We start from the raw sequence: 70,236 nt of genomic DNA, 5'->3' as shown, positions 1-70,236 counted from the left end.
AATCAAACGAACTCTCAAAGAAGCTCTTCCTTCTCTCTAGAAATAGAAACTCTTCATTCTCTTTAGAAAGTCCAAATTACTCGGAGTGCCTCCGCCAGAGAGGAGGGTGAGAGCTGTGTGAATATGCTCTCCACCCTCCTCGCCATCTCTGTTTCCTTTCTACTACCATTGTGAAAATGATTTCATGGTAGTGTTTTTTTTTTCTCTCCTCCCTTCCACCAGTTCGGTTTTCGTCAGATCTATTGAACTCCAGTCACTATCAATCAACACGTGCCCCACCACACAACCTTATTGCCGCCAATCTACTAAGATGATGCGGAACCTTGCCAAAAACCTTAGCGCGTGACCCTCACGCTCGGCTTGCTTCCGTGGGTGGTCTTTACAAGCCGCAGCGCCTCGACGACTCTGCCGACTACATGTGCCATACCAGCAGATTCGCCACCTCACGATCTTTCAGATTTGCCCCACCTCACCTTGCAACCATCGACGCGTGGCCTTCACGCGCCACCACAAAAGCACTGGAAGATAGATGATCCGCAGCAGATCAGTCCATCCAATATCGGTCTTTCTACTATATTATCGCTTTCCCTAATTATTGATCTTGAAAAAGGGACTACGGATCTCTCCAAAAAATATCTCAAGAAAACAAACTACAATGCGCCCACAACTTACACCGCCTCTAGAGGTGACTTACTTAAAAATCATCTTTTAAGATGACGCCCTTTTTGTATGGCATGGATGGGGACCAAGAAATTGGTCCCAAAACCCATTTTTTTTCTTTTTTTTTCATCAATTTTACACTGTGGTTATTGTACTAGGGTGTTTGTTGGGAAATCTTACCCCCTCCTCATGTATCATTTTTTCCTTTTCTAATGATATTTGCTTGCTTAGAAAAAGAAAAGTAAATCAAACGAAATTAGAAGGACTATAAGATTTTCAACTAGGCTTTGCCACCATAAGAAGGGATTTGTTGAAGCTTAAAAAAATAAATAAATAAATAAAAGGTTCATGTGGTTTTTGACCGACAGGTACATCAATAACCATTGGCAGTGCACTAGAAAACAGTTCTTGCGACTTTTTATAACAAAAGATTATGATTCTTTCTAACTCACTTGAGATGGGATGGTATTTGTTTCCTACAAAATATGAGGTGTTTTAATCAGTTGACTTGGGTACCCCTTGATTTCCGCGAAATGTAGGTGTTCTAAAACATATGGTTTATGTAAGTTGCTAGGTAAATATACATTTCAATCAAATGTTGCATTTCTGATGGTGCAACGTACACTTATGTTTTTTTGTTAAAAAAAAAAAAAAAGAAAAAAGAGTAAATAAGGTTAATATTATCCTCTTAACTCACTCGGTGCTTCTAAAAGTTAGAAAAGATGTGGGGTTTCTCACGCTGATACTCCCCATTTTCTCTGTTAATTTGGAATGGCTTTAATTCTTAGTAAAGTCAAAGAAATAGAAAAATGGTTAGCTCATCTTCAAACATCGGAGGTTCGTATTTGTTTCTTATATATACTTGGTTTACACATGGTGTGAAATTAGAGCATGTGTGATTATTATGTATAATTTCTAACACAGAATTTGTCTGATTGTAATGTTACTCACCGATACCGTATAGAAGGTAATGCATAGCTAAGATGATGATTTAGTTGCTGATGGCAACACCATGCCTTGCATGCTTGATTTGATATTATCTTGATTTGATTTTCATAATGTTCAAATTTCATAATTATAAAATCACTTTGATTTGATATTCTCTTCAACATCCATACACAAACTTAAGGTGGAGAACTTTAGAAACTTGAGTTTGAAATTTGAAAGTAACCTTCATATTCATTAATTGATCGCTGATGAGATGATGTTGTTAGTGATTAAGTGGCTGACAACTGGAATATCAAATCTAGAGTTGTGACCAACAATAAGCTATATATGGCTTTGGTAAACTAGTGGACCAAAATCATTCATTTGCTCTATTCATCTATATATTTAGTAATTGAACCCACCAATATGGGTCCCTACCATTACCAAATAAACTGATCAAATAACAGTATAATTAACATGTTACTATAAAAGAAAAAAGAAAACACTTCATTCATATACATAGATATGATCATAAAATCAATGTTTCACATGCATGCGCACGTGTCATGCGTACGGAAACCAACCTTAGCCTAATTTTAATCAATATATAACTGAATTCATTGCTCACTTTCAACTAATTTTATGATGCTTTGAACAAATTATAATAAGTAGAATAACACTACCATTTTTTAAAACATTTTAATGACATTACTAACTAGATAACTGAATCATTTTCCAAATACATCCATTTTAGCCTAAATCTTAATTGATCAAGAAACCATTGTCAGTTCGAGAAAATATTTGAGAATTCTATAGTTTTTGGAAAATATATGATATAGTGACAACTATATTATCACCCAATTACACCTATATATATATATATATATATATATATATATGATATTCTGAGCGTTCAAATGAGCTAGCTCTTAGAATATCTCAGAATTATGTGAATAGTAGTTAAAAGATTTGTAAATAATAGTGAAATAGTTTGGATTATAAGATGTTTTATTGAGTTTTGAGAAATGAGAGAGAAAACTTGAATTAATATATTTTAAAATTAAAAAATTGTTCAAATATAATTTCTATTTTTAAATTTGAAAAATCTTTATTGTTTTTCGTGTTTAAATTATGTTTAGAAAATAAATTATAAGAAATTTTGAGAATATCTGAGAATAATTCATTTACCCAAACAAGTCCTAAGTGGCCTGCTTGTTTTAAGTCTTAGTTGGTATCATGAGTATATGATGATGTGCTATAAAAAATAAAAAATAAAATCTTTACACAAGATCATCATGACTTCTGTTTCATTTTAGTATATGATGATGGGATCAACTTAGAATGATTGGATTTATAAAATTTAAGGATGATATCAACGTCTTACCTCAGAAATGACGCATGTTAAGTCAGCGACATATTGACATTCTTGGCACTGGTAAGTTCGCAATCGTGGATCTCTTGTGTTCTCACAAGCATCAAGTAGAATTCATCATCTGTCTCATCTTCATGTTCACCAAGAGAGTTTGTGAGAGTGAGAGGATCTATGTGACATTTATCTTTAATTCTATATGGTAATTGACCGCGCGCATTCAAGATGAAGATTGAAATCATCACAAGAGAGACAACTGATGATCACATGTGATTTGCAGGTGGAACTGCAAGCCCTGTACTTAAGACTACAGTCTACATTCTCCCGGAATTGTAGGAGGTGATTGTGACCCTCGTATTCTATGGCAGCCTTTATCATAATGCATTCCCTGTGCAAGTTGAAGTTGCACATGGCGCACTGATAGATATGAAGGAACGGGTTAATAAACCCGCGACAGGAATTGCATCGTAACATTCCAACAGGCTGATCAAGGAAGGTGAGAGGATGTCGAGGGTGATGGATATTGTAGATCTCTTGCTGCAATTCATCAAGGCATGATTCGTGAAACTGAACATCCTTACAGCTCCTTCTGCCACAACCATAGGTAGTACCAGTGCAGGGTTTCTTACACAAGTAATTACAATCAATTTGGATACTTTCCTCGATCTTGGAGAGTGACAATATTGGATGTCAATGGAGGAAATGACCAATCTGTTCTTGATTACCTGCATATTCGGTAGAGGCCAAAAAAAGTGCAACCAACATCCATAAAAAAATTGCACCGTTTGTAGCCATGCATAAGATCAGCCGGCTCCTCGAGACAAGCTAGGGTCGTCTACAAGCTCGATCTGTAAGGAATTCTCGGCCTACCATCTTTTATCCCCGAATAAAGGGTGATAAGACAGGAATGATAAAAATGTTGTATCTCCTTCGGCAAGCTCCGTTCAAAACACGATCGATGGATAAAAAATAAAATTTAAAAAATTTAAAAAAAAAGTTTAAAAAAAGAAAAAAGGATAATGGAGACATATATGTTGATATGTTGTGAAGGGGATAATAAGTAGTATTTTTCTATTTTAAATCATTACTTGCAAGAAATTTCTTAGTCATTCGCCAATTAATCATCCCCTGATCTCCCCTCTTGACCTTAATTATTTTGGAGCATAGGGTTGATGTACAGTTTTACATGATGATCAGTACTTCTTATAGAATTATAACACTTCTTTCACGAATTATTACTTAACAATAGATATTACCTCTCTCTTTCAAACAATTAGTGCTTAAGAATGAGAAATGCTTTAACCACAAATTAGTTATACAAAAGTAATTTAACAAATTGACATAATAATCTGATGTGGCTTGTCAGATTATAAATATATTTTTATTGCAAAAGTAGATATAATAGATAAGGTGAAACCATATCATTTTGTAAAATTATTTTTGTATAATCTCTCCCTTCCAACCAAATTGAAATTGTTGAAGGTTTTGCTATATATTCTGAATTGTCATGTGTGGACTCAATACACGAAATATTTAATTAAACATATGAATATTTAATTAAATAAAATAAAATGTAGAGTTACATTTCGAACTTGGAGTTAAGGCTCAGATTCAAGACCTATACTCTAGTGCCATATGAAATCATTACTTATCAAAAAAAAAAAATTAACCAAAAAGTGAATTTAGTTTGTTTAAAAGTATATTCCAACACGAAGTCCTTGAAAGCAAATCTGTATCCTCAAATGATAGTGACTTTTAAACTAAACAGTACAGATCTTGTTTTCTTCATGATCATCTAAATTTTTTGTTAGAAATCCATTCCTTTTAAACTGAGAAGAAGTATTCATCCAGCTAACCTTAATTTATCTACCACGACCTCAAAAAAATGATACAGAAAAGAAAGACAACTTAAGAAATAAATGCCACGTTTCCCCAATATTAACTGATATGGTCACTCACTTTCAACTAATATATATTTTAAAAATACAATCTCCGGCATAATTTTATGATGCTTTGAGCAAATAATAATTAGTAGAATAACAACAATGCCAATATTATCAATAACGATTTCATGAAATTACTAAGTACTAGATAACTGAATACACATTTGATAAGGAAAAAAATTAAAAATTGAAAAATCATGTGTAGTGTAATGGTAAAAGGTTGGCGAGTCCCCTCCAGTAAGCGACCTCCACTGAAGTTTGGCCCGTAGATCCAATAGAAGGAAACTCGGGAAAAAAAGGGAAGAGCAGGTGTTATTTCCCCTGCGGTAAGCGAAACAGGAGCAGAAGTAGACAAGGAAGAGACAGCTTCAGCTTTCGGCACCTCGCCCCCAATGGCTAGAGACACGTCGTCAAACTCATCAAAAGAAACCGAGGAACCAGCTGGGATTGTTTGGGGAACCCTCAGGAAGGAGGGGTCAAGAGCAATGTTTTAAATTTCGTACCGTACCGGCCGATACGGCCGAAATTTTTCGTATTGGCTGTCCGGCCGGTACAGGTACTATACTCGTTTCGTACCGGCCTCAATTTTGGCCGGCCTATATTTCGGCCGGTACTGGCCGATATTTCGGCCTTTTTTTTTTCCAAACTACAAGCATATTTTTTAACCCCTAATTCAAACTAGACTATTTATAATTTATATATATATGTATTTATATATAATTTATTTACATATAGACTATTATTTTGGAATATAATTTTTATATATATAATTTATTTATATATTGACTATCCCGAAACGTTATCCCGAAACGGTACCGGTACCGAAATATTTCGTTCCAGTACCTTGACCGGTACGGCGTCCAGTACGATATTCAAAACATTGGTCAAGAGTCACGACTAACTCACCATCGTCTAACCCATAAACCTCGCCTCAGCCCCCAGAAGAGGAGGGAATGGGAGCAACATCTTCCCAACGTGGCAACAAAGCAAACTCAGCCTCCAGCACCAGTTCCAAGTCAACCTCAGTCTAAGCCATGACAGCCTCAAAGGAGTTAGCCAACGCAGGCTGAGGAAGATCCAATTTCCCTTAGGTGACAAGGAAGAAGGTGGAGAAACTTTTTGGTGGAACTAGACTAGTCGGTAAGGTTAACCTTGGTACGAAAAGGAGGAATATCAACGCGAGCCTTCTTTCCCTTCTTGTTCTCGGAAGTCGAGGATGATCGTCTTTTCTGTCCTTGAGGCAACAATGGAGTGCCCAGAAACTGGCGACCAAACACATGCGCCCTACTGGGGGAGACAATAAACCTATTAATGTTGGCATAAGTCAAGAGATTTTCTGTCAAAGTTAACTGCCATTTGTTTCCACCCAAGTGTGTATCAAACGAAGATGAGCCTCTTCACGATCAGAGAGAATAATCTCAAAATTTCGGTCATCGGGAGCGTGGCCCCAAGAAGCTCGGATCAAGAATTCATGACAGCTGGCTTCACTTGGGGGAAATTCTCAACCTTCACCAGAAACAAAGAAGAACGTTCATTGCCAATCTTTGGCATGGGAAACCAATGCTCAAGTTGGGGCACTCGACTACCGGTATGAGCTTGGAAATTGCAAAGATTCCCCCCCATACGGGGAATGCCGTGAATATGGAGAAATTTACGGGCTATTAGGTCAGGATATTCATTGCCCGTGGGCTCAAGAACCTGCCTCCAGGCAACATAACAACCCATCAGTATCCTCCAAGCATTGGGCACCAACTTGGCAGGGGCAAACCCTAGGAAGTCAAGCACATCTCAAATTGGGTGGAAAAAGGGCAAGCGAAGCCCTATGAGAAACATCACAAAGTAAAGGGCCACGAAAACGGCTAGACCCCCAACATTAACTGCTCCCCTGCGTGGCTTAGGTAGGTTTAGCACCACCGAATCCAAGATCCCGTAGAGATCCCTCAAGGATTCTAGGTTAGAACGAGTGGTTGTTGAGACTGGCCCTCAAAGACTGGACGCCAATTGGCTTCGTTTTCCTCAGCACACCTTCAAGAGAAGCAGATGAACGGGAAGACTTGTGCGAAGCCATTGGAGTGTGGTAAGAAGTAGGAAAGGCTGAGACAGGAGAGAAGGAAATAGATGAATGAGAGAGTAATGAAGGTTGGAAGTGAGGTAGGAGAAAGAGGGGCTCTGAAGATGAAAAAAGCCACAGGTAGAGTTGGAAAGGGAGATGAACTATGCAATATGAAACGACAAGGGTAATAAGGGAGGAAGTGTATGGAGTACAAAAAAGGAGGAAAGGAGGCATGGGAAATGGAACAGTGCCTCCACTAACTGACACATTAAGCTCGAAAGGACAGAGCCCAAATCACGGAATGACACACTGAGTACAAACCCCTTCACGATGCGTGTGAAGAGACTTTTAAGGGTAACTAGAGGAGACACATTTCTTATTCTATCTTCTGGGCCCATCACGATCTTAAGGGTTGAGCCTAGATAACTGGGCCTCAACTAAACATACCACACATGCCATAAATCATGGCCACGAGCTCACTTCAGAGGAAGTGAGAAGCTAACAAACTCCCAACGGCCAAGGTGTTACGATAGCTCTCTACTAACTAGATAAATTACAAGCAACATGAGGGAAATTCAAATAATAGGTCCCAATCTAGTTTCAAATAGGAGATAAGGTAGTTATGAGTTCTTGAAGGATGCCCATGGCCACTCTATATATATCCAATGACTAATACCCAAAAAAGTATGCAAACATTTCCATTCTTATCTACAATCAATACCATATCAATTCTCATGATTTAGGCATTGGAGGGGTCACTACACCTTTGAGCCTTTTCCTCTATTCTTGTTGCAGGTTGTGAGTGGTGGGAAGTGCGGAACACGTCCATAACACCCTTCATTTTCTGAAATTAATATAATTCGCAATACCCAACTATGCTTGCATAAGAATTACCTATGATCTAGAAAGATCAATGGATTGGGGAAAGATAACGATACGGTTGGATCATGCTTATGGTTTATGTCACAAACCCAAGGTGCAAAGGTAGGTTTTGCCTACACTGAGTGTTAAAATTGGAAGCATTGTATAATAAATAAATAGAAGTCTAGAGTTTGGATAATGCCACATGTATCGTGTTCTCCCCTTGCATTTGTTTCTAGTAGATGTCTTTTATTTTTTAGTTTAGTTTATATTTGCTTTGGCATTTTTAGCACAAGTAAAATCATTGCACCCGATTGGTGCGATAGGGCAAGATAAGGTGTGTATTCTTTTCATTTAATTATGTAATTAGCTTTGGATGATTTTTGAAGTAACAATATTCCTTTGTCTTTTCAAATTCATGTATAAAGAGATAGAGAAGGCTTCATTCACAATGGAGCACTGTTGTGTCTTTTGAGATACCAACCCAAATGGCAGCAACATATGATGACACTGAATACAAGGATAAACCACATGATAAACGTCCAGCCATTGAGCACTCAAGTCAAGTTGTTGGAGAGTCTGTGGAGGAGAACGTGGAGGTTTTTTGTGAGAGACCTTCAGGCAAAAAAGCTGAGAAAGAAAGAGAGATGAAGCGGAAATCTTAAGAATCTACTGATCCTGAGTTCAACATGGCCTTAACTCAAATGACCGAGGATAGAGCATGGCAGAAAGGAGAGCAGCAATGATGAAGGTAGATCGCAATAGAAGTCAACAGTTTGAACTTGGGAAGAAAAAGTTCGAGGCGAAAATTATGAGAATGGATTTTGTAGGCATGTCATGCAGCAAGAATACTTCTTTAATATTCAAAGTAAAATTTTTTAGGCATCAAGGAATAATTCTAGATGTAGATCTATATCTTCATCCGCACTAATGGAGGTTTGTAACTGTTGGGCTTCGTAACATGTTATGATTTTAGTGGCTGCTCAGCCACTTGTTATGGAAAAACATGTGGCTCGGCAACAATTATGATTTTTTATTTTTAGGTAAACATTACTAGTATGTGCATGCGGTATGTATGGCAGTTGGAATTTGATAGTTTTTTTTTTTTATTTGATACTACAACTGGACAGTTTTGTATTAAATGGAACAACTGGACATATTTGATAGACATTTTTTTGGTTAGATAGTACAGCTGGGTAGATTTTGTTTTTGCAATATGTTAACCAAAGTGACATCTTTTGTATTCTAATATTAAGTTTGGAAATGGCATGTATAGTTGGTTGGATTTATGTTCTCTATTGTTTTATATTTGCACTGAGTTTGGAAATGACATGTATAAGTTAGGTTTGGTTTTTTTTTTTATACTGAACTAAGCATATATTTGTACTGAGTTAAGTTTGCACTAGTTTGGTTTGGAAATGAAATATATTTGTACTGAGTTAAGTTTAGCTTTTTTATACTGAACGTGGCTTGGATTTTTTTTTGCTGACAAAGAGATGATGAACGGCAGATTTTTTTTTTTTTTTTAATGGAGCTCATGATAAATTAAGATAATTTTTTAAGATGGGAATGTGTATGTATAGTACAGCAATGTGTATGCATTACATAATCGGACATTATGAACGTATATGAATTACTATTAGATGTGATCTGTGTTGGATAATTAGGTTGAAAAATAACAAATAGTTGAGAAATAATAAGTTAATTAAAAGTTATATTATTAATTAATATATGGTTAGTATAATTGCAAAATATAAAGAAAAAATAAAAAATTATTATTATTAAAATAATAATATTATTATTTTAACCTATACTTAGCTAGTCCAATATGGAGTTATACTTGAATGGCTTTGACCTTTAAGCAAAACATCTAGTTTTAGCCAAATTTGACTTTGAATTTGGCTAGGCCAATGCCTAATTGGCCTATGCTCTAGGCAGATCTAACCAAGAATACAAACGTAAAAATAAACGAATCATAATTCAAATACATTTATGTTAGGCATGTACATCCATTACATGGGGGCCTATAGATTCCAAAAAAACCATCCTATCAGAATGATGGGTTCATGTTAGCATAGTTGTGCATCTTTTATCCACGGATTCGAACAAGAAAGTTAGCTAATATCCATCACCATTTTACTACAGAATCTTAAAGCTAATAATTCCAAAATAGAAAAATGTCATTGTAGAGACTGAATATCTAACTTATAAAACAATTAAGGATGAAACCTTTTTCCTTTGCATGGTAGATGCTAGTTTTTGAAACATTCAAAGATAGTTCACAACGATCAAATATATATCATGTTTTCCAGAACTTTGGATCCATCAATTCACGATGATCTGCGGCAGAAGAACCTTGGCTGGCAAGTTTCTGAATGCGTGAAGAAAATTCTTCAGCCTGATAACAATTGGTCATCCATCAGTGTTCTCATAAAGAATCAAAGTAGCACTCATATATTCAATAGACTCTATAGCCTAACAAAACGGGAACCAGACAAGCATATTAGTTAAAAACTGCAATCGATCTCTCATGATCAACACCTCTAAGTGGCAGCAAAGGCTTGGGGAGCTCCTTGGGCATAACATGTTGGAACAATAATAAATTCATGTGAACTGGATGCATCCATCAATTCCATTTACTTTTGATTTCCACATTTTTTTTTTCTTTCCATTTTTCATATGGGCACTGAGGGTGAGGGGATGAGAATGGCCTTGACCATCAGTATAGCGGGGGTTATAGAATGTTCACAATGTACCTACTTTATGCGGACCTTTATGATTAGAGCAGAACAACAGTCCCTCCTACACAAGGACTGTATCTTGGGAATAGATAACAAACTACCACTAACGAATTTTTCTATTTGAAAAAGGTAGTGTTGTTTTTATTCCTTGCAACTTCAGTTAAGCCTAAAGCCTCGTCCACAATGATGGAATTGTTTACCGAGTTTTATTAGATTTATGTATGTAATGATTATTTGTGGAACTAAAAGACATAGAAGAGCTCTAGCCATTTCTTATTTAATTTTTTGAGAAGAGCTCTGGCTCAATGGCATTTCCTTCCCTTACAAGAACAAGGTGGAGGGTGAAATCAAAAGTTTAAAACTGTTTGGCTGTGTTTATGCTAGAAACAATAAAGTGCACATTGCTACAGATAAAGAAATGATGAAAAGTGATCTGACATAAGTTACTAACCTTCTCATCAACCCACATTAAAGAACTGAGTTGATTGTTTAAAATTCGGACTACAACATCTAGTGGGGTCATCCCATCAACCGCATCAAGTTCTCCTCCCTAAAGGAAAGATTTATTATATCTCAACTGTTGGAAAACCCTTATTGAGGAGTGGAAACATTGAACTTCAAGCATTTACCTGGTTAGCATTTAGGGTCTGAATAATTGATTTGATCTGCTCTGTCATCTGTTCCAATTCCCTCTCTATAAATTCAGACTGCTCATACCTATTTCCGCACCCAAACAAAAAAAAGCATGACATCAACAAAAGGGAGGGGGGAGAGACAGCAATATGTATGCGCACACACATACACGAGTGAAATCCAAACATTTTTCCTGGAAAAGTTAGCTTCTCAATAAATGTATAAATTGGGCATCCAGCTGAGCTATATGCCAGTGTTGGACAGTCTACTAACGTACTTGGTTCATCAGATTAAACCAAAACTAAAACAAAGAACTAGGAGTACTGACATTGCATCTCTTGTGGAAGCTGCTTCATCGTCATGAAGCAATGCACGCTCATCCTTGTAAATTCGCTCAGCTTCTTCTTCCATACTTTGCAAAGCCTTGTCAACCTGATGAAAGAACAAAAAAATATATTCACTAACAGTATCAAAATATTATATAGACATACAAGATATAATTTGGGGCAGTAAAACACCGTAGGGGATAAGTGCACAAGGACTAATCACTGCATTTCTAAAAAGTTACTGATCAGATTTTATACATTACTAATATGTAGATTGCGTTTGGGTAGTAAGGTGATCTCAGATATTCTGTAAATAGTAGTGAAAAAGTAATGAAAAAGTAATGATAGAATATTGAATAGTAGTGAAAAGTAATAATAAAATAATGAATATTAGAATACTCTACTACCCAAACTAGCCCGTAGTCTCCATGACTTGAAAAACTAATTAGCAGGTTATAAACAAGATATTTTGCTTTACACATTCCTGAAAACCCGAACAATCACTTATGGAGAAGTTTTTACTGGACCACTTTAATGCTCACTAGTCAAGAAAAGAGGCAATAAGTATAAAAATATTGGCCACGCTTCAAAAAAAAACAAATGTGGGGATGACATGGACAGCTCAAACACGAAAAGAATCTTCCCATGTGATTGCAAATGCACTCTTCATATGCTACCAAATACTCTTCCAATTAACACATGATTATCAAAATTATATCTAAACTAATCCTAACAATGATTGAAACGAATATGGTGACTAGATTACTAAAATACCTCTTGTTGATGAGTCTCAACTAACTCCAGTTGCCGCTCCAAGTTATCTTGGGTCTCAACCACTTTTGCCACTTCAATCTAAATTAAAAATTATTCACAAAACAAAACACATAGCTTTCAGTGATGTGAATTGAAATAACCATATTTTCTTTTCCTTTTTTAGTTGGGGGTGGGCGAGAGACAGAAAGAGAGAGAGAGAGAGAGTAATGGGTAGGAAAATAGAGGAATAGTCCTTGGACTGGTTTCTCCTGAATTTCACATATTTTGACAATATTTACTGATATTAATCATAAGTGCTTATGGCCCTGTAAATCGGCAAGAAAAAAACTGATTGCATGATAGAATAAATGGCCTCCTTAAGCTCATGTGTTTCATACTAATTTACCCTACACTCTTTTTTTATATTGAAAAATTGATTACCTCAAGCCTAAGGAGGACATCACGATTGTGCAAAATTCTCCTGTCCCACTCAGCTATCGCATTAGCCTGCTTTCGGAACTTTCCAGTACGCTCTTGCAGTTCAGCATTCCACTCCTTGATGATCTTCAATAAAAACGAAAAAACAAATACAACTTTACTAGGAATAGAAACTGAAGAACAGGCAAAAAAAAAAAATTCAGTAAACATTTAATTGATCAATAAATATAGGCAAGAGCCTCAAGTATATGGGACATATACAAGAGCTACACCTAAGCGTGCTAGTTTAGTGATACAAGGAATTCATGAAAATCAATTACAATAAACCAATGGAGTAAAGTATTGAAGAAGAAATTTCTAAGCTCATCCATTACTAGAGAACAGGCAAAATGAGAAACAAGCCAGAAGAAAATGGTGACCCAGGTTCGATGAAAAAGATCTCCCACCTCTCTTCTTATATAACAAGTAGAAAAGATGAATTTTGAACTTGGTTAAGTATTTCATCCCTTCTGGTCATAACATTCTCCTAGAAAAGATAGGAGAATGTTATGACCAGAAGGGATAAAATACTTAACCATATTCAAAATTAATTTACATATTATTCAAGATTAAATCTTCCTCTTTTCCTTTTGAGTAATGCTACATACAGTTGTGAAGTGTGCAAACGGCATGCAGTCGCTTTGAAAAAGAGTGGGATCCACTATTAAAAAATTAATTTCCTTTCATGTGGGTCCCGTATTTATTCATTTTTTTCAAAGTGATTGCACGGTGTTTGCACACTCACGACTGCAACTATCATTTCTCCTCCCTTTTATTTTTCCACTTCTAGATCATTGATTTAAGGAACCAGTTTCCTCATTCTCTCAGTACAAAGAAGCAAAAAAGAAATGAAGAAATATTTTTTTTTTCTGATAGGTAAAGAAAGGAAGAAATATATAGTTCGACATCTCCACTTTTCCTTTCGCAACGTTACTGCCCACCCAAAATATAATTCAGAAGTAAAATTGTCCATGATTCTTCTTTCACAAAAACCAAATTTTGATATAATCAGTATTTCACTCATAAATTTACCTCTTCAACGGTCTTCCCAGTGATCTCTGAAGGTAATTTTGGAGCTGTAGATACTGTAGTGCTGACACTTGTAGTTGTCCTATGGGACAAGCAGGATGAAAGAGGAGGATACATCATCAAATACATATTTCTTAACATGGAAAAACCTTGATATATAACCAACTACTATCATTGATTTTTGCAATTAGATATAGATTTGAGAAAGTTTCAGAAAATATACTTTGCACTCTCATATTGTTTGTCCACCTAGGGAAATCGAACTGGGACATCATCTACTATGTTGTCGTTCAAATAAGAAGGTACAAGTTTCTATGATGCGCCCACCTCAACACGTAATAAACATGTCATTAGAAAACATGACAACCCCTCCTAAAATGCTCAACCAATCCCATAAACATAATTTAAACCATTGACTTTTCAATAAAGCAAATGAATTTTCGTACTCCTTGACTTTTCAAAATAGAACATTGGATAGACAATATAGAATGGAGGGAGTAAAATGGTAAAGCAATATGATCTTCGAACTTCTCTAGAAGTAATGACACAGTTATGTCATGTGGCTTCAATTTCTGCCTTTGGAGTGAGTTTGGACAGTTTAAATGTTATTTCAGATGTGGGGTCATCATGCAATGACCAACAAAGCAAGAGCCAAATGCTTTCAATGCTTATAATATAAATATATAGAGAGAGAGAACCCTAAACACCCAGACCCGACGCCACCCCTCCCCCACCCAAGTCGGCGTGTGGCATCTCACCACCGCAACAAACTTGGTCGACGGGCCTCGACGCTGCCGTTGAGGACCGGCCAGTGTCGGTCCTCCCTCCAGCGACCGGATTTTGCAACTTCTGTCTCGGTTTCTATCTCATGTGTGTAGTCCTTCTGTGCCGTTTGTCGCCGTTGTCTATCCCTGTCTCTGTCTCCGTCTCTCCGTCGTCTGCCTTTGTCGCCAAAACCAGATTTGTCTCTGTCTCCCTACATAAATGCCGCCACCCTCTCCCACTCAAGAACAACAAGTGAACCCTCACCGCAGGCACATATAAGGTCGACGGGCCCCGGCGACTCCGCCGAGGGCCGTTCGGCGTTAACCCCTTCTCCGGCGACCAGGTTTTTTCGCAAAAGCCGACCTAGATGAAGTTCTGTTGTTTCACTTTAAGACGATGAAGCTGGAGCTGTAGGGAGTAGGGAGTAGTGGACACAGAGGGACTTGAAGATGACGACGCGCGATGTGGCCTCGTCTCAGTTGGAAGGCGAGAGGTGGTTGAAAGTGGAATAAAAAACTTTCGTTTTTACGAAAGAGGGAAGAAATAATTTTCGTATTTCTGAACGTAGCAAAAGGATAGCTAAGTTCATGTGTCTACGGGGAATGGCAGCTTCATGGGTGGCTAAGGGGATTGAGGATTGTTTAGAACTTATCTGTCATGAAGGTTTCTTCAAAGAGTTAAGGATGGGTAGTGCAGTTTTTATCATTCCACATCATGCTAATGCAAGGGGCGGCTTTCTGCAACTCTTAGAATTATGGAATGGAAGGAGGAAAGGATTATTGGTGATTCTAGAGGGCAATAATGGCATTGGATGGAAAGGTTTTCTGCAGTCCATTTGAAATGTTATTGGGGAGTTTGGAAAAACAGTGGGAAGGTCGTCTTCAGTCAAAGGTGCTTTGTACGCTGCGATGTTGAGGTCATTGGCGGGTAGTCGGTCGAGTACAACTCAGCGGCAGAAGGAAAGAGTAGGGCACTTGTAGGAGACAAAGGTCGTCAGCTGACATTAGGAGAGGTGGAGAGGGTCTTGTGGGATGTCAAAACTCAATTGAAGGAAGTTATGAAGTATGTGAGAGATCTGATGATTAAAGTGGATAAGGGGCTAGACTTAGTCGTAGGTTTTGGCGGTGGGCCAAGCATGGATAAGGGAGGGCAGGGGGTAGATCATTCGGGTTTGAAGGCCACAAGTGTGCCGGCAAAAGACATTTCAACGTCGTCACAGATAGGGTCGTTGGACGCTGGCATCTTTGTCCATGCCAGTGTCACTGTGCCTCTTGAAGGAGCTGTAGGACCTCAATCACCATATGCAGATGGGGTTGGTACTTCTGTCCAGGGTTCATCCTTAGTTGAAGACAAGGGACCCTCCAGGGTCTTGAATATTTTGGAAGAAACAGTCAAACCTCTTTTGGAAGATGCACACGGGGTTACAGAAGGTAGTGCTTCCCCTTCCTGTGCTACGGAGGGAACAATAGGGCCAGACAAAGCGACACGACAAGGATCGTTGGGGGGTGGTGCAAAGTCAAGCAATGTTGGTGGAGGGGAGGAACCTGTAATGGTGACAGAAACAATGGACACTAGCGGTTTGTCATTGGTGCCTCATGTGGGGGAAGGTTTGGAATCAGGAGTGCAGTTGGGTACAGTGGCTGGGGATAATGTCGTTCCATTGGTTTCTATCCATCCGTTAAACGATATAGCGGGTTCACCATCGGATTGGGTTCTGAATAAAGTTAACGGACTTCAGCAAATCCTAGGGCTTTCATATGGAGAACAGGGAGAATATGAAGATCAATTTAAAGCTCTACTCACTGCGATTGAGGCAAGTCACGCGCTTGAAACCAAATCTCATTTTAAGAAAAGTAGGGAGAGCGTCTTCTATATTCAATCAACTACGATGCTAAGGGAGGTAGCTCAAGTCGATGGAAGAATAAAGGGAGAGCATTGTGAAGATGATATCGTTGTGGAATGTTCGGGTAGAGGATTAGTTTTATGGAAACAAGGGGATGGGGTTGGGGAGGTGTGTTACATTCCAATTCAGGCTTGGTATATTTTGGGTAGGTTTCATGGGATTTTTGGGTCATTAGGGGCTCTCTTATATGGACTAGGTGTTTTCTTATATATGTCCAATGAACTTGGTTACTCCTATTGATTTATATATATAATATTTTTACTTATCAAAAAAAATAATATAAATATATCAGGGTTCAAACAGATCTTAAATTGAGTCATTAGCTTAAAAGTTATGGGTATTTCTGTGTGCAGGGTTGGATCTAGAATTTCATAAAAGCTCTGTGCATCATTTCATTCTAGAGTTCCTGATAGTATAAAAAACCTCCGATTGAGTTTTACTAAAAATTTATTTACGAGTGCATATAAAAATGTATTTATGTAGTAGTTAAATTAGGAATCCTAGTCCTGATAGCTTAATTCAGTCCATCTAAATAGGCTGCACTGCATTCAAAGAATGCAAACTTTACTTAATAGTATGTCAAATGTTTTGAGTATTAATGTGACTTTAGTGCTAGTTTTCATCCATTCTTCTTCTTCATCTTTCTTCAGAGCATAATGGTTGTTGATTTTTCAGATTAGAGTCAACATAGGTCCAATAAAAAAAGTCCCTCTTTTCTTCTCTCTTTCAAGCCCAAATGAAAGCATTTCAAAAAACCTAAAAGCTCTGCATTTTTCCTGATTCTTAGTCACCAACTGAGCCCTTTGAGTAAACCTACAATTCGAGTTGCATTGCTGCCCAGATTCCCAGCAAGCAGATTCCTCAATTCCCAGCCTCTTGCAGCCACTAAACTTTAAAGACTCTAATTCTATCAGGAAATAGTAGCATCTTAGCATCAATTAATAAATAGCAGATCTAAAAAATAAAGCAGTCATGTACAAAAAAGATTAAAAAATGACAGTAATAAAATGTAACATAGAATAACTATTACGAATACCAAAATTTTCTTTTTTAAAAAAAAAAAAAAAAAACAGGTTAACAAGTTAGCTATCAAGACTAAGCACACAGACCCACTACTCGAGGAGGCCACAATAAGAGATGACGTCTGAGTTACAGTATTACTGGCACTGGAAGTTGTGTCAGCTGCAGAAGTTGAAGAGACACCTACAGAATTAATTTGCACAATTAAACGATATTGGAAAATCAGGCACAAAGTATCTTCTACCTGATCTATACAACCTAGCATATACAAGAGGGAATAGATGGCTACTAAAAGAAGATTTTATATGTAAAGAGCTTAAGAATCTAGTATCCACATCTAACGTAAGGCCACTACGTGTAGAGAACATTTGTCACAGAAGAGCTATCATTTTTGTTCTTAGCTAGGCGGCTTTTGAGCCTAAGACCTATCCCAACTCCATCCACCTCTATACCACCTGAACCAATGGGAAGGCCAGGGAATAATGCCGGCAAAAAAGCTACGAAGGAAATCATAAAACAACCATGGGCATGGCATTTCGGGTCTTCATCTCCACTCGAGCAACAAATTGAAGTGAGCCTATTCGTTGATACAATAACCATGAACAAAGTACTTATATTGCATCACGACATATTCATATACAGATTCAAGCACCAAGAGGCAAGCACCTATAACTCCAAATATTTTAAAGTAAAATTGGAAGTTAATATAGCAAACAATAACCTATTTTCAAATTCACTAATAGTCCCAGAAGCATAAGCAAAGATGGCTGTTCACATAAACCATAAAACCATATTCTACTACAGAAAAACCATAATAATCAAACATCTCAAAGAAATTAACAAAGATCAATGCACCAAAAGGAGGCACGACAGTTGTCGAATGTGCTTGTGAGGACGCAGCAGGCGTTGATTGTTTACTAAACGAAAAAGCAGGAAGCCCCGATGAAGCAGCAGTTGCGCTCGTAACGCCAAAACCTGTGAAAGATCCCACACCGCTGGAAGAAGCAGCAGAGCTGGCAAGAGCTGTTGTTGAAACACTGCCCGCAGTCGAAGAAGAACTTACTCCAAAACCTGGCACAGAGAAGGAACTTTGTGCAGTAGTACTACTACTGCTAGTAGCAGCCGGAGTCGAAGCACTCGTGGTGGTGACGGTCGAAAACAACGGCGACGGAGATGTTCCGAATGATAGAGAAGTAGGCTTTGCTGTAGGTGTGGTAGAAACTGCGGCGGCCGATGAGCCAGCAGCAGTGGCAAAAAGAAAAGAAGTCTGAGAAGCTGAGGAAGAGGCCGGGACGAATGAGAAGGCAGAAGATGTCGTTGTTGAAGAGGAAGGTAAAGTGGCCGGGGGGGTAGGAGCTGGAATAGGTTTTGAAAAAGCTGATGCAGTTGACAATGAAAATCCCGAAGAAGACGAGAAAGGCGAAGCTGTAGTTGAATTTGAACCTGAGCTCGAAGCAAATGAGAATGCAGGAGTCGTTGAAGCCGAAGACGAAGACGAAGAAGAAGAAGAAGCAAACAAGGCTGAGGTTGAAAATAGAGAAGCGGCAGCAGATGATGATGATGATGAGAATGCTGTTGTTCCGAATATGGATGGGGTGGAACTCGGTGCGGATATAGATGATCCGAAGGGGGATAAACCTGGACTCGCTGATGGAACTGTTGTTCCGAAAAGTGTTGAACCAGAAGCGGAGGTCGCTCCGAACAGAGGTGAAGCAGAAGTGGGCGTCGTGGACGCCAACGTTGTTCCGAACGGGATAGAACTGGAACTGGACTTGGGAGCCGACGCAGCTGTTCCAAATAAGGAAGAACCAGTAGTTGAAGCCGACAGAGATGCCCCGAATAAGGGTAAACCCGAGCCCGTCGCGGATGAGCCGGAAGTACCAGCAGATGAAGCGGTCCCAAAGGGCGAACCCAAAGTAGCCGAACCAAACAAGGGAGAGGCTGAGCTCGCCGCAGAGGAGATTGTTCCAAACATGGATGAAGCAGGGGTTGCAGTGGACGAAGAAGTTAGCGTGCCAAACGAGGAGGCGGCGGAACTCGAAGCGGCCGGGGCGGAATTAAAGGATAACGACAAGGATGGAGCTGGGGAAGATGTAGAAGAAGATGAAATGGAGGATCCGAAGCCGAATGAGGCGGGCGGAGCGGAGCTAGGGTTTGAGGTAGAGAACGCGGAAGAAGCGGAGGTGGAGGGGAAGGAGAAGACGCCGCCGCCGCCGCCGGTGGATCCGAATGCTGGAGCGGAAGACGAACCGAAAACGGTAGAAGAGGTTCCGAAAGAGAATGGCGCGGCTTGTGAGGAAGAAGAGGAGGATGAAGAACCGAATGAGAAGCCCGACATGGTGGTTTCTCTCCCTCTCTACTGCTGGGGTTAGTGTTTGAAATGCGAGGGTTTGGAAGGGGGGGCATTTTCTGAGTTCGAAGCGTAAAGAGTAACCGAACCGTGAAATACCGGTTGAGCCGGCCACCGGTTTTTTAGCTGGGAAATGATTAATTGCATATGCGGTAGGACTTATAATTTTATGATTTATAGTTTAAGTAATAAACTTTATTATTATAAAGTTATTTATTATTTGGTAATTATATTTTAAAATATTTTTAATTATATATTAAAAATATTTTAAAAATATAATTAAAAATATTTTAATAAAAATATTTTTAATTATATTTTTAAAAATATAATAAGGTATTAATTGGTGATAGTAATAACAATACTATCACCAATGGCTCTGATACCAAAGGCGTATATCCCAGGTATAATATAATAAGGTATTAATAGAATAATAATGTATTAATAAGAATTAAAGGCGGTAAGACCGGCCATATGCATGATAGCAAAGTAAGCAGGCGGTATAACCAACCATATGCATGAGGAAATAAAAATTAAAGAAAAGATATATGAAATAAACTTCTTCATTAAAAATATAATACTTACAAGGAGATTAATTCTCAAAGGAGTTGGGAGCTGAAGACATGAGGGAAGGACGATTGAAGATTTACAAAGAGAGGAGGACAGGACTTGGACTGGAGAGGTTTGGGCGAGAGAGGAAGGGATATCAGATTAGAATTCTGAATGCCCTTCTTGCATCGTGAACCCCTTTATATAGACACTAAAACAGTAACTTTAATAATACATGAACAGTACCGGCCGTTATAAGAACAGTATTAGCCGACGCTAAAGACAAACACAGTACCGGCCAACATTAAAGACAAGAACAGTGTCAGCCGATGCTAAAGACAAACATAGTACAGAACACGTAATCTAGTACAGAATTATTTGTCGCTTTACTGGGCAATAATCTGTCGCGAATAACTTTTTAGAGGGATAATATCTGCATATCATGCTGGTTAGTCAGATAATAATTTTTTGGAGTCACAAATTCTGAGGATCATAATTTGCTAATTCCAGTTCAAACGGGTCTTGAGAATCCATCAGTTGTACCAGATGGTAAGGTGAATAATTTTGAGAAGGAGATGCAGCTTGGTTGCCTTGAAATTGAGAGGCCTGTTGAGAAGGAGAGGCCTGATTGGCTGGTGATAATGCGGGTTGCTGTGGTGGAGTTAATCTGGGTTGTGCTTCTTCTTCATCGTCACTGTCTGATATTTGTAACATTACTTCAGCTAATTTTTTCAAATCCTTTTTGTTTGTAATGGATGCCAATTGTGCTTGAAATTTGCTTCGCTGGACTAGGACTTCCGGAGCTTTGGTAACTTTTGAAAACATTTTCGGTACATGATCATAATTGTATTTTTCCCACCATTTGATGGAAACTTGACGGGCTAGGAACATAATGGTTTTGAGAGAGGGATGAGGTTTGATAACGTATTCCCATTTCATAATCCAATTTAATTTTGTTTTGAGAAAGAAGAGCAAGAGGGGTGAGCAATAGTTTAATGTTGGTGGACTGTCATTCTGTGAGATGAAATTTTGGAGACTTTCCTGAAGGGGAAGAGGAAGGAGAAGAGGTTCAGGTCCATAATATTCCCACCATAGTGAGAACCATTTCGGGAGTGTTTTAATTTCCTGTAGTTTATCAAAATGAAGGAACCATGAATGACGCAAATTTTTGTTTTGTTTTAAAAACATTTTTGTCCATGCTTGCTGGTAATCGTAATAATCATAATAAGGAGGATCATAGGGATGAGAGAATTTTCTTGTCAAGTATGGATTTTTTCCCCATTGTTCCAGGGTGAGAACTTGCTTAATAGTGACTTTATGAAAAGCAATAATTGGAGACGCTGGTGGAGAAGGTTGAGTTTGAAGGGAACAAGGAATTTCTGAGAGAATAATTGAGTCAGTATCTACTAATATAAATTCATAAAAATGCTGGGTTTTCTTAATGTTTTGTGGAACATAATGCCAGTCCGGTAGGAGAAAGGCATCAAGTAATTTCTGAGGGTCAGACAGATGTTGTATTTCAGATTCAATAGGAAAGACCGGATGCCAATGAGATTTGATAATAATAGGAGATGAAGAAGGTTGGGATAATAATGGAGGATTAATAATTTGGAAAGGAGAAGGAGGAGAAACAGTTTTAGAATAGGTTGGTAATTTTGGAGAGGCTAATGGTGAAAATGGATTGTAAGAGGGTCTAATATTTTGTGGTAATGATCCCAATACCGTATAAGGTCTTGGAGTTACAGAAGGACAAGGTGAAGGATAGGGAGGAGATGGCGGTCGTGCGTATGAAGATTTGGACTTTATTTTGGACTTTGAAGATGACATGATTTTCCCTGTAAGAATTCTCGGGATAGAAAATCAGGAAGAGAATTAGATTCTCCTTTAATATGCTCAATATCAAAACAAAAAATACTTAATATAGCTTGCCATCTGGCAAATATTTGTTTGGCAGCCAGGTTTTTCACATCTTTAATTAAAACTTCCTTGACTGATTTGCAATCTATTCTAAGCAAAAACTTTTGATTCAACAAATCATTTTGAAATTTAGAAATACATAATACAATAGCTAAAATTTCTTTTTTAATAGTACTATAATTCTTTTGACTAGGATTCCAACATCCTGAATGGAATCGAACTATTTGTTCCAAGTTGGATGATAATTTTTGTTTCATAATTCCTCCGTATCCTATATCAGAGGCATCTGTTTCAACAATTTTAAAAGTATGAGGAGATGGAAGCCCTAAGCATGGTAATTTCTTAATATGAGCTTTAATCTATTTTATAATACTAGTATGTTTTTCTGTCCAAGGAGGTGGATTCTTTTTTAATCTTTTAAATAATGGTTTACATAATGGTCTGAGAGATTGGTAAAAATCTGCAACATAGTTGAGACTTCCTAGAAATCTCTGTAATTGATTTTTATCTTTTATTTCATCTGGAAATTTATCAGCAAATTCTATTGCTCTACTAATTGGTGTAATAGTTCCTTGATAAATTTCATGTCCAAGGAATCTAATTTTCTCTTGGAATAGTTTTATTTTTGATGAGCAGACAACTATTCCATTTTGTTTGATAACTTGAACAAAAATATTTAAATGTTTCCAATGTTGTTCAATAGATGAAGAAAATATTAATACATCATCTATATACACTATTGAAAAATAAGTGAATGGAGTAAAGATTTCGTTCATAATATTTTGAAATTCACTAGGGGCATTTTTTAATCCAAAGGGCATAACATTCCATTCAAAATGTCCAAAGGGGACTGTGAAAGCTGTTTTATATCGATCTTTTTCATCCATTTGGATTTGCCAAAACCCGCTTTTCATGTCGAATTTTGAAAATATTGTAGCATTATATAATCGGGATAATAAATCTTTTTTATTAGGAATTTGATATCTACTCCATTGTAATACTTTATTTAAAGGTTTATAATTTATTACTAAACGAGGAACTCCTCTTTCTAATTCTGCCTGTTTTTGGACATAAAAGGCAGCACAACTCCATGGTGATTTACTTTTCCTTATTAATCCTTTTGTTTTTAAATCATTAATTTCTTTTTTACAATATTCTAGTAATTCGTTATTCATTTGGATAGGTCTAGCCTTAGTTGGAATGTTTTTCTCAGAAAATTCTTTTTCATAGGGTAATTCTACTATGTGTTGTTTTCTATTTCAGAAGGCATTGGGTAGGTTAGCATATATTTCATTTTCAATTGTAATTTTGAAATTATCAATTTTTTGGGTTAATAATGGGTCTTTTAACTGTTCTCGAATTCTTTTATATTTTAATTCTTGTTTTAAGAAGTTTATTTGGTTTTCCTTTCTTCTAATTTTATTTTTTGTTAAGAAATTAATTTCTCTGGTTAATGAAATTTTCTTTAAAGAGTTAATTTCTTTTGGTACTGGGGGAAATATGAACTTAAATTGTATCTCTTGTCCAAGTATTTTAGTAGAGATTCATTCTTCTGTTACAGAGAAAGGGTAAAGTAGTGCAAGAAAGGGATTTCCTAAGATTACTTTGGTATTAATATTTTTTACTAAGATGAATGTTGTTTTAAAAGTAAAGTCCATTATTACATATATGTGCATTGGATAATTTATAATTTATATTTAATTTTGTTCCATTGGCTTGAGATAATGTTTCTCTTGTTTTTTCAAAATATTTAGAAGGTATTAATCTCTCGTGTATACAATTTAAGTCTGCTCCTGTATCTAATAGGGCAATTGTAGTAAAAGAGAATTCTTGATTAATTGAAACTGTTACTTCAACATACCATTTTTGAAAATTTATCTTATTAAAAATATTAATGAAATTGTCCATTTCATCTAATATTGAACATTCTCCCTGTTCAATATTATGTTTTTCTTCATGGAGGTTTTTTCCATTTTTCTCTATTTTTAATAATATAATTTCTTGTAATAGTTGTTCGTTTGAAACTTCTAATTTAAGATTGGATATTTTTAAATTTCTAATTTCCTGTTTTATCTCATTGATTTCCTGTTGTATATCTTGAATCGTAATTTTCTGTTTGTCAGTTTTAAATCTACTTATTATTTCTGAAAAATTGTAAGGTGTTGAGGATGAAGTTATTGTAGTATTTTGATTATTAAATGTATCTTTTAATTTTTCTAAATAATCTTTTCTTTCTTGAGGGTTGTTGATTTTGTCTATTAATTCTAATATAATGTCTTCTTGTTTTGAAAGTACATTAATGGTTTTGTTACAAATACAATTATCCTTACTTAGACAATTACAGATATATACTTCATCTTCTTCTAATTCACTATCGGAAGATTGTTCTGAAAAGCTTGATTCTTTTAATTGATAAATTTCTTCTTCTTCTGAAGAACTAACCTCATCTTCACTTGAATTTATTATAAAAATGTCTATTAATTTATCTTTTAGTGTTTCGGGTATATCTAATTCATTAATTTGTTGTTTGACTTTACAGTTTGATTTGTAATGTCCTATTTTTCTGCATTTATAACAAACAATCTGCTTTTTCTTTTTATTAGTCTTTTTAGGATTTTTTAGTGGCTTATTATATATTTGTTTATCTTTTGTCTTTTTATAAGATTTTCTGTATTTTCTTTTTTTATTGGAATAATTGTTATAAACTCTTTTTCCCTTTTTGTGTCTTCTTGAGGGGGCTAATAAAGGAGTGTAACAAAATTGTTCACAAAAAGTACCTAATTCTTTTCTAGCAAACTTCTTTTCTTTCTCCATATACTTTTTTAATCTTAAATCATTGCACATAGTTAATCCAGTTCTATTAATCTTACTTATTATATCACCATATGTAAGATTATGAAAATCAATAGTACCGTCTGATCTTAATAATGATTCTCGTACCTTTTGGGCGAAGTAATATGGAAGTCCGGCTATGAACTTTTCCTTCTAGTATGGCTGTTGACAATCATTTCTGATCATAACTTTAGTTAGAAACACATCTTTATACCAACGGAAATCAGATAATTGAGGACATTTAAGATTAATCAATAAATCACTAGTTCTTTCTTTAAATTGAACGGGATCACCTACAAAGTGTTTAGTTAATGCATATATTAATGTATTGACATCATCTTCTAGGGGTAAATCATTTTCCGTTTTAATTATTTGCATATTTTCATCATATTTATAGGCTGTTAATATACGTGACTTTTCGTCATATGAAAGATAATGATCCCACCAACCCTTTAGTTGGCCAGTAAATCCTGTAACAATAATGTGTGCTACCTGATGATCAGTTTTTCTGTTACTTTTATAGACGTTGGCTACCATAATCATTTCTTGAAAATGATTTAGTATTTCGTATTCAGATAATCCGTCTATATTCCATTCGTATAATACATCTGGTGCGAAGACTGATCTTACTATATGTTCTTTTTCCTCGAATTGCATATCCGGTGGAGTAGGTCTGGGATACCAATTACGAGTAATAGAGACATGATGTTTTGAATCTCTAGTCGAAAAGTTATTAACATGATCTCCTTTAATCTTGTTTATCTGTAAATCTAGATTTTTAAATTGGTTTTCAATATTACTAATTTCAGAGTCAGATATTACGGGTGAGTCTATTTTGCTTAATACATTAATATGTGGTTGTTTTGAGGTGGTGGCAGTGTTACTAATAGTTAATTTTTCTAATTTACTAGAGATCTGTTCCAATAAATCATTTTTGTTTTTGGAAAATATCGATTTTAAATGGGATGGAATTTCGTGGGGAACAAATAAGGGAGTTTCTTCTATTTCTCTAATAGTGGGTTTTATAGGAGATATTTGGGTTTCAATCCTTTCCAATTGCTTACCCATGATTTTTAAATATAAATTAGTATAATTATTTTGTTGTATTATATTATCAAGGTTTTTTTCAGTATTTGCAATATTATATTTTTTTATTGGTGTAGCCAGAATTTGAGTATTCCTTTGATTGTACTTGATGGCTTCAAAAGGGGGATATTCTTCATAAATAATTTGGTTATTTTCTCCTTTAATCCATTGATTAGTAGTCCTGTTTATGGTAGATAATTGGTTTGATTTATATATCTCAAACCATGTAAAGAAAGGAATATTGATCTGTATTTTCTCTAAATCTTCGTAATATTTTTCTTGAATATAATCTCTTTTTATTTTTGTAAAGGTTGAGAAAAATGTTATTCTTTTGTGACTATTTTCTTTTTTCATATAATCTTGTTTGAGATATTCTTTGTTAATTTTAAATTCTTCTTTATTCAGGATATATATTTGGGCATCATCTCTAACTACTTGAGAATACGTTGGAGAAGAGGGTTCTTTTTCAGGATTATGGGAGGTAGATGCTCTATCAGGATGACTAATAGCATATACTGGTGTATCAATAATGTTTCCAGGAATGATCCCTCGAATCTGGGTGTCAAGATTTTGGGATCTAGTATCAAAAGATCTGGTGTCAAAATTTTGAGATCTATTTCTAGAAATTGATGTAAGAATAGATCTGGGTGTATGATAACTGGAAGGTGCTGGAGATGAATAATGTGAGAAAGATCTTCTGAAAGGCTGAAAAGCTATTTGAACCGTCCCATCCGTTTTTTGATCTATATATTCGAGATTATCTTTAGAATTATTTTCTATCTTTGGTGTTGGAGTGATATTTTCTAATTGCCATTCATTAGGAAGTGTGACTTGATTCCAATTGATTTGTTTAGGAATTTGTATACTAAAATTTTATATGCTAGATTGTAATAATAATGTATATCCTTTAGGGCTAGTAATTAGAGCTTGTGGTTCTAATGTTGTTTTCATTAATTTATAATGAATCCTGTAAACTACTGTTAAAGCATGTGACCCTTTCATCATTTGATAGCCATTTGTTTTAATATTTAGTATTAAGGCGTGTAAAATTTTACCATCAAATAATGATAAAGAATAATTGGGATAACAGTTAAAATAGACCGGTCCTTGGAACAAGCTGGATTCTACCATTCCAAGTAATGAATCATGAAAGTTATAATGTCTTCCGTCTCTTAAACAAAGCAATACTAAGGTATTTAAGCCGTTTCGAGTGAGTGGCATAGCTACTTGTACTAATCCAATATGAATAACAGAATAATTTTGCTTTTTGTGTTGATCAATAGCCTTTTTTGTTAAGAGATGTAATGATTTATAGTCATTATTTAAACTAATAGTTTTCTTTACTGTTTTAATTGTATAATTTGTAAGGAATGAAAATTTAGAAGAAAAAGTTGAGATTTTATATATTTGATTTTTTGGAACATCGGGAATTGTCCAATCTTGTAGATTTCTTTCTATATCTAATATACTATAGTCTTCTTGATTAATATTATCAGATTCTATAGGGATGCTAGTGGTAGATTCATTAGGTTTGAATAAAGAATTCATTGATTCAGATTTTCAACAAAAATTTCCTATTTCCAAAGAGAAATGAGTAGATTAAGAACTTGAGGGAACACCATCGGGACCACCCTTAGAGCCCTCTGGCTTAAATGGGCTGACCATCGGTTTTTCTTGGCTTACCAACACAAGCTTCCCAATATACATTTTTCTCTCTAGTTATGGGTTATTTTTGTAAAATTTGTATCAATGATTCCTTTACTTTTTTTTTTGTTTTTTTATAAAGCAAGTATTTTTAGATGGTTTCTTATGGCATTAATTTCTTTTCTAAGAAAAGTGCAGTCAGCTTCATAGTATTCTATTGCAGACTGCCTACTTTGATATATATGATATTTAGTCATCATTAATGTATAATTTTGCCTCATTAATTGTTGTTATCTTTTAAGATCTTTTATATTATCCATCAAGATTTGTAAATCCATTCTTAAATTATATTCTGTACATTTTAACTCATACAAATCGCGAAATCCAGTACTATGAGCATAATAAAAATCCATCGTAAATATCAGGAAAATAAGATAGAAATATCAATAGCAATAAAATAGTAAATAAGCAATAAAATAAAATATATACCGCCTGCCTACTTTGCTATCATGCATATGGCCGGTCTTACCGCCTTTAATTCTTATTAATATATTATTATTCTATTAATACCTTATTATATTATACCTGGGATATACGCCTTTGGTATCAGAGCCATTGGTGATAGTATTGTTATTACTATTTTATTTTATTGCTTATTTACTATTTTATTGCTATTGATATTTCTATCTTATTTTCCTAATATTTACGATGGATTTTTATTATGCTCATCGTACTGGATTTCGCGATTTGTATGAGTTAAAATGTACAGAATATAATTTAAGAATGGATCTACAAATCTTGATGGATAATATAAAAGATCTTAAAAGACAACAACAATTAATGAGGCAAAATTATACATTAATGATGACTAAATATCATGTATATCAAAGTAGGCAGTCTGCAATAGAATATTTTAAAATATTTTTAATTATATATTAAAAATATTTTAAAAATATAATTAAAAATATTTTAATAAAAATATTTTTAATTATATTTTTAAAATATTTTTAAAAATGTTACATTTATTTGAAAATAAATTAAAAAAAATCTGAGGTAATCATTTAATTTTTTAAAAATTATGACAATATCTTTAAAAGTCTGAAAGTTCTAATTACCTAAAAATTGTATGGATATTTTTACTCATAGACAGTATTTTTAAAATTTGAACTACATTCTAGATTATCTAAAAAAACACAGCATCAAAATAATATTTTTTCTCAAACGTACTTTTTAATTTATTTGCGATTAAAAAGTATTTTAATATATAATACTCAAAAAATCAAATTTTTTCATTAAGAAGTTTTTAAAATTATTTAAGCACTTTTTAATATTTCTAACGCAATCCCAAATAGATCCTAAGTAGGTAAAATTCTAAATAGGGTTTATTTGGGTAATAAGATGATATGAGAAATTCAATTTCTCACAATTTTTTTTTTTTATAAACATCATTTAAATACAAAATACTCTTAGATTATAAATTTTTCATCTAATCATTACTACTGCGTTGGATGTTGAGTTGATCTATGAATAGTAATATTTTGGAGATCCCATTGAAATGTTATTTAATGTAAATAGATTAAGATATGTATGAAGTATGTTAAGATGAATTTAACTTTTTTATGAGAAGTTGAAAAAATATTAGGTCTCATTAATGATTAAGTTGAGATGAATTCAACAACCAAACAGAGTCTAATCATTATAATTTTTACAAATTTCAAAATAATATACAAAAATCAATACAACTTTATTAAATTTCAAAATAGAAATAATATTTAAATATTATATTTAAATAATTTTTTAACCTTATCATATTTTTATTCAATTTTATTTCTCATTTCCCAAAATCTAAAATATAATTATTTGACTTCTATTCACAGAATTTTAAAATACTCCAGTTATCCAAACAAGCCCAAAGTCAATCTCTTTTCCAACAGCCATTTGGACTTCTCTCTTAATAATCTATATTAAACGAATGATCTTGGCTTGATTTTTCATTGAAACTAGCAGTGGAGATTTCATGGTTTTAGTCATGAGAATTGCTTGAAATTTCTCCAAAAGAAAAACTGCTGCAAAGCGCTTCCCAAATCTGGAATAGGTGATCAAGGTATCGTCTTTGAGCAAGATTTATTACCATCACATATCGTCTTTGGCCAAGATTTGATCATGTTTAGCTCATCCAACAGGAAAGAGGACCCAAAATAAAAATCTGAGGCATTAGCTGTAAAATATGGCAGAACATGAATTCATCAAGCGTTTTCATGTCCCTTCTCTTCTCAATTATCTTGTTGCGATAATAGAAGAAGTTACCAGCTGCAAGTCAAATTTGAAAGCTGATGTTATGTCCAATTTGAAAAATCACAAACTTATTGTGGGTGACTTGTCTTTTATAATAAATGAGAGATGCTACTCTTCATCTTGAATTTTGTCATCCGGTCACATTTCAAGTGGCTTCTTCTATCAACCGCGTAATTGACACTTGCATGAATTGTGTCAATTCACCTAGTGCAACTAGGTGTGACAATGATTAGGATGAAGAACAACATTACTTTAATTAAATAGAATTTTGTCGAGAAATGAATCGGTTTGTGTAGTAGCTATATGCATCTTACAATCATATCACTCTTTAATAATCACGAACCAAATATAAACAAAATAAAACTGTGTTTTTTTTTTCTTTTTTTTTTTTTTTTTGGGATGGGGGAACTTAAAACAGTAGCAACTTTCAGTTAGTTACCTGCTTAGAACAGCTTCAAATGTTATTATTATTGAAATGTAAAGCAGAAAAACACTTCTGCCTTACCCCCTTGAGAGCTGCTACGTACAGTCCCCTTGTTGGGACTCATTTGCAGTCCTATCATTAAATTGACTAAATTGCCTCTATTTTTATCTTTAAATGACTAAATAGCCCCCATTTCAAAAACTAACTAAACTCAAAATCAAAATTAAAAATCAAAAGGCAATCCCCTGAATAGATCAAGCACATGAAGTCCCGGAGGGTAATTGTGGGTCTTGCTCTTGCAGAGAAGGTCCTTGTCTTGGACTACAATGCCACAACAAGAAGCACAACAATCTCCCTCGGAAACCTCAAAATCAGTCAAGGTAGCTGGAGTTGTTGCACACACGCCAAACCGTGAAACTCTAAGACGAATCACACTCCTCAGGATTATATTGTACAGATTGTTCATGATTTGGGTCGTCTTCTTCTAGAAACTCAAACGCTAAATATGGCACAATCACGTGAGTCTATAACACCTGATGATAGTAGGTGTTTGGATGAATAGAAAATATAAAAGAAAATATAAGAAAAATTGGTCACATTCGAGGTTGACCTAGCCTCTAAGAAAAAGAGAGAAAAGAGATAAGGAAATATTTTCATTAATGATTCTGGATAGATGAACCCTAGAGCCCTTGGCTCTTAGATAAAGAAGATGACCCCTACATGGGCCCAGGCTAACATAACTAAAGGCATACAATAGAATAAAACTAAGGCCCAAGGCCCACTAGCTATCTTAAGGCCCAAATACATGCTAAATGTGAAATTGTAAATGACATTAAATGGGCCCAGGGCCCATAGCCCAGGTATTTCGGTTGTAGACTGTGATAAACCATCCCCATAGAAGCACCTTGTCCACAAGGTGCGGTATCCTTGCCCACACTTGTCCTACCACCCGGGTCAAAAACAAGAATTTTCTTTATACTTCCTATGACTCCGCTTGTCTCAGTTTCTTTCTTTCCTCTAGGAGCCTCTTCTTTTCGGTAGTAATTTTTCTGCACTTTTGAACAACCACTTTCTGGAGATCTTCTAAATGCATATCAAGCTCATACAACTCATTACTCAAATCTCTTGCCATTTTGGCATGAGCAGCCTCCTAAGCAAGCTGCATATTAAATTGTGCCTCTGCTTCCTCCTCTTCTCATCTGTTTTCCTCTTCAGTAACTTTAGGAAGGAGTTGCAGCCACTTTTCAAAATTTTTCAGCAAAGTTTTGGCCATAACATGAACATCACTTCTCTCATCATTATATTTCATGGCATTTTTGAAAACCAACCTCACATCAGCACATATTTCCCGAAAGTTCTTATATCCGGTACCATCCTTGGCCTCCATTTGATTTTTAATTGTACTGAAATCCATGGGCTTGTCAATTACCTCATAGTAGTCATGCAGCTTAAGACCTTCTACATCTACAGGTTCCATAAAAGGCCATGTCCACTTGTGTTGCATAATCTAGCGCAATATTGTGCCAAATTGGTGCATGAGCTCTTGCATTCTCTTTGTAGCAGTTGCTTCTCGATGTGATGCATCTTGCTGCTGCTTCTTGATGCTTGGAATATGTTTCTCCTTATTCTTTGGCACTCAACTCAAATGTCTGATTCCAAACAGGATTGAGGTTGTTCTCAACAACCTTTGTTTTGACCTCTTTCAATTCCATTTTGATAATCTGGTCATGTATGCATGTTCCACTTTACAGAGCCTTTTCAGGCATATCATCAAACAACTAAGAGACAAAAAGTTTCTTACCCTCATATTCATCTTCTCTGCCACACTCCATTGCAGCCTTATCCCTGCTATTCGGAAGAATTAGAGGAGCAACAGACTTCCTCAGATCCTTAACAGGGTCTATCATTGCCATTAGCAATATATTTTCTGGTTTCAAATTAGTGTATATGATAGAAAGTTGTTTGTGCAAGTAATCCAACCCAGTTAAAATATGAAAACAGATATCCTTGCTAAAAGTCAAAAAATTATCCCCCAAGTACTCAAAAACCATACAAACATGCTGCCCATTAGGACCCGAATGCTTGAAATTATCCAAAAGCTTCACTACACATTTTTTATCATCCGGGTCGCCCTCAGCAATCTGTTCCAGGATGGTTACCTCATTCATCGTTGCCTCAGTATAATGTTGTGCACTCTTTTGCACTTTCAGATGCTCTGCCTCCAAACCGAAGTCAAGTACTACAAACCCATTTAATAATCCCATCTGTAGCTCATCAAGAGTGCTAGCTAGCACAATCTTATTCCAAGGCATCCCCAATTTTCCATACACATTTAGGAAGACATTACAAATTATCAAAGTAAGCTGAGTCAAGAACAGGACCTTACCAGATTTTACCCTTCTCTCAAGCATTTCATCAAACACGTTAAGCTCAAATTCATCTCTACATCTTAGTACGGGAGTGTGATTGGAGCCTCGCTCAGCGATGAGTTGTGAAGGGACCACAGTTTTCAGGCAATCCATTGGCATAAGCAAATAGTTGCTCAAACTCGAAATTTGCCCGCACATGGTGCCGTTCAACCACGTCTGATGCTGACCATCAATGATAGAGAGGACTTGAGTAATGCCCTGCTTTAATCTCTCGGATGTCGATTGTGGTTCTGCAGAAGCAACCAATACATGGAGATCATGCAAGAGTAAATCCTCCTCTATCAATCTGACGGAAATCCCGTATTGAAGAATTGTAAAGTCCTGGAGCATCAGGCGCATGTTCTCTGTTTCTTTGCTCTCGCCCTCCACATTCGCTGCCAGCTCGGACTGCTGCCGCTGACGAGTCATCTCTGAACGTGTAAATACCTGTGATATGGTCCCCTTCCTGTTCGATTCTCCATCCGATTGAGTCAGTGTCTTCACGAAAGACGCTTCTTGTGCTTCGGAGACGTTAATCCCTTCAGTTCCATCATCTTCAAAGTCCAACTCATTAGCCTTCACCGGAACCGACCTTATCTTCGCGGAAACCTCATCGCTCTCAGGATCAGCCATGTATTTCACTGCATAAACTCTACAGGCTATAAACGGCACAACCCTTGGGTAGCTTCGGGAATCGATGTTCCCGCGGGCATGCTCGGCGTGGCCTTTGAAGATGCTCGGCGGGCATAGAGAGATCTCAGTTTCTGATGGTGGAAAGGGATGTTTTGACGGGGGTGTGAGCCAACAAACCAATTGTCATGGAGAGTTGACCACCTCTTTCGAACACGGAGTGGATATCGGGCTCACTGGGTGCGATAGCTGGTAGGATGGGTTTTCTTTTTCTAAGCTGCGAGACTGATTGAGGAGGGGGTTTGAGATTTTCGGGGATGTTGGAGAGAAGATGTAATCTAGAGATTGGGGCGGAAAAAAAAATGGCACTCATGGAAAAGAAAAAATGAGGGTGAGGACAGAAAAATTTTGGAATGGAGACACTGAAAATCGCTACCACCAGGATCAAACTTCCTAACTGAAAATCTGAGCGTGAAATTTGAGGTCGTAGCCATAGTAATGCTGTATTCCAGCTTGGAGAAATCCCCAAATAAACAGCTTGATGGTAACCTCTATCTCGATGAACATCACCCTTGGGAATGTTGAGTTCACATTTGATAATTTCACCAACAGGAATCGATCGTGCGGCTCGTTCTTCTTCGCTTTTTTCTTCCACCATCGTTGTATCTGGTAGTTCTTCGTCTTGTATTTCACAATTTTGGGGCTTGATTTCTTCTTTTTCATCCACAGCAACATCATCGTCCACTTGTATGTCACATGTTTGCTCCTCTAATTGATTGAAGCTTTCCTAAAAGTTGCTAGCAAAATCGTTAAGGGATTGTTGAAAAACTTTGTGCATTTTGTTGTGACTCTCCTGCAAATCTTTCAGATGTTGTTGAACAACATCGAAGCGTTGAAGATTGTCTTCCATTAACTCTTGGATATTTAGTAAAGATGAGATGATGTTTTCCATTCTCATGATTGACAAAGCCGATATCAAGGAAAGACTGGTTCTGGATACCACTTGTAACACACCTGATGATAGTAGGTGTTTGGATGACTAGAAAATATAAAAGAAAAAATAAGAAAAATTGGTCACATTCGAGGTTGACCTAACCTCCAAGAAAAAGAGAGAAAAGAAATAAGGAAATATTTTCATTAATGATTCTGGATAGATGAACCCTAGAGCCCTTGGCTCTTACATAAAAAAGATGACCCCTACATGGGCCCAAGCTAACACAACTAAAGGCATACAATAGAATAAAACTAAGGGGCCCAAGGCCCACTAGCTATCTTAAGGCCCAAATACATGCTAAATGTGAAATTGTAAATGACATTAAACGGGCCCAGGGCCCATAGCCCAGGTATTCCAATTGTGGACTATGACAGAGTCTCTTGTGTTAAATATGGGAAGAGTTTCTAACAAGAAAGGATATAAATATTAAAAGAATGAATAATAATAAAAACTACCCCGTACAAAAAACACTTGCCCATCGTTCAAGAGAGCTGCATAAATTCTCAATCACATCCAAAAATAAACCATATGAGAAGGCGGCTTTCTGTAACTTTACTGAACATTGGCTCCAAATATCTTGAGCAGCAGGACAGCTCCATAGTGCATGAATAACTGATTCCACACCCTCGATGCAAATAGGACAAAAAGGCTTTTCTATCACTTTCCTCTTGTGCAAATTCAACATAGTAGGCAACCCTTCCTTACAAGCTCTCCACAAAAACATCTTTGCTGCAGGTGATACCTTCATCTTCCATATGGTTGACCAAACCTGTGAAAAACCAACACTGCTTGAGGATTGTCCCTTCAATTGCTCCATAAGTTCAGAGTGTAGGTGATAAGCACTCCTCACTGTGAATTTCCCAATAGCAGAGTCTTTCCATACCCTTCTGTCAGATTTGTTACAACTGAAGGGGCAGTCTTTTAATAGTTTCAGCTTCTTCTAGTTCCAAAATTTCATCAATAAGTGACACTTTCCAATGCTTAGTATCAGAGTCAATCAGCTCCATCACTTTTGCATCCTCTTCTAGAATTTTGACAGGACTTTGGATCTTATAGTTGTAAGATTTAGGGAACCAACGATCCTTCCATATTTGAGCCTCTCTTCCATTGCCAATTCTCCAACAAGTACCTTCTTCCAAAAGAGGTATAGCAACCATAATACTTCTCCATATGTAAGCAGGATTGCTCCCCATTTTGGCCTCCATAAAATTGTCCCTAGGAAAATATTTTCATTTCAACACTTGAGAAGCAAGAGAATCTAGGAACTACAGTAATCTTCATCCTTGCTTGGCTAACATAACCATGTTAAAGCTCCTTAAATCCCTAAATCCTAGCCCTCCCTTTGTCTTTGCTTGTCCCATTGAATTCCAAGAAATCCAATGTATCCTCCTCTCTTGCTCCTGTTGACCCCACCAATAATTCTAAATCATTTTGTTGATGCTCTTAAGTAAACTGCAAGGTAGCTTAAAAACTCTCATACTAAAAGTAGGTAGAGCTTGAGCCACAGCCTTTATGAAAATTTCCTTGCCAACTAAGGATAAAGTTTTTACTTTATTACTGTTAAGCTTGCTTCTAACCTTTTCCAGAATGCACTTGAAAGAATTGACTCATGACCTTCCAACCATTGTAGGTAAACCACGGTATCTCTCATACTGCACAGAAGATCTCACCCTGCAATGCTGAGTATCAGATCTTGGGCTTGTCTTAGGGTGTTCCTGTTGAACTGTGCTGACATCTTGTCCTTATTCAGCTTCTTACCAGAGGCTTTCATATAGGTTAAGAATATGGATCAGTTTGCTACATTCAAGTACATTAGCTTTACACAACAACAAGCTATCATCTACAACGAAAATGTGAGTAATGTTGAATTTACCCCTAGCAATGGGGATTCTTGTGATAGCTTTCTGTCTTTTTGCTTGCATCAAATATTCAAGGTCATTGAATAAATAGTTGAAATTTTAAAAAAAATACATAACTATATATAATATTTTTCAATAAATAACTATGGCTAGTGGAAATGCAAAGCAAAGAAACAGTGCTAGCTAACCCCTTTATGTTAAGAAAGATGTAAGCACAAGAACATGAACACTGAACACATATGCTTAGGCAAGTTTAGAAAATACAGAAAGCTTTCCTCGAGTTCTCATCAAAGAGTAGAACTCATTCCTATATTAGCTTTGACATCTTCCGATCGAAACAAGTCATAAAAAATATGATGAGTAGGATGAAATGGGGATAAAGAAGCATATAGCTGCGCAAATGATAAAGTTCTTTGGGGAAACCGCTAAAAACAAAACAAAAAAAGATGTGGGAGATTACGAAGTGGAGGTCTCTAGAAAGGAGAGGAGAAGAACGAATTATGCTTTCATTTTCCACCATACCAAGCACAATTACTTGGTACTTGGTCATGGTCTTCACAAGTTCTCTGTCTTTGAGCTATCTTTCCTCAATTTACACTTTCCTTTATTCATTTACACCCCCCCCCCCCCCCCCCCCCCCCCCCCCCCCCCCCCCCCCCCCCCCCCCCCCACCCCAAAAAAAAAAAAAACAAAGAGATAAGAGCCACAAGAGATTCTTTATCTTTGAGCTTTCATTCCTCAATTTACTCTATCCTTCCTTCCATATACATATTCATTGAACCATGTCTACAAGATACTACAAGAGATTTAATCTTTAGAGACGAAATCTTTTAGGGACAATTTAAATTGTCTCAAAATATGGATGCGATTTTTTATGCATTCGAATAGATAAGTATATGTTTGAACTAAACATTCTATGACAAAATATATTGTCTCCAAAAAAGAAAATATCGAACACAATTTTAATTACCATTCGAATGGTTACATAATTATCCGAATAATAGTTATGGCGGGAAAAGTTCGAACCCATTCGAACGTGATATTTAATCATTCAAACTGAAGTTTTGGTGGGAAGTTATAAATAAATGCAGCGGTGATGTTGTTATACTGTTCGAATGCTCCAGTACAAATTCAAACTATATTTTAAATCACGTTCGAATGTTGATATAATTGTTCGAATAATAGTAGTAACGAGAACATATACATTAGAACTCGTTCGAATGCCACATTTATTCATTCGAACCAATCTTTTTGTGAGAAGTTATAAATAAATCTCGCAAGAATAGTTACAACACAGTTCGAACGGTACTTTTATGTTCAAACAGATATATTAAACGTTCAAATATTCAAAATAGTCGTTCAAATAGTACCGTTTAATTATAAAAATTTATTGAAAGACATTTAAATATTTTGAAAATAAATATCATTTGAGTTTATTAGTTATCATGTTCAAACGATAAAAATTCTAACTATACGGATTTATTATTATTTATGATAAATTAAAATATTTCATATTCCTAAGAATTTTATATAATTAATGAGTTTTATTATGGTAAATAAGAATTTGCAATTAAAAAAAAATTACCTTCTAAGCAGTGTCATTTTTCATATTATCATGAATGATGAGTAAAACAACAAAAATAGTTTTTGATAATAAACAAACTAGCTATATATAACAAACACAACAATACAGTAATAAAATCAACAACGTTCGATACATACAAAAAGTCAAATAAAAATAAAACTACTAGGTAAGATCATCCAGGTCCTCCTGCATGACAGAAATGCGTCCCTCAATCTCTTGCAGTCGAACCATAATGGGCGCAGTGATCTTCTCCATCTCCTGGATCAAAAGTATGCGATGGTCCTCGAGCAAGGATCGTATCTCCATGATAGTAGCCCCTGCCGCTGGAATATTAATTCGAGCCTTCCGCAAGTGGCCATCGCTCTTAATGAAGGTGATCTTGTTAAGGGGCCCAATTTGTGGTTGCCTCCGATCATTTATCAACACATTAACCCCCAATTGGACTAGGAGGTTAGAGATCATCAATGCAAAAGGTAGACTACTTTCACTCGAATACTGTGACTCAGATCGGATGCGGAGGAGGATATATAAAGGTAGATCAATCGGCTCTCCTCGTGCTATCCGTAACATAAATCGAGCTCGTTCGATACCGAAATCAGTCTTGTGTTTCCTCGGATCAATATTATAGGAAACAATTAAATTCAACATTCGAAAAAATGCAATACAATCTACCTGTCTGATGACCTTGCTGCCATCATATGGTGGAGCCGAATCGTCATGCATCAATTGACAAATCTCATCATCTGTGGGACCATCATCTGCTAGAGCCTCATCCTCGATGGCATCTCTAACATCTGTCCCTGCAGCCGATTGTTGTGCAGGGTATGCACCAATCTCGCGAGGGATCCCAAGAAAATTAGAAATAATGTCTGCTGAGATAGTAATACTCACTTCCCGAATGGTAAACGTAAAGGACTCCTCATTAGCCTCCATCTGACCCATGGCCAGATAAAACTCATTGATCATGTTTGGATAAGCCACACCAGTCTGCTGACAAATCAAGGCCCATCCTCGATCGTTGATAATAGAAAAGAGGCTCCGTCCATCCCACACAAAATCGCGGAAGTCATCTATAATGATCTCCCTCTCTACTAGTATCGACCTCCTCGTCTCACTAACTTCACTGCTAGCTTGGCCCTCTCCCCCACATTTTCTTTCCCTGTTTGTCATTAATTTATTGTTTATAAAACCACAACGAATATAAATAAAAAATAAAGTTGTAATTATATTTTTTATGTATATAATATATAACAGTTGTGTTCGAATAGAAACAACCCTGTTCGAACAAGAAATAATCGGTTCGACGAACAAGCATTTAATCCAATCGCTAAATAATATTGTCCGAAAGATTGAGATGTGAGTTGAGATCATCTCAACTCATCTCACTACTATTCACAAATTTTAACTCACAAATCTCACTATTATTCACAAACTATCTCAACTCATATCATATCATCTCATTTCTAAATCCAAATGGGGCCAGTGTTCGAACGGCTTATAACTATTTGAACAAAAGCTTAGCCCCAATTTGGATTGTCAACTCATCTCTACAACTTTCTCAAATTCCCACACAAAATATAATAAACAATTTAACTTTTTCAAATTCCAAAATAAGAATAATATTAAAAAATAATATTATAACAATATTTTATTTAACTCATCTAAAACAGTCTCAACTCATCTCTGAACCTAAACGGAGCCTTAACCTGTTCGAACACCAACTAACCGTTCGAACGAAAAACTATGTTGTACGAACAATATATATAAAATGACCTTTGAACATAATAAGTGTTACGTTCGAACGGAGAGCCAACCTATTCGAACATATCAGCATCTCAATTTTGAACATTTGAATGGGGTTCTTTCATGTTCGAATGCTAAAATGTTGTTTGGCAATTAAGCGTTCGAACATGTTTAAATCCGTTCGAACGCGAGCTTGCGAAACAAACCATGCTGTTTGGCAATTTAAACCATTGACTTTTCAATAAAGCAAATGGATTTTCCTACTCCTTGACTTTTCAAAATAGAACATTTGATAGACAATATAGAATAGACGGAGTAAAATGGTAAAGCAATATGATCTTCTAACTTCTCTAGAAGTAATGACACAGTTATGTAATGTGGCTTCAATTTCTGCCATCGGAGTGAGTTTGGGCAGTTTAAATGCTATTTAAGATGTGGGATCATCATGCAATGACCAACAAAGCAAGAGCCAAATGCTTTCAATGCTTATAATATAAATATATCAGGGTTCAAACAACAGATCTTAAATTGAGTCATTAGCTTAAGAGTTATGGGTATTTCTGTGAGCAGGGCTGGATCTGGAATTTCGTAAAAGCTCTGTGCATCATTTCATTCTAGAGTTCCTGATAGTATAAAAGAACTCCAATTGAGTTTTACTAAAAATCTATTTTCTAGTGCATATAAAAATGTATTTATGTAATAGTTAAATTAGGAATCCTAGTCCTGATAGCTTAATTCAGTCAATCTAAATAGGCTGCACTGCGTTCAAAGAATACAAACTTTACTTAATAGTATGTCAAATGTTTTGAGTATTAATGTGACTTTTAGTGCTAGTTTTCTTCTTCTTCTTCTTCTTCTTCTTCTTCTTTCTTCAGAGCATAATCGTTGTTGATTTTTCAGATTAGAGTCAACATAGGCCCAATAAAAAAAGTCCCTCTTTTCTTCTCCCTTTCAACCCCAAATGAAAGCATTTCAAAAAACCTAAAAGCTCTGCATTTTTCATGATTCTTAGTCACCAACTGAACCCTTTGAGCAAACCTACAATTCTAGTTGCATCGCCTCCCAGATTCCCAGCAAGCAGATTCCTCAATTCCCAGCCTCTTGCAGCCACTAAATTTTAAAGACTAATTCTATCAGGAAATAGTAGCATCTTAGCATCAATTAATAAATAGCAGATCTAAAAAATAAAGCAGTCATTTTTCTTTTCAGCTCACTAGAATGTAAGTAGGTGTCTCACTTTGTATACTTCCTGTGTACTTGGGCATTGCCTAGTTTCATTCTATTCAATAAAGATACTTATTTACTTATAAAAAAAAAAAAAATCTGTCATCTACAAAGAAAATTCAAAAATAACAGTAATAATATGTAATAAGAATAACTATTACGAATACCATAATTAAAAAAAAGAAAAAAAAAACAGGTTAATAAGTTAGCTATCAAGATTATGCACACAGACCCACTACTTGAGGAGGCCACATTCTGAGTTGCAGCAGTACTGGCACCGGAAGTTGTGTCAGCTGCAGAAATTGAAGAGACACCTACAGAATTAATTTCCACAATTAAACGATATTGGAAAATCAGGCACAAGTTTCTTCCACCTAATCTATACAACCTAGCATATACAGGAGGAAATAGATGGCTACTAAAAGAAGATTTTATATGTAAAGAGCTTAAGAATCTAGTATCCACATATAACGTAAGGCCACTACGTGTAGAGAACATGTGTCACAGAAGAGCTATCACTTTTGTTCTTAGCTAGGCGGCTTTTGAGCCTAAGACCTATCCCAACTCCATCCACCTCCGAACCACCTGAACCAATGGGAAGGCCAGGGAATAAAGACGGCAAAAAAGCTACGAAGGAAATCATAAAACAACCATGGGCATGGCATTTCGGGTCTTCATCTCCACTCGAGCAACAACTTGAAGTGAGCCTATTCGTTGATACAATAACCATGAACAGAGTACTTATATTGTATCACGACATAATTCATATACAGATTCAAGCACCAAGCGGCAAGCACCTATAACTCTAAATATTTTAAAGTGCAATTGGAAGTTAATATCGCAAACAATAACCTATTTTCAAATTCACTAAAAGTCCCAGAAGCATAAGCAAAGATGGCTATTAACATAAACCATAATAATCAAACATTTCAAAGAAATTAACAAAGATTAATTCACCAAAAGGAGGCACGACAGTTGTCGAATGTGCTTGTGAGGAAGAAGCAGGCGTTGATTGTTTACTAAACGAAAAACCAGGAAGCCCCGATGAAGACGAGAAAGGCGAAGCTGTAGTTGAATTTGAACCTGAGCTCGAAGCAAATGAGAATGCAGGAGTCGTTGAAGCCGAAGGCGAAGACCAAGAAGAAGAAGAAAACAAGGCTGAGGTTGAAAATAAAGAAGCGGCAGCAGATGATGATGATGATGAGAATGATGTTGTTCCGAATATGGATGGGGTGGAACTCGGTGCGGATATAGATGATCCGAAGGGAGATAAACCTGGACTCGCTGATGGAACTGTTGTTCCGAAAAGTGTTGAACCAGAAGCGGAGGTCGCTCCGAACAGAGGTGAAGCAGAAGTGGGCGTCGTGGACGCCAACGTTGTTCCGAACGGGATAGAACTGGAACTGGACTTGGGAGCCGACGCAGCTGTTCCAAATAAGGAAGAACTAGTAGTTGAGGCCGGCAGAGATGCCAATAATAAGGATGAACCGGAGCCCGTCGCGGATGAGCCGGAAGTACCAGCAGATGAAGCGGTCCCAAAGGGCGAACCCAAAGTAGCCGAACCGAAAAAGGGAGAGGCTGAGCTCGCCGCAGAGGAGATTGTCCCAAACATGGATGAAGCAGTGGTTGCAGTGGACGAAGAAGTTAGCGCGCCAAACAAGGAGGCGGCGGGACTCGAAACGGCCGGGGCGGAATGAAAGGATAACGAAAAGGATGGAGCTGGCGAAGAGGTAGAAGAAGATGAAATGGAGGATCCGAAGCCGAATGGGTTGGGCGGAGCTGTCATGACCCCGGTGGCAGAACCCTAGATCGCAGAAGAAGAAAGTGCGTCAGTCTGAAGTGTGAAGGAGTTTCGAACAGAAGGAATGCGGTACTGAAGTGGGACTTAAGTGAAGAGGTGAACGACGTCGTGTGGAGGCTGGTTTGAGGAATTAAAGGACTAAACGGTGCCGTGTGTGTGTGTGTGTGTGTTTGTGTTTTAAGTGCAGTGTTGTGTGCGTGTGTTTTCAGTAAGTTTAAATAAACTGTAATACGCACCGTTTGGAAATTGCAAACTCCAAACAGTATGTTTTGGGTTAGTACTTAGTTGAGATGAGTTGAATAACTAAACACAGTCTAATCATTATAATTTTTATAAATTTTAAAATAATACATAAAAATCAATACAACTTTATTAAACTTTAAATCAGAAATAATATTAAATAATTATATTTAAATAATTTTTTAACATTATAATATTTTTATTCAATTTTATTCCTCATATCCTAAAATCTAAAATATAATTAAAAATATAATTATTTCACTTCTATTCACAGAATTTTAAAATACTCTAGTTGTCCAAACAAGCCCAAAGTCAATCTCTATTTTCCAGTGGCCATTATTTGGACTTCTCTCATTAATAATCTATATTAAACGAATGATCTCGGCTTGATTTTTCATTGAAACTAGCAGTGGAGATTTCATGGTTTTAGTCATGAGAATTGCTTCAAATTTCTCCAAAAGAAAAACTGCTGCAAAGCGCTTCCCAAATCTGGAATAGGTGATCAAGGTATCGTCTTTGAGCAAGATTTAGTACCATCACATATCGTCTTTGGCCAAGATTTGATCATGTTTAGCTCATCCAACAGGAAAGAGGACCCAAAATAAAAATCTGAGGCATTAGCTGTAAAATATGGCAGAACATGAATTCATCAAGCATTTTCATGTCCCTTCTCTTCTCAATTATCTTGTTGCGATAATAGAAGTTATCAGCTGTGTGTCAAATTTGAAAGCCGATGTTATGTCCAATTTGAAAAATCACAAACTTATTGTGGGTGACATGTCTTTTATAATAAATGAGAGATGCTACTCTTCATCTTGAATTTTGTCATCCGGTCACATTTCAAGTGGCTTCTTCTATCAACCGCGTAATTAACACCTACATGAATTGTGTCAAATCACCAAGTGCAACTTGGTGTGACAATGATTAGGATGAAGAAGAACATTACTCTAATTAAATAGAATTTTGTCGAGAAATGAATCGGTCTGTGTAGTAGCTATATGCATCTTACAATCATATCACTCTTTAATAATCACAAACCAAATATAAACAAAATGAAACTGTGTTATTATTTTCGGGGGGGGGGGGGGGGGGGGGGGGGGGGGGGGGGGGGGGGGGGGGGGGGGGGGGGGGGGGGGGGGGTAAACTTAAAACAGGAAAGCTAAGTAGCAACTTTCAGTTGGTTACCTGCTTAGAACAGCTTCAAATGTTATTATTATTGAAATGTAAAGCAGAGAAACACTTCTACCTACCCCTTTACATTAAGAAATATGGAAGCACAAGAACATGAACATGCGCTTAGGTCAGTTTACAAAGTACAGAACATTTTCCTCAACTACTCATCAAAGAGTAGAACTTGTTCCTTATCAGCTTTGACACCATGCGAGTACAAAACAGAATTCCATGAGGGGTTCGCGGAAGAAAAGTGTCCTGTCATGGGATAAAAAAAAAAAATCAACAAAAAGAAAGAAGAAGCATGCATTAATTCAAGGAACTGCCTAGGCAATTCCAGTAAACATTATCACAGAGTGACAATATTTGAATAAAAATGACTCCTTCACACAATCTCACCCTGTATTCGTCGAGAAGAGGTCTGTTTATATTTATATATTAGTGTATTGATTACAAGAGAAATCTTAAGGAGATATGCAGCATGTACATGAGAAAAAAAAGTAGGAAAACTACAAGGATCATGTCCCTTGATTTATGCAGCCAGCTCTATGTCTTGATTTCGATTCACTCTATAATGTTTCCATCAGTATATCTTGTTTGTCGATCCTAATATGACAAAGTTACTGAGCATCATGTATATAAATTGAAAGGAATGTTTTTCTAGAGATGATGCTCACAGTGGCAAATGCTAATGAAACAAAAATCAATCAGCAACGCATTCTACCAGAATCAACTGGATCAAACAAGTAAACAATGTAATTAACCGAAACATATTATCTTGAACTAAGCTTCTTTACCCACACCCGTTCATTATCAATCCACTTTTAACTATATCCGGGCATTGATGCAGTGTGTCACTAAGAGGAAAGAGAGGTCTTGTTAACCTTTGCCCACTTCTCATTACATTTGGAGTAAGTGACTTAAGCTTTGACTTATCAAAAAAGTGACTTCAGCTTTATCCTGGCCATCAAAAAACGGCAGCCCTCTCCTTTCTGAATAGAATACAAAGACCATCTTTTACATTACCATGATTAATTCGTTCTAACAGCATCAATATCAATGCCAAAATTATTAAGCATCTAACTTCCCAGAATGCTTTGGGTGGACAGTAGTGATAGTACCCAAACTAGTTCTGTTCTTAGGGCTCTTAACTATATATACTATTTTCCGGAGCTTTATCCAAATTCCAAAGAAAAAAAAATATCCACAAAACTTCCCTTTTCTTTTCTTCTGGGGCCAAAGGTAGAACCTATGATTATCAAAATACGCATAACAATACACAAACCTAAAGTACACAGAGATAGCCCAAATAAGACAAAGCAATTACAAAACAAAGAAGAATTCATTACCAGAAATGTCCAACAAATATTAAAGAAACCTGCCATTAGACCCAGGAACCCAAAAAACAAAGAGGTGCAACCAAACAATTTTCTCCAGTGAGAGAAAGAGAAATCAAATTCAAAGCCACGAACGAAAACCGGCAAAAGAGCAAAACTGAGACAAACCCAGGAAGGGAGAAAGAGATGAACTAACCGAGACGTAAGAACAGGTAGGAATGATGGGTATGGAGTGGGATTTGGCGTGGTTGAAGGCAGCCAAGCAGAGGTGGGAAGCCAAACCTAAGCCTCTCTTGGAAGATGGTACGAAGGTGTGGACCAAGTCCATGACTTTGCCATCGTCTCTGAGCACGTACTCTATGTACGCCTTCTTATCATCAGTCTCAAACCTGCGATTGGCCTCGTTCCACACGATTTTTGGAGCCTCAGAGCCAGCCCCTCCCGCTCCGGTCATGGTTGTGGTTGCCATCTCTCTTGCGTCAACAGTGACACGTACTGTTTTTTTCCTTTTCAACTGAAGAGAAACGCTGCGGGACGGACAGGCTATTAAAGGTAGAAGAGCGGCCATTGAGACAGAGACACGTAGTAAAAAAACACATTAGACTAATTAGAACTCATCACACATAATCACAACACGCAAGCCCAATATCTTCCTCATTTCATCTCTCCAAGCCTCTTCCTCATTTCGTCTCCGTCTGGGTCGCTTGCAGCCCTTCCAGAGCTATCGCAAACTCTGAGTCATCTCCTTCACAAACTTGCAGCCTCTCTCATCTCCAGAGCCTGTCGCAGCCCCTTTCATCTCCAGCCGACATGATGCCAGCATAAATTTAAAATGCTTTATATCTGGAAAAGTAGCACCCCACTTTTATTATTATGTTTAGAATATAATGCATAAACCAGGGCATAATACAGGCAGATGTCCCTGCAGCCGCAGCCACAGCCACCCAAAGCATAAAAATTTTAATTTAGATAATTTTTTTTTTTTTTGTTTGGAGATTAGAGGGATAGCCTTTGTGATGGGTATGTATGGGAAATTTTTTTCTTTTCTATTTACCTTTTCGACTGTTCATTTGCATCATAACAATTCTAGTGGATTTTAATGGAGGAGAAATGGGTCTTGAGCCATAGAGTATATAAAGGATAATTAAGAAAATGAGAGAGGATTATTCAAGAGAGAGAGGGGGGCATGCAAGAGGCATTCAAGAGGAGAGAGAAGAAGATGAGAGAGAAAGAGGAAATCCAGATGAAGATAGATAGATAGAGAGAGAGTGTGTGAGGAAAGGACTATATAGGTCTCTGATTATGTGTATATAAGTGTAGACTAAACACTACAAGAAAAGCTGGGAAGCGGTCCGGCTGTACTTGTATATCCATGATCAGAGACTCATACAGACCCTCCCTCCCTCCCTCACGCACACACACTCTCTCTCTCTTCATCTGGATACGTCCTCTCTCTCTCTCATCTTCTTCTCCTCCTCCCAAATGCCTCTTGCGTGCCCCCTCTTTCTCACGAATAATCCTTTCTCATTTTTTTAATTCTCCTTTATACACTCTATGGCTTAAGACCTATTTCTCCTCCATTAAAATCCTCCACTAGAATTGTTGTGATGCATATGAACGGTTGAAAAGGCAAAAAGAAAAGGAAAAAATCCCTATATGTACCCATCACAAAGGCTATCCCTCTAATAAAAATAAAAAAAAAGTTCTGAATTAAAGTTTTTGTGTTTTGGGTGGCTGCAGGGGCATCTGCCTGTATTATGCCCTAGTTTATGTAGCATATTTTAAAGATAGTGATAAAAGTGGGGTGCTGCTCTTCCAAATATAAAACATTTTAGATTTATACTGGCATCATGTCGACTGGAGATGAGAGGGGCTGCAAGTTTGTGAAGGAGATGACTAATAGTCTGTGATAGGCTTTGGAAGGGGTTGCAAGGCGACCCAGACGGAGATGAAATGGGGAAGAGGCTTGGAGAGATGAAATGAGGAAGAGCTTGGTCTTACGTATTTTGATTCTATGTGGTGAGTTCTAATTAGTCTAGTTTGTTTTTCCTTAAGTGTCATCGTCTCAATGGAAGACTGCTCTTCTACCTTTAATAACCCGACCGTCTTGCAGCGTTTCTCATAGTTATATTGTTGACTTCAAAAGGAGGAAAGTTTATCAACATTAAGGTCCGTTTCGATATTAAAAATGTTTCATCTCATTATTATAATTTTTTCAAATTATAACATAAAATATAATAAACAAAACAACTTTTTTAAATTACAAAACAATAATAATATTAAAAAAGAATATTCTAATAATATTTTATTTAACTTTTATTTAAAATTAATTCATCTCATCTTACTATTCAAACTAAACTTAATTAATATAAAAAAAATATATTTTTAAACTTTTACTGAGATTTTAAATAACATAAATCTCAATAAAGAGCAAATAAATAAAAATAATGTAAAAGTAATTTTGACCTTTTAACTTCCAATAAAAAGTTATTATTAGATTAAAGGAAATGGTAGAGTTACTCCTTCTTATAACCTATTTACTACTTATAGTGTGTTTGAAATTTTTTATTTTATTATTATTTTATTTTAAGTATTTTTTTGACATTCTTAATTATTACGAAAAATTAAAAAAATATATAATTTTATTAATAATCAATTTCTTAATCATTAAGTAAAATTAAAAAATTAAAAAAAATCAAAAACAAAAAGAGTGGTAAATGTGTAATAGGAGGGTAGTAACCATATCATTATTCATAAATGAAATGTGGCAATATCAAAGTTTAGTTACATAGTTTAAATGAGATGAGATAAGATGTTTTGTTGAAAATTAAATAAAATAATATTAGAAAATCATTTTTTGATATAATTTTATTTTATGATTTGAAAAAGTTAAATTGTTTATTATATTTTATGTGAAAATTTAAAAAATTTGTTATAATGAGATGAAATTAGATGAGATGAGATGATTTTATGTATCCAAAATGGGCTTTAAAGTTTACTTTTTTAGGTGTAGTGAGTTGAGATGAAAATTAGAAGTTAAATAAAATATTGTTTTTAATAGTATTATTATTTTAAAATTTAAAAAAATTAAATTATTTATTATATTTTATGTGAAAAATAAAAAATTTATAATAATAAGTTAAATAGAAAGATATGATTTTGAAATCTAAACGCGTTGGGTGTTTCGAATTGAGGAAGGTTTATTTATTTATTTTTTTTGCCAAAAATTTTAATTCCACAGATTTCAATCCAATTCAAATCGTCCAACAAAGCTGCATGAGCTCAGAGGGAGGGAGGGAGAGAGAGAGAGAGAGAGAGTTAAGATGGCCGATACCAAAGTGGAGACGATCTCAAGACTAGCGCAATGGAAAATCGAGAACTTCAGCCCCTGCTCTTTCAAAAAATCCGATCCTTTCAAAATCGGAATCTGGAACTGGTAACCTTTCCCCCTCTTTCTCTGTTGCATGTATATTTGGGTATATTTCATTTGAATCTTGCAACGCCGTTTCTTTATCTTTTCGTGATGGTTTCGCAGGCAGTTATCCATAGAGAAGAATCGACTACTCTACGTTCGACTATTTCCAGAGCCCTCACGGCTCTCCAAGGAGCAGCCTCCGCTTGCTCGCTTTGTCCTCCGAGTCTCTAAGACCGGCGCTAACCGCATGCTGTACATCTCCCCCAGTATGCGTTTCTCTCTGTTACTTGTTATATCGTATATGTTTTTTGGGTAGATGGGGAATCTATTTGGAGTCTTATGAGGTTGAGTTGTTCGTCTATAAGAATTTTTTTTTAGCAATTTTCCCTGAGAAGCAAGGTGAACGCTTATATGGGCTACTAATTGCGACGATGAAGATGTTTGTTCTTAATAGTATGTAACGATTTTGCATTGCAATATGACGGGGATACTTGTTAGGGAGAGAAGCACAGGGTGCGTCTCCAAGTGGGACAAGGACCCTCTCCAAGTGAGACCCGAATATAACACGTAGAGATCCGAGAATGTTATGTTCACTCACTCTTGTTATTATTATGGACGACATATTCCATTACTAGTGAAAATTTAGCACAACTCCATCCTTGTTTTTCCAACATATCGAGAAACCAATCCGTATTTTCAAGAAATGATTAGTTGCGTGACCTTTTTGTGTATGTATGCCTGCGTGGTTATAGCTTGGAAAAAATACTTCCATGGGGATGGGGTTTAGATTTGATGGTGAGATATAAGAATCTGCTTGTTTTTTATGAAAAAAAATTTAAGGAAATATGTGCCTGATTAATATATTCTCCAGAAATACATGTAATGGCATCCCTATTTAAGTTTTGCGATTATGGGGAGGGGGGGGGGGGGGGGGGTGACAAAAAACAAATGTATATGAGAATGACAGTTTTCCAAGAGAGTAGAGTTTTTCTTAAATAAAAATGTAATATCTGTTTGATTCTTGTGGCCAACTACATAAATTTTTAACTCTCAAACCCAACTCTGTCGGGCTAGGAAGCACTGCGACACTAAAAATTTGCATGAATAATGTGGAACAGTGAGACTTTTATGTGGCAAGGCATCAATGTATGTGCCTTAATCCAACCAGGAAAAATAAGAAAAACACATTGTAAGAGGTGGCTTCTTGTGGCTGATTGCCATCTTCTTGCAAAGAGGGCTGTACTAGATATGGCTATGATTTAAGATACAAAAATATGCCAACCAGAATTATTTGTCCTTACAAAAGTGGGTTGAATGCCTTGCAATCATTTGAATTTCTTGTGCAAAAATCACATTATATTCATGTATCTCAATTGAAGCACCAACATGGTGATATGTTTTCCATATGAGCAGCTGATTGTTTTGAACTACATAACTCTGTAATGCATTATACTGCAGTTCATGAGAGACTGCTTCGGACATATGAAGACTTTGTTTGGTCTGTTGATTCCGCCTTCCACGGTCGCTTCATCATTGATGTTGAGTTTCTGGACCTGAAGATCTGCCCTTTGGACGTAAGTACCTTTCCATGGTCTTATCTGAGGTGCTGCGATGTTGGTTTGTGGAATGTGTTTTAGAGACAAATCATTTTATATGACATCTTTTGGAAACTTTTGTTTTTAATATGAATGCATTCAAATGTATGTAGTAGCATTTAGTGGGGAAAAAGTCTGTAGCAGTGGAAGGTTGAAATTAGGAGAAAGCCGAATTTACTCATTTGCAGTGTGGATCTGGTTCCTCTATGAGCAATTGACTTTTAGAAAGAAAATACGTTTTAACTGAAAACTCTCTTGAAAACACACACACATCAAGGAATTCAAGCATCCAACACAAATTCCAAGTGTTAGTTTCTCTAAAAGTTGCTATACCTTCACTTCATTAATTATTGGTCTTTGCACTCTGAAACTCAGGGTGGAGAAGCCTGTTCTGTATGGCCCAGTGATCAGATGATGCAGTCTTCGTCAGCCCAAAATAGTCTTCAGTGTCTTTCTCGTATGCTTGACGAGGCCATCCATTCTGATCTCACCATTAACACTGTTGACGGCACTCTAAGAGCTCACAAGGCAATTTTGTCTGCAAGTTCTCCTGTGTTTCAGAGCATGTTTCATCACAACCCCAAGGAAAAAGAATCCTCTACTATCTACATTGAAGACATGTCACGAGAATCTTGCATGGCCCTTCTCAATTACTTGTATGGAACCATAAAACAAGAAGATTTCTGGAAGCACAGGCTGACATTACTAGGGGCAGCCAACAAGTATGGCATTGTTCACCTTAAAGAGGCCTGCGAGGAAGGCCTCTTGGAAGACATTAACTCAGGGAATGTGCTTGAGAGGCTGCAAGAGGCTTGGCTTTACCAGTTGAACAAGTTGAAGAAAGGATGCTTGATGTACTTGTTTGATTTTGGCAAGATATATGATGTTAGAGATGAAGTTGATAACTTTTTCAGGCATGCAGATAGGGAACTGATGCTGGAGATGTTCCAAGAGGTGCTTACAGTCTGGAAGCCGGTATGAATCAACATTGGAATGTCTTCGGATATAGGTAAATGATAGATTGTTGTACATAGTACCCAGGTTTAAACATGGCAGGAACTAGTAGTTTCAGTCGTGAAGAAAACATGCTTTCTGATCTGGGTGTAAAAATCCTGTAAGTTTGAACCAAATGAGATAAGGCTTTTATCTGTTATATGTTACTTCCCCGAACGGATATTAAACTCATATACACTCTTTGGGCAAAAAAATGAGTGTAGCTTCTCCTACGTTTGAGTTTTCACTCCCATCTTCAATGTGAACAAGAAATTTTTTTAAAAGGATTCAAGGAAGAATGAAGCAAAGTCATGTATAGAGAAAAAAATTAGAAAAGAATAGGGTTAAATACAAAAGTTAGATCTTGTGGTTTGTCTCAAAATTAAATTATCTTGGTGTTTTTAATTGAACGTTTTACCCCCTATGTTCTTAAGAGCGATAGAATTAGGAATGCTTGGAGAATGAGATGAAATGATAAATTTATGAATAGTAGTGAAATAGTTTGTGAATAATAGTGAATTGTTTGAGTTAAGATATTTTATAAGGTTTTGGGAAAAGAGAGAAAAAGTTTGAATAAAAATATTATAAAGTCAAAATATTTTTAGAATATTTTTGTTTTAGGATTTGAAAAAGTTCAATTGTTTTTTGTGTTTTGTTTGGAAGTTTAGAAAAATTGTAATAATTAAGTGAAAAAATTGAATATTTGAAATTGAAAAGTGTTTGTGTTTGAATGATGTTTAGGAATGAATTAGAATAAGAAATTTTGAGATTAAATGAGATAAAACCATCTCTATTCCCAAACAAGCTCGAGAAACTCATCTTAAAATTTATCATAATTCTTTGTATACTCTCTGTGCACTCGAGCTCTGTCTATTTACGTGGATTAATATTATCTTTCCTTACTTATAAAAAAAAAATTATAATAATTTTCTTTCCAAACACCACTTAAATACAAATATTTTTCAATTTCAAATCTTTAACTTTTTCATTTAATCATTATAACTTATCCAAATTTCCAAATAAAATACAAAAAATAATACTAATTTTTCAATTCTTAAAACAAAAATAATATTATAACAATATTTTAATTTTATAATATTTTTATTCAATTTTTTTCTCATTTCTCAAAATCTAATAAAATATATTAACTCAAACAATTTCACTACTATTCATAAACATAACCGAGAAGGCTCCCAAGCTCTTCTTTGTCTTGGAAAAGAATCCCTCATGTTATCCAAAAATTGCATCCTCTTCTTTCCTCCATACTCTGTTGCCTCCACCACCACATCCCGGTTCTGAGACCGGCCGGTTGAGCTCGATTTCAGCTTTTGCCCCATGCGTGGCTCTGCTCTGCGAGCAATTTTTTTTTTTTTTTTTGGCCGGTGTGTTCAATGGCTTGGGGTAAACGGTTGAGGTGAAGATTAAGGTTTTAAGCCGTGCAACCTTGGAATTTTAGTATGGGTTGTAATTTTGTAAAATGGATAAAAATATGATAATTTTTTTGTTTGTGTTCAAATTCAATGCAATTCTTTTCTCTTTAACAAACAGTCGATCGAAAATTTATATAACAAACCTATGGAGATGTTGAATTTTCGTTGGGACAAAGCAATGTACTATCAAAACACTAATATTCCAGCTTACTGGTTAAGAGGCTTATCGCAGACTTGAGGCCAGAAGAAAGAAATCTTCATCACTCCAACAAGTGGTGAGAATTAATGAAGAAGAAAAAAAAAATGGATGGCTGTACACACGTAAGGGGAAAAAAACAGTTTCTGGTAGTTTACAAGGGTTTCTAAGTGTAAACGGTTTATTCTCTGCCTCTGATCATTAACAATTTCCGCAATGGGGATGGATTTTTGAGAGAGCAAAGGCATGTGAAACTGCAACAAAACCGTCAGCTATTCAGTGCTCATCTTGCAACTCTCTGCACTGAGATTTCTGTGGAACCAGCAGACTGAGTTCCATAGCAGCATCAACACAAGCCACAAAATCCATCAACAAATCTGATTCTACATTTGTTTTTCGAATGGTAGTTGCTTAGCTCCTTGTTCCACAGCATTTCTCCATAGCCTGTACCTGACCCCGAGCTTGTCATAGGACACCGGCCAATTCCAGACATTTGCGCCATTGATCATGCGCTCTTGCTGGCCAAGAACAAGCCGCAGATCCTCATTCAAGACCTGTCACAATGGGACATCAAGAACGTTTGGACATAAATGTCAGAAAGTAGTAGCAGCTGGCAAGATATTGTAATTTGTTACTAACTCCAAAGGCTATACTAGCAGAGCTGAAATTTATACCCTTTGGATTCCCACCACACTTTCTCACGCACCCATATAGGAAAATCTGATTTTTATTCTACCTGTTCCGCGAAATGCCTCCACAGGTACTGCATGAAAGGAATGTGCTTAAGCAGGGGAGCAAAATCAAGTGACATTCTGTATAATAGCCTTGTTTTCTGCCTGGATGAAGGTAAGCACACATGAAGTTGGTGAAGGTGTGTTGGACACTGGTCGGTACTCCGGCCTCCAAGTTTTCCAGGCTTTGAGATCCCTATGGTTGATAGCACCATACAAGGTGGCCGAAATTCCATATCTATTGGATAGGGGTCCCAATATCCTTGGAGGCCAGATGCAGGTGTCAAAAATTTCACCAAGCTGAAATCATGAAGAAAGTTTTGCTGAGAGTAAGTTTTAACTGGAAACTTTCATTCAGATATAAATTGAAGACTATGTCAACATCGGTTCCACTTAATTTTAATACTAGTAACGAATAGGGCTTATGGAGTACATAGCTGATGGAGAATTTGAAAACCACATTGAAATGAAGTCATTACATCTAATGTTCTCTACTTTCTGGCCAGAATAGACCCTCAATGGCAAGAAAAAGAAAAATTGTATACGATCTAAAAATTGAAAGGTGAAAAAGCACTTCAATTATATTTTTCTCCATAAGTTAAGTTCTCAATTCATTAGGTTACCAATATACATCCTGACTTCTACAGGGGGGGAAAGAAGGATAATATTCAGTTATAATCCTATGTAAAAAGAGGTAATCTCAAACATGAGAACATGAACCATTCTCCTCAGATTCGCTCGTTCATCTCTCATAACCTCAGCAAAAGCGATTGTATTGAATACAAGTAATAAGAGGAACAAACCTGGGAACACTCCATCCCTTTGCAAAGGTAGAAGTGTGAGTAAAAGGGGCATGCGCAAGATCCAAAAGATTATCTAGAAGTAGCCCATGTTCCACTGGAAGCTCCATGACAATCTGCATAGGAAAGGATATATAAGCAATAAGATGACCCATGTTCTTTTATTAAATCCTGTAACCAAGAAGCCTGTATGCAATCATGCAAGCTTAATTCACATGCTTCTTGCCTCCACAAGTACTTGAAGGACATGAATGTCAGTATCATACCTCAGCATGGACTTGGAATCCTGGGGAGGTTGTAAAGAAGGAAGGGTGGCTGTTGGAGGGTCATTGCCTGGCCAAATCCAGATCATCCCCTCGTGCTCAAAACATGGCAATGACTTTATCTTCACATCAAGTAATCGTGTAGATGGCATTTTCTCACATTTTCCATCAGTTGAGTACTCCCATCCTGATTCATCCATCACAAACTTCAAAGATTAGTTTTCTACACGTTCTCAATGTTATTAGAATTTTACATAAAAGTTATCATCAGCCCATGTAAACTCTAATTATTTCTTCTGATTCTTACTAACCATGGTAGGGACATTGGATGCGACCCTCATTTACTGAACCCAGGTGAAGAGGGCATGCTCTATGTGCACAGGTGTTTCGGACACATCCTGGTTTCCCATCTTTTCCACGGAAGATAACCCATTGTTCCTCAAAACAATCAATTGGAACCTGAAACAGAGAAGTGATAAGGTGTTCATAGCATGGCATACACGCAATTAGTGATTGGGAAAAGGCAAAGATGGTTTATTTGGGTGACTCTTCTCCAATGACCCCCCCCCCCCCCCCCCCCCCAAAAAAAAAAAAAGGGAAAAAAGAAAGGTAGCACAATCAAAAAGAAAAAAAAACTCAAATCATATTATCTAAGCATGCCACATATGACAGTGACGATATTACTGCAATGGTGACAAAGATTGCAATGCCAATTTTGTGCTCTTTGTTTTGCTCTTCTATTTAATGGAAGACAACCCTTCTGTGCTGTAACTGGTGTCCAGCTGATGCTTTTTTATTATCTTTTCCATTTTTTTTTTCCGGTAATGCTCATAGAAGTCATTAATGCATGAAGAATGAATAAAAAATTTTGAAGTTCTTACCATGGTATCATCCTTCAGATCAGCGGAGAAAGCAACAGGATACCAGAAATTCATCAAGCGGGGATGGTAAGGTTGAACTGGACCTGACACGTTCAAGCTTTTACGTGGCAACCGCCTCTGCACGACATTGGTGGCTTGTGTAGATGTACTCGGAGATGGGGATGTTTGTTCTGATGCTGTCGCATTTCTGTCTTGTAACAGCCTATCATTCACCAATTCTTCCATGTAAGCTAGTTTATCTAAAGCAGTTGCAACTCTTGCTTCAGATATGTGAACCTGTTGTTATTCGTAGGTTAGATACCTGTTAAGATATAAAATATAGTCTACCTCTTCCCATCAGCTTAAGCTTCTGGGATAAGCCGTGATTTCACATGATATCAAAGCAGAGGTCCTGAATTCAAACCTTGACTGTACACTTTATTCCATTTAATTAAATATTCCATGTGTTGGACCCACTCATTGAGGGAAAATCTGGCCCACACGTGGGGGGAGTGTTAAGATATAAAATAAAATCTACTTCTTCCCATCAGTTTAAGCTTCTAGGATAAGTGGTGATTTCACAATACCAGGTTCTTACAATATTAGATTTGGAGAGAAACTATCTACCGACTGGTTAGATAGTCCAGATTTAAGGGTTTGTATGGAATAGAAATGGAAAATCCTTCAACATCTAATAATCAGTCTGACGTCTAGAATGAAGGGTATGTTTCAATGAAAATGTGAAATGCTTTGCAAGCTAATGAGTAGTGTCCTGACACGCAAGAAAAGCATGAAATTATCTAGTCACAAGTTATTATCTCATTTAGTGATAATCTCAGCACCTGTCTGTGAGCTTGAGTTAATTCATCCTGCAACTCCGCAAGATCCTTCTTCATCGTGCCAATGGACTTGAAATCCCGGGCTAGAGGATTTAGAACTTCTACAACCTACAGCCAATGATTAAGGATGAGAATTGCCTAAATTATTAAAAAATAAAAAAGAAGATTTATCAATTCAGCTCCGAAGTATCAATTCAGCAAATCCCACAGAAAGGAATGATGAATGGATTTTAAGCCAGTGAGATTGAGAAAATGGAGAGCTGTCAGAAACCTTTTCGTGAAGGAGCATGATTGTGAGCACATCTTGTCGAGCCCTCCAATCACAGTATTGAATATCGAGTCTAGCCACCTCCAGGGCTTGGTTCACATCCAAGAACTTCCCTTTGCACTGCGGCAACTTTGACCTCGGATCTTCCACATCAAACAGCGGTCCCCAAGAACTTCTCTTCTCTATCCCTCCTTCTTCACCAAACACAGCAAACACCCTTAAACCTCCTTTGACACCCTGAGATTCAACAAGCCCACAACAATCTGAGTTAACTGTAATCTATCTAATCCTAGAATTAGCTCTTAACTAAATCGAGTTTTATTGCAGATTTTAGCAGTTCCCAGATATATTTAGCAGATAAACCGGTCAAAAACCCTATCTTTTTTGTTATTGGGGGCATTAGAACTTAATTCACATCTGAAGTAACCAATCAACGAGTCAAACCGAAACCTCTTCTATGTTCAGCCCAGGCACATTTCTTTTTAAGCAAGTGGGTGCCTCATTGTTATGTTTTCACCAAAACAAGTGAAAGATCATACTCCTCGCACCTTATGACCACTCTTAAAAGCTTAAATTCAACCAACAAAAGCTGTTCATCTTTTTCACCACATACCCAGAAAAACTTGGCAAAGCATAAGATGAAAAATGTGTACCTTCTTGGTGTTAAGCTTGGATGGTCTACAAAGAGAGATTGGCAATGAGAGAGCAAAAGCAGCAGCTACGGTGGTCATGCTTTGGCGTCTGAAGCTGACCAGCTCTCTGAGAGAGAAAGAGAGAGATGAAGGTGAAATATTAGTGAGAGAGATTTTAATTTGAAGATTTTGTTGATAAGAGGTTGGTGTTTCACGCGATCTACGTTGTCCTTCCAAGGGTTGACACGTGGACAAGCGTGGACTCCTCCGTCTCAAACGTGGCATCCCCTGCCTCCACATGCTTATCCTTTTTGGTCTGAGAAAGTATCTTTCGACTGCGGGCCCCGATGGGCCGATACCTTGCCAGCTCGGATGTTGAAGATAGATATATCTGTCTCCGTTTTGTTTTGGGTACAGAAAAGGTGATACTAATTATGTGTGATACAAAAATTCTGCTTACAACTGGTTTGGGGAGCCGGTGCGGAACCGTGTCTTACGTGGCCGTAAACGGCGTCGTTTGCATTTTGAGGATGGGAATTCGTTTTCTTGCATAATTTGCATTTTCACATTTCACATTCACGATTACTCCCGCTCGATTTCTTCCCTCCTCCCCATTCCCATCCTCTCCAATCTTCCACTATATTTCTCAACATTTTTTACTCTGAAACCTGTATTTCCTAAAAAAGGTAGACCTAGTTGATTGCCTCAATTGAATTCTATCAGTTTTTGCGTTACTTTAGTGTTCACTCTGTTGCAAGTATTAATCTCATAGTACTCGAGAGGCAAGTAATCTTAGAAAGATGATAGAAAATATAATAATTTGTTTGGAATGATGTTTTCTAATTTATCATTATATACTGTAACATGAGTCATGAGCAAATGCTTTATGAGTTAAATGGTATGACTTGCAGTTTTCTTTTTCATTTTTTTAAATAGATATCATTGTATGCACCATTGAAATTCTTTGAATTGTCTTTGAGAAATTGATTTAAGTTTCTCCATGCTTGCATGCACGCATATGTGAATACATGCATTCATACATATATGTGTGTGTGTGTACTGGTGTAAGCTTCTATCCCCTAATTCATTTATAATCCTAACAGAAGTTGAGAGGTGAAATTTAAGATCGATTTCTATATTCAAAACAAAAACTTGCTGCTGCAAAAGGGCGTGAACAGGCACTGCAAGAGCAACTCTTGAAAGAGGTGAATGATTTTCAGGAGCAATTTAAAAAATAAATACAATCACACAGCAAACTTGAGGTATCCTTGTTCTCTTTTACTAGCCTTATATATTCAATAGGTATATATATTGAAGAAGAGGTAGTACTCATATATATACTTATTTTAAAATATATATATATATATATATTTATATATATATATATATATTTGCAAGTCTGTTTATTCACAAACGTTAAATACATTATTGTTGGGGAAATTTGTTGCATGAGTTAACACAATTTTATAAAATAAGTATTTTTGTTTTAATATCTTAATAACTTTATATAATGGGTGATCACATCATCCATGATAATTGATGTTTTATCTACCAACTTATAAATAGTACTAGAATTTGGGCATTTCACTCAAACTCTTCATCAGCATCTACCAATATTATTCTCTTTTCCTTTTCTTTTCTTTTTTTAATTCCATTAGGCTCAAACCCTCTTCAACTTTTTAATATCTTTACCTAGCTGTCGTGTGACTTACTTCATCCCTAAATGATTAACCTGATCCCACCCCAAGTTAAGCAAAGTTTCAACTAAAGTTTGAGTACTCCTAGTACTATGCATGCACTTGGTTTCAACCTCAGCATATATAAAGCATGAAAATAATTTGGAAAACTAAAAAAAATTACATTATTTGACGTCCTTGCAGCTTGTCCTATTTTAGACAGAGTACTTGTGTGCAAGTTTCGAACACCCTCTTTTAAAAAAATAGGTAAATGTAGGATTCACATAAAAAAAATATATTTTTTTAACAATGAATCACATTCTTTTTCGAAGAGAGTGCTCGAGACTTGCACACTTTATTTCATAAAACCTTGAGATTTGAGTTTTGAATTTTAGCATAAATATAAACATATGAACTTCATAATATTTTAAAAAATGTGTTTAATATTTATAATTCTTAAGAGGTAGAGATGTGTTATATAACATTTTACAATAATTGGTAACATTTTACAATAATTGGTAAGGGGGAGGGGGGTTTTCTAAATTTTTGGAGGTGGATATTTTCTCTACCAATTGTGGAATTGGATTCAAGATCCTTAGATATTGTAGACAGCACCACACTTCGCACCCACATGGATTGTTTTGAGCTTTATTTATTTATGAGTGTATTTTTCATACCGACTAATAAATAATTTTTTATAATATATATATATATATATAGAACTTTAAATATTCTTAGTTATGCATTGAGTTGAAGGGTATGTGCAAAACGAAATGAGAGAGAGAGAGAGAGAGAGAGAGAGAGAGAGAGAGAGAGAGAGAAATATGATTAGTAGGTGAGATTTCATATTAGTCGTATTAAACAATGTTTTAATGGGCATTAATGTTAGGATTTGTGTGCAGATTTATGAGCTGTGAATGTATTGGACATAAAAATTATAAAAATTATGTTTAATAATTTACAGTCGGTTTACTTGATTAAGTAGTCGTATCTGTTGAATGTAATACCACTTTATTTAGAGTGTTTCAACTTATATTTCGATTACAGAGAAGGGAATATGAATAATTTTTTAGTTTCTTGTTAGTTTTTTTTTTTTTTCATTTTCTATCCAATTTTATAGACTGATGAGTAGTCAATATCATGAGGTTCTATCCAATTTCTCATTCTCCCTACTTTTCACCTATCTTCACCTTCTTGATTTTTCAAAATAGAATTCAATTAAAGTTTTAAAATTTAAATCTCTTATCATTGAAATATTAGATAAGAAAAGATTCATTGCCTCTGTCTTCATTGAAATATTAATAAATAGATTTTTTACCTTCATGGTTAATGTCCAATAATTGAATTAATTGGGAGTTAGTAAGTTATATTGAATTAATTGTTAGTCATCGAGTGCTGTATTAAAACAGCTCCTCATGGTTAATGTCCAACTATAGCGCCTGCCTCTTTCTTCTTCTCTTTTTATGGCTTTGCTTATCAATTTTAAATATGCATTGACTAATACAAGGATCCATGGCTTGGTTTTTCAGAATCAAGCATGGCATCATCCCAATCATCAGCTTTAGTTAATGATGATGTCATATAATTACCAACTTGTTGGTGTGGTTTGAAAACACCACTGAAGACGTCCTACACTAAGAAAAATCCTGGAAGGAAATTCTTTGCCTGCCTAAAGTATAATACGGTAAAGCAACTTTAAATTTGTTAGATTTGCATATTGATTTGCTGATTGCGGGGTGTACAGGGATCCATGTTAACTTGGGAGTTTGTACTGTGTGCATGGAGATACGATGTGTGAATTCTTTGTATGGACGAATATATTTCAGTTGCTAGAGGAGAACATTTTATCAAGAGAGAATAAGGTTTCGAAGACGTGGGATGATATATTAAAGCGCAAGTATGCCGTTCGCAAAAAGGAAGATAAAGTGAGAGAAATGGCGAAGAATCTAAGAAAGGAAAAGCGAAAGTTATTGTGTTTGTATTGAGTTGTCACCTTTGTAATAGTATTCGCTTGGTTCGGATAAATTTCATCTAAAAAGTTCTTTTGTTGGATTAGATCATTAATTAATGTAGAGGTTCATTTTGGCTGGTTTATATAACTAGGTATTTGGGTTTGTTTTTGTTTTGCTTATCTTGTGAACTTGTTTTGTAAATTATTTGTGAAACTTATGTAAAAATGGGACGTTGCTTATATATTTTGTACTGAAAGGTGTTGTACTGCTTATATCATATGGGCAAGCTGTCATGAGATTTATTGGAACACATACTGCTGTTATTTTTCATTGTGGCAATATTCCAATTTGGTTTATTTTACTGATAGGTGTTCACTACCGTTATCAGATGAACACATCCTTTTGTTTTCTTTTACTGTTATTTTTCGTTTACTGTTAGTTTTGAAAAATCAAAGCCATGTACAAGCTAAATATATGGGGTACTGTGACAGACTCTCTCTTTTTTGTAGAGTACTGTGACAGACTATCTCTTTGTGTTTATTGTCCACATAGCTTTGAAATTTCTGGAGTAATTTCCCATGTAACGTACAGGTGCATATCCTGGAGTAATTTCCATGTAATGTCCCATTACAAATCAAAGCCAAAAGTAAAACTAACTGCATTCGTACATAGACGTCCTAGAGAAGTTTCTTCACACTATATGAACCTACAGACCTCAGTTCTAAGATTGCATAAGTCAGTATACATTTTAAGATAGATACATAGCCATAATTCTTGAAAGGAAAAAAACTGCTTGGTAGGCATCAGAATACAAGCCATGACTCCCTGCTGTATGCTACTTTGGCTCATCAAGGACTCAAAACTCCTTGGATATATAAACAAGGGCAGACCAAACGGAGCAATTTCATTGTGACTATACATTTCTTAGGTTCAGGTGACTTCTTCCAGTTTTCATGCTTACTAATCTGTCAACACAATCAATAAAAACTACCTCAAATACCGAACAAACCACTAAATAACCAAACAATATATGCCATCAATAAAATCAATATAGGCAACTTTATTGGTGGTAATATTATTGCTGCTTTCAAACATTGAGATTGTTTAATTCCCATTTACCAAGAATATTATCGAACCAACAACGATATTTATATATATATACATATATATCTACGTTATGGGTAGCTTCCATTTATATATCTTTTTACATGTAGAAGTTGGTGCATGCAGAAGTACCATGCAGAATATAAACAACTACTGCACATTAAACCATTTGATCAATAAAGAAAGATAGAACAAAATAAACTAGATCCAACGTTATATCTATATAGATTACCAATTAAGCTGCTTACAACCTTAACGTAGTTCGTAGCTCTTTGCCTCCTTAATTTCTCTTATACCATGTGTGTTGCTTTTACCTAGATTTCGGAATGGACTCCAGACAGAGAGGCAATGGAAGACAAAAGCACACAACCCTCGGTTTTTGAAGTACGTAGTATGACTCTTTGATATTTCACACTGACACACACACAATCTACCGCTAATTAAACCACGTGATGAGTAAAAAGAGTTTTGAGTTCCAAACCAAAACAAACTTGACACTGAAATTTAAAAGATTATCCGACTTGGCCTAATAGATTGAAGCGAGAGACCAAATATGCAACTTCCAATGCTTGTGACTTAGACCTAAATCAGGATGGCAGCGATTCAATCTACATATAAGTCTTCTCAGCAAACAAAAATTAGTCATTAAATCAAAGAATGTATATAGACTGAAGGTATCTCTCAGATTTCATTCCAATGCATATGTGACATTAAATGACTTCAATGAAGAATAATGATTATTTGATACATACCCACGATGATCATATCATTTTCGTGGTTGTGATCCATCAAACTCAAATTACATCTGTAAAAAATATTAACTCATATTAATGTGTTGTCGACTAATATCATTAAAATACCGTTAAAGTTTCGATCCGCTTACGCTTTCTTGACTTTGAAGTACTGTTTCTCGGGCCTGGGTTCCACTAATGTCAATAGTTGGTATGCTTTTTGGAATAGCCTGATGATAAATACTTGTAAAAAATAGAGCAATAAATCATAACTCAAATAAAAATATATACTTATTATATTATCCTCGCGTGTCCAACATTGGAGAAGTCCAAATCGGAAGGGCCAAATAGCCTCCTGCAAGTGTCCCCGACTGGTGTATCTTCCCCATCTCGCTAATAAAATAGTAACCAATTTGTCAGATAACATTTATATGGAAATTTAAATAAACAAGGTAATATTACAAGTAATCACCTGTTTGCGTTTTCCCTTTTCCGCAGCTTTCTTCGTCTTCTCCTTAACTTTTTGCAGGTCTCTCTCTATCCTGGATGCTCTCCTCGGAGATGGGGGTTTGCCTTTTCCTCGCACAACACGTGGACTGAGTACTTTTGTTGAACTACCAATTGTAGTTGTGTCATTTGTCGTGCCATCAACATTTAAACACTTTTCAGTCATCGATGGAGGTTCTTGGTCCGTTTCATACAGGTCAATCATTGCATTTAACTTAGTTGTTGCATCCTCAGTATGTTTTTTCGAACTCACCGCACAAGTAATCATCTTATAATAGATATTCAACAGACTTGAATATCTATTAGCATCTTCTCGTTGATCCCCTGCGTTATAGTTGATGTGGATTAACGTGTATCTTCTTTTGATGTCTTTCTTCTATCGATTCAAAATGTACCTATCTGGTATTGTCTTAATCTCGTTACATTTGAAGACGGCGAAGATGTGCTGGCACACTATCCCCCTCATTTCAAATAAACCACAAGAATACTTGGCGACTGCATCGTCCTCACAAAAATCCACTAAATGTGTAACTAGCTTAGTGAAATATTTGATACGAATTTCATCCTCTACCAGATAGGTCTTAGCATGAACATCCGAGTTAAGTAAAACTGGGTCCAAGTCGATAATACCAGTAAGTTGGTGCTGAACTTCCCTGAATTTAGATTTTGTGTACAAATCTTGGTATATCTTTTCAATTGGAGATCTAGAGATGTAGGGAATTGTGACATTAAATGATTGGAAGTCCGCGCAATTTTCGTTCTCAATCTTCTTTTTCAAGACATTATCATATTGATTGACAAACTCTTTCAAGTTTGTCTTAGCATGAACATAAACATCAAAAAAGGCATTCATGCTCTCGCTCCACTACGTTGTACTCGTTCTAGCCCAAAAAACATTTTTCAAGAAGGCCGGTACCCAATGCTCACGCTCAGTGTATAAACTCTGCAACCAAACATTCTCATGCAAGCTGTACGTGCTAATCAACTGATCCCAACAGTTTTCAAACTCTTCCGGCGTTTGGGTGTCATATATGCATTTCATTAATGCAGTTTTCATTCCAGTTTTGTAAGAACCATAACAGCCAAGCTTTTCAGGAACTTTTTTAAGGATATGCCACAGGCAAAATCTATGTCGGCTTTCTGGGAAAACAATTGCAATAGCATTTTTCATGGTTCTATCTTGGTCAATGATAATAGCCTTCGGCGCTATACCATCCATACATTGCAACAAAGTTTTGAATAACCACACGAAGGTCTCAGTATCCTCAGAGGAAATCAAGCCAGCTCCCAGCAAAATTGACTGCCTATGGTGGTTTACACCAACAAATGACGCAAAGGGCATCCCATATCGATTAGTCAAGTATATGGTCTCGAAGGTTACGACATCCCCAAAATATTGGTAGGCTGCTCTACTACGGGAGTCTGCCCAGAATACATTTTTTAACCTCTCGTCATCATCCAAGTCCATTAGTGCAAAGAAACCTAAAATTTTGTACTGCATCCGTAAAAAGTAGTCTCAAAGCGCTCCAGCACCACTTGCGCCCAATCGTAGATGTCGTGCCTTGTCAATGTAGTTACGACAATCCTTTTCCAAAAACGGGAGGTTCTCAAAACCACCCGCGCCTACAACAAGAGATTCGAAACTCTTATTCATTCGGATGCCGGCCAAATCATTTGTATCTAGGACTCTTTTAATGGATTTACTCACTTCTCTATTACATCGAAAAAAGTAAGATTTCTTTGGACTGAGGCCGTGGTTGTGGATATTGTGAACTGTAGTCAGCCGAAACTTTCCATTAACAACTTTTAAGGCATTAATTTTTGCCTGACATTCCGTCTTTCCCGTCGGACGTGGGTTGGCGACATTCAAAATCCTATTTCGGGCCTTCCCTCCCCGGGCACAGACAAGGGTAACATATCTAACAGTCTCATCCTCTCCCCTCTCACTCCTTTTTGTCATCACCCAAAACCCGCATTTCTTACCATATTCCTTATAATAACTCATTAACTCTTCTAAGGAATTAAACTCCATCCCCGAACCTGGCTCATCATCACCATCTATTTGCACTTTCTCAGATGTTCCGGCACTTCCATACTATGTTTCTTCTGCATCTGGTCTATCAGGATGAATTTCTTCAACTCTAAAAGATGTAGCTGGCGATTCATTTTCCCCAATATTGGGTCTATTATCCTTCGTACCAAGAAATCTGCTTGTAACGGAGGTATTGCTGAGAGACAACTGGCCTTCCATGCCATGTTGAAATGGGTAACAAGTATTCTGTCAAAAAGAAAAAAAAAATGCAATTAAACTCTTCAAAAAAACCAACTGCAGTTCAACTCTTCAAAAAAACCAACTTATTAAAACTAAATGGAAAACATGATTTTCACCACCTGTGCATTGCTTGATATTGGTTGACAGCGGGAAATGGGAGAAAACTTGGTGACCAAGCATGCACTGGTCCATAGTAACCGGGCATTGGGATGTTTGGAGAAGTTGATGGTATGTCCTGAAATGTTATTGGATAAATTATTGATGTGTTAAAAAATTAAATATCAACTAATCTCGAATCTAATGTCATTGATATATTGCAAATATAATAACATACCGCGGATGGGGATCCTACGTTGTAACCGTGCATTGGGATGTTTGGAGAAGTTGATGGTATGTCCTGAAATGTTATTGGATAAATTATTGATGGGAAAATAAATATCAACTAATCTCGAATCTAATATTATTGATATATTGCAAATATAATAACATACCCCGGATGGGGGATTTGAGCTAGATGGTCTTAGGGTAGATGGATGTTCTTTTCCTTTTTCCATGCTGAGAGGGAGACAAATGCATATTTTCAATAGCAATATTGTATAACTCCAACTACATTAAAATCTATAAACTGGTACAATGGATCTCATTTCAAATAAATGTTTAATATTATTTCATTCATGAGCATGTGGTGATGGAAATATGGTTGCCAAATGGGGGGCCAAACGCACCATTATAACTCTTTCCCGCTCTTGGAAGATATATTAGATAATTAAATCTATATCTTCCTATTAATATAAATTTTTGGACACTGACTCTGTTCATTTATTTATCCACCCATTAGTTTGGCAAAAATAAACTATCCAATTAATTACTACAAACCGATAAATGCACGGCTTGCATTAAAGGTCAAATGCACTTACCTGTGACTTCACCTTTTGTATAAGTTCTGTTTTTTGCTTCTCCAACTGCCTGCCGTAGCTACTGAGTTTCACTATCTTTTCCTTCAAATCTCTTATTTCTGAATCTTTCTCTCTGCAGGCAACTACTTTGTCTCGTACCAAGCACCTTGGAAAGGAAGGGAAATAAAAGGTTTAGCTAAAATAAGGAGTTTTATTGTTAAAAAAACCAACCTTAAACTATAACTAAGAAATGGAAAACTTTTGACTCCAACTAAAGAGTTGCTACCTAGAGGAGGATGCTAAATTTAGAGGTATAGCTAGCTGGTCCTAATGGCCGACTGATACCATGATAAAGATATAAAAACAGAGTTCTTGGTTCAGAGAATTGGAGCTAGTGGTGCATTGCAATCACATGTTTTTATAAGCATTGCAACCACTTTTTGCAACTATATTTGATTTATTAGCAATATTAGAATCAACTATTGACTTTAACATCTTTTTACTTTCCAAATAATGAAAATACAAGTCAACTAATTTTTTGAGGTAAGAAGAGAGTGTTCTGCTCCAGTGTTGGTTGCTAATATTTCTTTCACGCATCTTATCAAACAAGTAAAATGCAAGAGCTCGGGTACAAGCTCTAACATCACAACAAGCAAGTATACAAGGCGGTTCGAAATCAGGTTGGATGAGTTTTGGACCCGATATTCAGTCCAAATCGGCAGTAAAATAGAACCCAAATCCGAAATGAAATGCGGAATGGTATAGGAAGCGGAGGAGAGAGTAATCCATAAAGTTTCATGAACGTAACTTTGCTCACCTCCTCACTCAGTGACCAGTGTGCTTTCGGAGCCGTAAAGAAGGCGACAGGGGCCAGAGGCCTAGAAAGTGTGGCTAATTAAATCTGAGAAGCACCACTAGCTCCAGACCGGTTTGGTCCACGACGGCGACCATAGACGGTTCTTGGTTCAGAGAAAACGAATTGGAGGTTCAGTTCTTGTTTTTGCTTTCCCTCCATTTCTCCTGCATATTTCACTCACTCGGTTTGAGTTTTTTTTTTTAATTAAATTAGCAGCTGATGTGGCAGTCGTTCCGCATTGGCGGTTGCATACAGAAGAACTGTTTAAATAAATATGTGATGTATGGATAATAAGTAGAAGAAATTGTTTAGTTTAACAAAAAAAATTAAGTGTAATGTGTTGTTAAGAGATGATATGTAGAAGAGCTCAAATCTAATTATAGCATATGTGATACTAAGGTCATATTTGGATTGAGAGATGATCTCAATTCAACTCATCTCGTCATTATAATTTTTTCAAATTCTCATATAAAATATAATAAACAATTTAACTTTTTAAAATCTCAAAATAATAATATTATTAAAAAGTAATATTCTAATAATATTTTATTCAACTTTCAATTTTCATCTCATCTCATCTCGTCTCATCTCAACTCACTATTCAAATCGTACCTAAGATAACAAAATTCTATCCCCTATCACATTTTATTATCAGAAACTTGTAATTTGTGGTAAGTTGATTGCTCGATTGGACCTCTTAGAACTAGGGATATCAAATTGTGTTAATGGGTCGTGTTCGTATCGTGTCAAGACATGTATATTACGTTATACAGGTCAACCCCGACCCGTTAAGCTTATCATGTCAAAATCTCAAACCCTAACATGACTCATTAACATAACGGATCATGTCATGTCAACTCATTTTGACTCGTTTATGTAAATGGGTTGAACAGACCCGAAATTAACCCGTTTGACTTAGTTAGGTTTAACATAATTTTATATAAATGTTAAAATCACAATATTTATAAAAAATATAAAACTAACTATAAGTCCAAAATTACAATCCAAACAATAAAAATATCAAAATTAAAATCCCAACAATTTTATTTTTAGGTATAAGGGTATAATTGTAACTTTAACTTTCTTAACAGGTCATAATAGGTTATAACGGATCAAAACAGGTTGACCCGTTATCAACCCGTTAAGCAATCATGTTTTAATAGGCCAACCCATTTTGACCCGAACCTGTTAAGGCTAAACCCTAACTCACTTTTATCGTGTCGTGTTCGTATTAGGTTAACGGGTTGTCACATATTGCCACCCGAACCTTGTATGCAAAAATGAGAGACGTAATATGTCTGCTGTTTGCGTTCAATGAATGATGGATGGGAAAGCTGGGATATGCTCTCAAAAACATCAGATTATGTTCCTTTCAAAATCTGTATCAGAAATATGATAATACACTTATATTTTTAATATTTCTTTTATAACTTTATTTTAATAAATAAATTTTTATTTAAAATAATTATATTCTTATAGTTATATTTTACTCTTTATTGGAAGATGACTATATCCCATTTTTATTCAACTTGGCGAAGAAAATACCTGTTACCAAAAAACAAATTTGGGGACTGCAAAAATATCTCAAAACTAAGCTCTAAGGAATAAAAAAAGGACACATATTCTATACTAGTTCGGTCAAAAACCAAGTGCCGGTGTGTCACACTTCTATGCTATAAGGGTGAAAGAAGGCTGGAGATAGCCAAGAAGAATCTCAATTCGTGGTTGGGTGCCTCCATAGAGAGAGAGAGATAGAGAGAGATTGTAATATTTTGACAAATCTCCAAATAACCTCCCAATTACATGGCTAGGCACCTATATACTCGGTGTAGTGAATAACTAACATAACAAACCTCTTGACAATGTTTCTAGAACAAACTGATAGATAATGAAAATGGGAAAGGAATTTAGATCTAACATATTAATGTGCCTAAACATTATTATCATACTAATGGGCCAAGAGAGAGGCCCTTGATCCATGTGGTAACTGCAGGCTTGTAAGTTTACTCTATCCCGCTCAAAGCCCATGATCTTCAAGATCCTGTCGGGCCCAGCCCATAGTCCTCCAAAAGGGATCCTCAAATCACATTTGCCCTAATACATTTTCTCATACATTCTCCTACCTCTCTCCCCTCTGTCGTCGCCACACCTTTTCCCTAGTAAAAGTCGACATGTGATTAACTAAGACTTGGGTCTTTTTTATAATGGTAGGGTCCAGGAAACTGTGAGTGCTCCCTGTGTCTACTAATATAGCTATCCAATGTGGCCCAATTTTCCATTTGACCCTCATAGTATTTGGGTTGAGAGATCCTATAATCGCATTTAAGGAGATGTCAGGGTGCTATACTAAGGAAATGCTCTCAGTATTTTCTCCCAGCCCCCTGCTTCCTCCTCAGGTATTTCTTCTACCCCTATTTCCTTACTAGTTTGTATGCCCACTTCCTCAATTATAAATAATCATGGGTTTTGCACTTGTGTCTCAAGTTCCAATGAGCATCACAACAATAACACATCCCTATCACTCTACGATCCTTCATCTGATTTTGGTTAATTCTTTGTGCAGGCATCACTCCCTTTGGGGGCATCTTACTCATTGTTCCTGTATGTGAAGGAGGTTTCTTAAGGATCCCAGGTTCCATATGATAGGGCACTGACTTTACATTTTTCTTACTAAT

General features: G+C 36.2%; 6 protein-coding genes and 1 pseudogene across 12 annotated transcripts; 1 reads left to right on the top strand and 6 right to left on the bottom strand.

Annotated features, from left to right (window-relative positions):
* Positions 1-9,778: 9,778 nt before the first annotated feature.
* LOC121257679 (nuclear pore complex protein NUP62) lies at positions 9,779-19,957 on the bottom strand. Its single transcript, XM_041158828.1, has 9 exons — positions 18,316-19,957; positions 17,550-17,643; positions 13,776-13,854; positions 12,708-12,830; positions 12,288-12,365; positions 11,516-11,619; positions 11,184-11,271; positions 11,006-11,104; positions 9,779-10,211 (listed from the first exon to the last, which is right to left on the bottom strand). Exons 1-9 carry the CDS (start codon positions 19,796-19,798, stop codon positions 10,113-10,115), a joined length of 2,247 nt encoding a protein of 748 aa, XP_041014762.1. The 5' UTR covers positions 19,799-19,957; the 3' UTR covers positions 9,779-10,112.
* An 11,579-nt stretch (positions 19,958-31,536) lies between these two features.
* On the bottom strand, positions 31,537-32,118 carry LOC121258635 (annotated as a pseudogene).
* A 5,971-nt stretch (positions 32,119-38,089) lies between these two features.
* LOC121257680 (cell wall protein DAN4-like) lies at positions 38,090-42,941 on the bottom strand. Of its 2 annotated transcripts, none has more exons than XM_041158829.1 (3): positions 41,955-42,941; positions 41,230-41,311; positions 38,090-39,207 (listed from the first exon to the last, which is right to left on the bottom strand). In XM_041158829.1, the coding sequence occupies exons 1-3, from the start codon at positions 42,781-42,783 to the stop codon at positions 38,193-38,195; spliced, it is 1,926 nt and encodes a 641-aa protein (XP_041014763.1). In that variant the 5' UTR covers positions 42,784-42,941; the 3' UTR covers positions 38,090-38,192. The 2 variants fall into 2 exon arrangements, with proteins under 2 accessions (XP_041014763.1, XP_041014764.1); XM_041158830.1 differs by having other exon boundaries at positions 38,090-39,189.
* Positions 42,942-44,169: 1,228 nt separating this feature from the next.
* On the bottom strand, positions 44,170-46,093 carry LOC121257684 (acetyltransferase At1g77540-like). The gene is given in 3 exon segments (XM_041158838.1): positions 44,170-44,451; positions 44,454-44,466; positions 45,742-46,093. Coding segments are annotated over 3 exon segments (366 nt in total). The 5' UTR covers positions 46,015-46,093; the 3' UTR covers positions 44,170-44,371.
* A 2,625-nt stretch (positions 46,094-48,718) lies between these two features.
* LOC121257682 (BTB/POZ domain-containing protein At1g21780-like) lies at positions 48,719-51,781 on the top strand. The gene is made up of 4 exons (XM_041158833.1): positions 48,719-48,981; positions 49,081-49,226; positions 50,419-50,534; positions 50,931-51,781. The coding sequence occupies exons 1-4, from the start codon at positions 48,869-48,871 to the stop codon at positions 51,534-51,536; spliced, it is 981 nt and encodes a 326-aa protein (XP_041014767.1). The 5' UTR covers positions 48,719-48,868; the 3' UTR covers positions 51,537-51,781.
* A 1,378-nt stretch (positions 51,782-53,159) lies between these two features.
* On the bottom strand, positions 53,160-57,749 carry LOC121257681 (chlorophyllide a oxygenase, chloroplastic-like). The gene is given in 10 exon segments (XM_041158832.1): positions 53,160-53,728; positions 53,911-54,205; positions 54,709-54,821; positions 54,972-54,994; positions 54,997-55,155; positions 55,280-55,427; positions 55,850-56,125; positions 56,671-56,775; positions 56,939-57,172; positions 57,589-57,749. Coding segments are annotated over 10 exon segments (1,602 nt in total). The 5' UTR covers positions 57,667-57,749; the 3' UTR covers positions 53,160-53,557.
* A 4,087-nt stretch (positions 57,750-61,836) lies between these two features.
* Positions 61,837-67,744, bottom strand: LOC121257683. Of its 6 annotated transcripts, XR_005939261.1 has the most exons (8): positions 67,523-67,744; positions 66,727-66,871; positions 66,301-66,364; positions 66,144-66,206; positions 63,503-66,044; positions 63,183-63,423; positions 63,052-63,104; positions 61,839-62,160 (listed from the first exon to the last, which is right to left on the bottom strand). XR_005939261.1 is itself a non-coding variant. In XM_041158835.1 (6 exons), the coding sequence occupies exons 3-6, from the start codon at positions 66,361-66,363 to the stop codon at positions 65,596-65,598; spliced, it is 462 nt and encodes a 153-aa protein (XP_041014769.1). In that variant the 5' UTR covers position 66,364; positions 66,727-66,871; positions 67,523-67,742; the 3' UTR covers positions 63,575-65,595. The 6 variants fall into 6 exon arrangements, 4 of the variants coding, with proteins under 4 accessions (XP_041014769.1, XP_041014770.1, XP_041014768.1 ...); XR_005939262.1 differs by lacking the exon at positions 66,301-66,364 and having other exon boundaries at positions 61,837-62,160; positions 67,523-67,742; XM_041158835.1 differs by lacking the exons at positions 61,839-62,160; positions 63,052-63,104; positions 63,183-63,423 and having other exon boundaries at positions 63,575-65,815; positions 65,929-66,044; positions 67,523-67,742.
* Between the last annotated feature and the right edge of the window lie 2,492 nt (positions 67,745-70,236).

Source organism: Juglans microcarpa x Juglans regia, chromosome 3S (genome assembly GCF_004785595.1).
Source record: "Juglans microcarpa x Juglans regia isolate MS1-56 chromosome 3S, Jm3101_v1.0, whole genome shotgun sequence".
In the NCBI taxonomy this organism is placed as follows: domain Eukaryota; kingdom Viridiplantae; phylum Streptophyta; class Magnoliopsida; order Fagales; family Juglandaceae; genus Juglans; species Juglans microcarpa x Juglans regia.
This window is presented reverse-complemented; position numbering and strand designations above follow the sequence as displayed.

What these genes read in the sequence shown, in the direction of transcription:
- LOC121257679 (XM_041158828.1), bottom strand. Translation starts at nt 19,798, where the DNA reads ATGTCGGGCTTCTCATTCGGTTCTTCATCCTCCTCTTCTTCCTCACAA. An exon ending in GTGGCCTCCTCGAGTAGTGG is followed by an intron (nt 13,855 to 17,549) that starts GTCTGTGTGCTT and finishes CTTGTCCCATAG; the next exon opens with GACAACTACAAGTGTCAGCA. An exon ending in ATGTCCTCCTTAGGCTTGAG is followed by an intron (nt 12,366 to 12,707) that starts GTAATCAATTTT and finishes TTTTTAATTTAG; the next exon opens with ATTGAAGTGGCAAAAGTGGT.
- LOC121257680 (XM_041158829.1), bottom strand. Translation starts at nt 42,783, where the DNA reads ATGACAGCTCCGCCCAACCCATTCGGCTTCGGATCCTCCATTTCATCT. An exon ending in AACTGTCGTGCCTCCTTTTG is followed by an intron (nt 41,312 to 41,954) that starts GTGAATTAATCT and finishes TTAATTCTGTAG; the next exon opens with GTGTCTCTTCAATTTCTGCA. An exon ending in GTGGCCTCCTCAAGTAGTGG is followed by an intron (nt 39,208 to 41,229) that starts GTCTGTGTGCAT and finishes TTTTATAAACAA; the next exon opens with TAAATTAATGACAAACAGGG.
- LOC121257682 (XM_041158833.1), top strand. Translation starts at nt 48,869, where the DNA reads ATGGCCGATACCAAAGTGGAGACGATCTCAAGACTAGCGCAATGGAAA. An exon ending in CATGCTGTACATCTCCCCCA is followed by an intron (nt 49,227 to 50,418) that starts GTATGCGTTTCT and finishes ATTATACTGCAG; the next exon opens with TTCATGAGAGACTGCTTCGG. An exon ending in TGAAGATCTGCCCTTTGGAC is followed by an intron (nt 50,535 to 50,930) that starts GTAAGTACCTTT and finishes TCTGAAACTCAG; the next exon opens with GGTGGAGAAGCCTGTTCTGT.
- LOC121257683 (XM_041158835.1), bottom strand. Translation starts at nt 66,363, where the DNA reads ATGGAAAAAGGAAAAGAACATCCATCTACCCTAAGACCATCTAGCTCA. An exon ending in ACGTAGGATCCCCATCCGCG is followed by an intron (nt 66,045 to 66,143) that starts GTATGTTATTAT and finishes ATAACATTTCAG; the next exon opens with GACATACCATCAACTTCTCC. An exon ending in CAATATCAAGCAATGCACAG is followed by an intron (nt 65,816 to 65,928) that starts GTGGTGAAAATC and finishes TCTTTTTGACAG; the next exon opens with AATACTTGTTACCCATTTCA.